At 46.0% G+C, this 72,089-nt stretch overlaps 1 protein-coding gene across 1 annotated transcript; it reads right to left on the reverse strand.

Moving 5' to 3' along the window:
- Nucleotides 1-495: 495 nt before the first annotated feature.
- Nucleotides 496-57,356, reverse strand: LOC144770384 (uncharacterized). The gene is made up of 2 exons (XM_078654862.1): nt 57,226-57,356; nt 496-2,204 (listed from the first exon to the last, which is right to left on the reverse strand). Exon 2 carries the CDS (start codon nt 2,151-2,153, stop codon nt 642-644), a length of 1,512 nt encoding a protein of 503 aa, XP_078510988.1. The 5' UTR covers nt 2,154-2,204; nt 57,226-57,356; the 3' UTR covers nt 496-641.
- Nucleotides 57,357-72,089: the final 14,733 nt, after the last annotated feature.

Raw genomic sequence — 72,089 nt, forward strand, 5'->3', positions numbered from 1 at the left:
AAGATACTGAGGACAACAACATTTGTAAATAAGGAGACACCCGACAATGTCCAGGGTACCTCACACCGCCACCATTACATTTTGGGACAGGCAATTCAATTTTCAAAGTTGAGGCCTACCGATACCAGAGGCCAAGTGTGTGTTTACAAAGGTATAACCAACCAGACCAGTAAGCACACCACAAATAGCAATAAAGCCTAGGCAGAAACCTTGAACAACAAACTTTCCAGCCGAAGATGAGCTTTAAATGTAGAGACATGAGGGTTGAGCTGAAGAACAAATAAGGTATGAGGTTCTGGAACGGGTAGCTAGAAGGTTTGCTGGGCTTGGTCTCCCATCAAATTTAGTGCCTATATGATTTGCCGTCATTTCACACACTTCGAAATTCATTTCATCTTTCTCATATGCGACTTTTCTATCTCGGCTGCACATTTTCTTTAAGAACTGAATTGAAAATACCAGTATTTTGCTTGGTGGGGATCGAAGAAGTCTTCAAATAGATCAGGCATTTAAAAGCTTAACCTAGTTGTTATGGAAGTAACTGCCCACCTTTTTCAAAGCCTTCATTAAAAGATGTCCTTAGTTCACGTAATGTCCCATGGCTCCATCAATCAGAAAAACTGCCTATTATAAACTAATGATTAATTTATTGAAGAGGAGGAGTTTGGTGTAGATGTGGATGGGGATTTCTGATTATTGTCACTTAGTGCCTGATCATTGCTCACCTTCTTGTCCTCCTCTTCATCATCTGCTGTCTCTGTAAAGGCCTCCCCCCAGTCACTGAGGTTGTAGCCATCCTGCTGGAAGAGGTTGTCAAAGGTGTGCTTCCGCCTGATGTGCCGGCGCAGAGTGTTGCGTTCAGTGAAAAGCAGGTGGCAGAGCTCACACTGGAATGGCTTCTCACCTGTATGCACTCTTTGGTGCCTGTGAAGCTCACCAGATTCCCGAAAACCTTTCTGACAGATTGGACACAGAAAGGGGCGTTCACCCGTGTGGATGTGCTTGTGCCGCTGCAGGTGAGAGGAGCGCTTAAATGTTTTCCCACATGCTCTACACTCAAATGGCTTGTGTTCAGAATGAGTAATGCTGTGGCGCTCCAGGTCTGACAGGTACAGGAATGTCCTGTAGCATACTAGGCAGTAATGAACCTTCTTAGGGACTGGTGGTTTCTCATCCGCCAGTGCAGCACTTTCAGCTTTTGGCTTATTTTCCCTCTCTCGCTTCATCATGGTGTAGGGAACACCCTGGTCATCAATCAAAAGAAATCGACTCTCTGGTGTGAGCTTTTGATCACTACTGTTCTCCGATTGGCTTGGGAGGGCGTTCTCCTCACTTCCGGGAACTGGAGAGTTAACCTGGGGTGCACAACTATTGAGCTCCGCCTCATGACTACTGGAAGAATGCGAAGCCGATTTGCTATTGTCAGTGGAATGGTTTAGGTTTGGGTTCACTTTAGTGCGATAGGGCCCTCTGAGCTTGCCGCTTGTCGGTGAAGGTGAACCCTGCATAGAGGACATGGTGGGAGCCTTGTCTGGGTCATCTTTCAATGACACAATCGATTCAATGGTGCAGTGGTTGGACACTGGCTTTTGAGTGATCTCCTGGATGGGTTCAGACACTGGATTCTTTATAGTCAATAGAGAATTCAGCATGGGACTAAACACAGCCTTAGGTTTAGTATGAAGGTCTTTCTTTAACTTGCAAAAGTCTGATGTCGGCCCTAATACCGCAGATGACTCTTCATTACGTGTCTTCCAGCCGTGATAGGTTTTAATGTTCTGTTTGCGATAACCTGGAAAACTGTATGCCCTTTGGGAGTCTTCTTGGCAAGAGGTCCACTTGGGTACAAGAGGGTAGCTCGTGTTTCCTAATAATTTCCAGATTGCTTTTTTCTTTGGCTGAAAATCTGGAACTTCTTTGACACCATCCAGTTCGTGGTTGTTGGGAGGTTCCACCTTCACAGCCTGAGCTGGAGCAGAGATAGCCTCATCTCCTCTGGTTAAAAGTTTGGGTGCCATATTGCAATCTGGCGACTCCTCTAACTTACGTTTAGAGCATACAGACGGGATCAGTCTGCCCCATTCCTCGCTATCCCATGAAGGCTCAGTTTTCCAAGGCTGGTGAGGCCCTTTACTTGGTCTGGCTGGTTCCATCTGTGAGCCCTTGTGACTGCAGAATATCCGAATTCATCTACAGGTCCATAACTTAAAATAAAAAGAGAAAGTAATTAGCACATACACCAGAAGAGCACACATTTTAAATTTCATTATAGCTCCTTAAAGTGTCATGGAATAGATTTTCATGCATAGGACAACATTATAACGGATTTCCCTAAGCTATTACGTGGTATACCATTGGAATGCCTGTATTATGCACAGTGCAAACCTAATCTGTTTTTGTGGCAACCAACCAACTGTGGCCATTTTAAACGGACAGCTCTACTAGACAAATCTGTGTTCTTCAATACCTTTCTTCATATTATGTTCCTAAATAAACTAGTGCTGCTGGCACATACCTCCTCTATTCTTAAGGAATTCCCCTAGCATTTATACATTTAAAAAAAATCAAACTACTATTCTATCTCCCAAAAATCAATCCATTTGTGGATTCCATAACATCTCACCAAGCTTCGAAAGCAGCTTTAGCTACTTGGGATCATTCTCTGAAGAAAACAGCGATTCAGATAGAAAATTCCCTCTGCAGCAGCAGTCTGAACATGGCAGAACTTGAACAGGGACATTGCACTCACGTTCTCACTTACTTTCATAAAAGAAATTGAGAGAATCCTCCTCTCAAACTGACTGAAAGCTGATTAACCCTATCCCATTCACCAACAGTGGCAGTGCCATAACAGAAAACAACTCATGTCATCAAGGTTTCCCGGTGTTGTACCCATCACTTTGTTGTCAATTAGATAGCTTTTTGGTTTATATTGTTTTATTTACATTATAATATCTGTGCAGGTAGAAACTCTGCGTATGCATAGATTCCATCAAGCATTTTCGATACTGGTATAGAAGCAAGGTAGGAGTGTTTTTTAGGCATCAACAGGAAGCTAGGTATGATGGGAAAGCCATATATTCAGGCAGTAGATTTATGAATGGGAATGTTCTGAGAGGTTTCTTTATCAAAATTAACAGGATGTGTGATGTGCAATAATACCTAAGAACCTTGCTGTCACCCAAGATCTGAAGCCCTCGTGGTGAACACACGTTAAACTTTGTTAGCAATTCCTGCACACATCAGGCTAATATTGCACAATTTAGAAATTAGCAGCATATTTTCTATATTTTTAAAAGCAATGCAAAAAAGATATTTTTCCACTAGGATTCTAAGGTGAGGAATACCTAGGGGCTACTAAATAGTGGGTCATGGACCTGCAGTTGAATGGACAGACAAAAGAAATTAAGATTGAACATGTCCAACAAGTGGGGGACACACAACCCAGCAACAACCAATGGCGGAGGGACATACTGGAAAAAATATCCTTGTTCTTATGGAAGGAGCTTATTAGAGAATCGAGGAGTGGAGACATCCCTGCGAAACGAAGATAGCAGTACTCCATATCCTCAAAGTTCAACCTAAGGAAAAAAGCCAAATTGTATGGGGAACTACATAATATCAACATTACAACAGTGAAAATTGGTATGGAGGCATGGAAAGTAGATACAGGAAACATGAAGATGACTAACGAGTATTCAGATATGTTCAAGAAAAGGGTTCTTAGTTGTTAAAAAGGTAAACATTCAGAAAAAGGGGAAGATTAAGAGATGTTGATAAGCAACAGAAACACATAAAATACACATATTGTCAGACACAGTATGAGGAGAGATGGAACACGGGGTTGTGCATAGGAATATAATTTCTAGGAGTTCAAGAGGTGCAAGAAAGGTGATAACATATGTAGTGGGGGAGCCAGTATTGACATAAGAATGATAGCGGCAGAACTATGGATATGGTTGCCCCTAGAGGTGCACATGAAGAGTAATAGAAAATGGCTAGCTCGCTGCTTTCTGTGTAGTGGTATTCAGTGGAGAAAGAGCAGGTCAAAGGATACATTTTGAGTGAAAATGTCATGTCACAAGTAACACAACACTGAAAATAGTGTCACAATTCAAGGTTCTCATAGTAAACCATATGGGGATGAATTTTCTGGTCAAATGCCTTGAAAGAAGATACCTAAAGAATGGTCTTCAGATTTTACATACGTGCATTTGAAAGGACTAAATCATGCATTGTGTGGTAGAGGCTCACAGGGTAATCATCATAACAGAAATTTACATTTCTGTGAATGTACATGGTACCCTCATCAGCAAATTGATGTGAACCATAGCATGTTTGACGGAAGACGGTCTTACTGTGCCAGGAACCTGAACCCAGTGAAGGAACCAGAATTAGACAGATCAGGTGATGGACAGTATATTAAAAAACAGAGTATTTATGAAGGCCATATAGAACTTGGAGATCTCAGAAATGAGGAGAGCATACCATTAGGAAGAAAAGTCAATACGTCTTTTTCACAAATCCTTTTCCAAAACTGAGAAGATACATGTCTCATGTGGACTTAATCTGAACCAAAGGAATCCGAATTTCAAAGCATTCTTTTTTGGGGACCTGTCCCCTTCTCAATGCAAGTGAGAGGTAACAGAAGGGGAAGAGTAGGCAACTGCTGAGGGATGAGGTCAATGGGCCAAAGGTGCTCAAAACACTGAGCTTCTACCTCGAGTTGAACTGAAAGCCATGACATTTGCTTCCATACGGGACGTCCTTATTACTGCATACAATTGCAGTCTACAGCAGTCTGACTGCCATAGCATCAGGAATGAAGCACTCTTGTTTATTAATACAAACCAGATTAGACAGGAGTCTGACGATCCAAGTGTTAAGGTAAAAAACAACTGGGGTGACATAACAAGCATTGGCAAAGCCAATAGGTCGCGCCTTTGCAAGAGCTATTGGCTTTGCTAATGTATTTTAGCCACGGTGTACACCAGCGTAGCTGCTGTTTAGCATGGCTAAAAGTCAGTGGCATAGAGGAGAGGATCGTAGTGTTAAGTGGCATACAGTGATGTGTATCGGAGTGGCATAGAATGGAATCGCATACACTGACGTACAGTTGAGTAGAATAGAGTCGACTGCTGAAGAGTGCATTGGCATAGAGTGCTGCAGAATATAGTGGTGTAGAGTGCAGCAGCATAGCAATCAGCGGCCTACAATGCAGTGTTGTATAATGGTGTGGGGCAGATTAGAGTGCTGCATAGTAGAGTGCAGTGGTGGAGAGTGGAGTAGTGTAGAGTAGGTGACATAGAGTGCAGTGGCGTAGAGTACAGGGACATAGATTACAGTGGCATAGAGTAGTGCAGAGTAGAGTATAGTGCAGCAAAGTCCAGTGGCATAGAGTGGAGTGCTGCAGAGTGCAGTGGTACAGAGTGCAGTGTTGCAAACTAGAGTGTCGCAGAGTGCAGTGGTGTCAATTGGCGTAGAGTGCATTGGCATAGAGTGCAGTGGCGTAGAGTGGAGTGGAGTGGTGCAGAGTAGAGTGGCATAGAGTTAAATGGCATAGAGTGCAGTGGTGCACAGTACAGTGGCAGAGAGTGCAGTGGCGTAGAGTGGTGCAGAGAGGAGTGGTGTAAAGTGCAGTGGCGTAGAGAGGCGTGATGCAGATTGCAAGAGTGCAGTGATGCAAAGCAAAGTGGCGTAGAGTACATTTGCATACAGTGTAGTAAAGTAGAGTAGAGTGGCGTATAGTGCAGAGATGTAGAGTGGCATTGAGTGCAGTGGCGTAAAGCAGAGTGAAGTAGAGAGCAGTGGCATAGAGTTCAGTGGTGTAGAGTAGAGTGTAGCTGCTTAGAGTGCAGTGGTTTGACGTAGAGTGCAGTGGCATGGAGTGGAGACAGTGAAGTACAGTGGCGTAGAGTAGTGGCGCAGAGTAGTAGCATAGAGTAAATTGTTTCAGAGTATAGTGATGTAGCGTAGAGTGGAGTGGTGCAGGGTAGAGTGCAGTGGCACGGAGTAGAGTGGTTTAGAGTGTAATGGCGTAGAGTGTAATGGCGTAGAATAAAGTGGTGTAGAGTGCAGTGGCATAGAATGCAGTGTTGCAGCACAGATTAGAGTGGCGTACAGTGTATTGGCGTAGAATGCAGAGGCATAGAGAGGTACAGAATAGAGTCAATCAATCATTCAATCAATCATAGTACTTATAGAGCGCACTACTTACCCGTGACGGTCTCAAGGCGCTGTGGGGGGTGTGGGGGGGGGTGCTGCTACTGCTCGAAGAGCAAGGTCTTGAGGAGTCTTCTGAAGATGAGCAGGTCCTGGGTCAGTCGTAGGTGGGTGGGGAGGGTGTTCCAGCTCTTGGCGGCGAGGAAGGAGAAGGAACTGCCGCCGGAGGTTGTATGTTGGATGCAGGATGCAGGGGACAGCGGCGAAAGCGAGGCTGGAGGAGCAGAGCTGTCGGGTGGGGGTGTAGAAGCGGAGTCGGCTGTTGAGGTAGGCTGGTCTGGTGTTGTGGAGTGCTTTGTGTGCGTGGGTGAGAAGCTTGAAGGTGATCCTCTTTTCGACGGGGAGCCAGTGTAGGTTTTTCAGGTGGGGGGTGATGTGGCTGTGGCGAGGGACATTGAGGATCAGTCGGGCGGATGCGTTCTGAATGCGTGGCAATCGTCGTAAGTGTTTGGCCGGGATACCTGCATAGAGTGCGTTGCCGTAGTCCAGCCTGCTGCTGACGAGGGCCTGGGTTACCGTTTTTCTTGTTTCGGTGGGGATCCACTTGTAGATTCTGCGGTACATGCGGAGGGCGTTGTAGGAGGAGGAGGAGACGCCGTTGACCTGCTTCGACATGGAGAGGGATGAGTCGAGGATGATTCCCTGGTTGTGTGCGTGGTCGGTGGGCGTCGGTGCTGTTCCCAGCGCGGTTGGTCACCAGGAGTTGTCCTAGGCTGAGGGGGTGGCTACGAGGATGAGGACCTCCGTTTCGTCTGAGTTCAGCTTCAGTCGGCTGTTCTTCATCCATTCGGCGGCGGCCTTCATTCCCTCGTGGAGGTTTGGTTTTGGCGGTGTCATCGGAGTATGATATGATGTTGAGATTGTGCTGGCGGGCGAGGGGGGCCATGTAGACGTTGAACAGTGTCGGGCTGAGGGATGAGCCCTGGGGAACACCGCAGATGATGTCCGTGGCTTTGGAGCGGAAGGGGGGTAGGCGGAAGCTCTGGGTTCTGCCGGAGAGGAAGGAGGTGGTCGAGTCCAGGGCCTTTGCTTGGATTCCGGCTTCTTGGAGGCGTACCAAATAAGTGGAGAAGAGCCATGAATGTGGCCAGCACAGAAGAACAATATAGAGTTTGATTAAAAAAGGTAAACATACACTTTTGCGAAGGTTTACGATTTTTTCCTATACAAAAAGATATTTTTGAGCATCATCTTTACGACTGCAACGTCTCTGTACTCATGGCAGAGACTCCACACATAAATTGATTGGCCAATGTAAGTGTAAGTTTACCTTTGTGAATCGGGCCCATAGGGTCTATTATGTGACCCTTTTGATGCATATACACACTAACAAACTGAAAGAAAACACAGGATTCAATTGTTCTAAAGGTTTTGATTCCACAGTGAGTGTGAAATAACCTTCATTATGTTTGAAGTCAATAACTGTAGTCATATTAATGGAGCAAATGAGTGCGTTGGAAGTACCAAGATGTGACAGGAATTAGGAGGCAGTAAACAACCAGAAATGCAAGTGTGCCTATGGGCGAAACAGAGCAATGAACCATGAGAATCTCAGGATAGAGACTGCTAAATAGGGTCAGCTGAGCTCTTCTATAAAGATTAATGAACCCACTGCTTCATCCACTAGTAAGATTACACAAAAGGATGTTATACCCTTCATGGGCAGAAAACATTGCAGGGATGTGGAATTCCTATAGCCCGATGCCCAGGACATATTGTTTGGGGTCAAGGGCAACACGTTTTAATGAGTATTTTGTCCTTGGAACAAGTAGGCCTAACCCCTTACAGCACAAACTCTTTGGCTGCCAGTTTACAGTAACATATTATGGATCAGGGAAGAGCAATGTCTGCAGTTAAGGTACTATTTGTGTCCATGTGTTAATGCTGTTCAAACTTGTATTTATGGTTCATGTATGCAAAGTCTTTATTATTATGGTGAGTGCTCTAAGTAAATGTTGTAAGCTTGGACTATACTACTAACAGTGGTTCAAGTATAAAAATGTGTACACACATTTTCATGCTTTAGCAATATGAGGCTATGCTCCCAGAATGCTCTCTGATTAGATGCAAATATTGGCAGAGGCTTGAAAGCAAGCTTGAGGAGTCTTTGCTTTCAAAATGAAATGTTCACAAAAAAATGCAAGTAGGAAAAAAAAATCTGGCTAAACTACTGTAAAATTTTAAGCACCATTTCTTTGCAACATCATTTAGTAAAATGTGTTTACGTATGCTAGCATATCCCAAAGATATTCATATTAGAAAATCAGTGTAACCATTTTCAATAAGATTGTGGGAGGCATAAAAATAAATATGCATAGGCAAAGCGAGCAGGTCTGAAATTGATGGTCAGCGTTTTGGTTTTGACAATGTCTGACTTGGTTTGGCATGGTTTTGTAAAACCAAATTGGTATGGGAGCTGGCCAGCCCTCACCATTATAATAAACATTGGCAAAAGCACAAATAGTTTTTGGCCTCAAAAAGCATACATTGGCACAGTAGTTCCCAGAACTGAACAAAACTACTTTGCGTGCCGGTATGCACCTTGGGAAAGAGCAGAATGTTGTCACTCACAGTGAAGCCAGCTGATAGAAAGAGAGAGACGGAATTTTAATAAACGCAAAAGGCCATGGTTAACGCCAGACCGGATTAGGGGCCCAATTATTAAAGAAAGTCTAAAAAGTTCACCCATGGTATATGTCCTTGTATTAGGTGCAGATGTACAACTTTTGTGAATTCACAAAAAGTTACAGAAGTAGGCCAAGAAATAGTACTCCTTAAAATATTTGTGACCTGCAGTTTAGCATGTGCAAATATGCATGTGAAGATTTGCTCATGCGAAAATCTGAGTGTTTGCAAGTTCACTTTCCCTCCAACCACTTTTTTCCCAACCCTAGAAGTTCCACATCTGCCATGGTCAGGAGTTAAGTTCCAACCTTTCTAAGTATGGGAAAAGATTAGAGAAGAGTTGGTGAAAATCCTTAAAACGTTCAAGTTAGTAGGTTTTCACAGACTTAAAAAGGGCATTCCAACCCTGGAACTATTGCTTACCACTACAATAATAATAGGGGAGCATCAGAACAAGCCGAGCCGCCGCGCTCTGAATGCATTGTAATCTTTAAACAGCCTTACCACTGGCTCCTAGGTATAGAGCATTGCATGGACTAAAGTTTTCCTGGCAGCTACGTGGAGCACATCCAGGATTTTCCAAAGGCATTTCATTATTCCAAAGCACTTTCCGGCCACCAACCTAGTATGGTGGTCAAACGAGAGCTTGGAATCAAGCCACATCCCCAGGTTCTTGACCTGGTTACTGGGGGTGGGAATGAGTCCCAGAGTCTGCGGCCACCACCTCGATGACCATATTGAAGGAGCCTTCCCCACAATCAGGACTTCCGTTTTGCTGCCATTCAACTTCAAACAGTTACTAGACATCCATCCTGCCAGCTCCAGTAGGCAGGAGGAGAAGTTAATGGCTGCCTCTGTATGGGATTGAGATAGGGACACTATTAGTTGCGTGTCATCGGCAGATGACACAACACTAAAGCCGTATTTCATAATGATGTCTGCTATAGGGGCCACATAAAGAGTAAAAAGAGTAGGGCTGAGTACTGAGCCCCGAGGAACCCCTTGAGCAAACCTGATGCTCTTGGAGTAATACGGTTGTTGGGACAATTGAAAACTTCTGTCCTGCAGAAAGGATTTTAACCACTTCCAGGCCAGATTTCCAGCCCTCCTTCCTTAAGGCGTTGTAGGAGTATTGGATGGGCGACGGTATCAAGAGCGGCACCAAGGTCGAACAGGACCAGTGCCACCATCTGCCCATCATTTACTTGCCTACGTATGGTTTCTGTAGACAGAAGTAGTGCTGACTCTGAAGAGTACATGGCTCGGAAACCCGATTGCGTAGGATGGAGTAAACCGTGCTGGTTAATCTGTATTGTCAGTTGAGTATTCACCACTTTTTCCGCTATTTTAGCGAAATATGGCAAAAGTGAGACCGGGCGTAGGTTCTCCAGCTGACTCGCACTTACACCTGGCTTTTTTTATAGGGATAACCACCGCTTCTTTCCACCTTTGTGGGACCACCCCTGAATCAAAGGAGAGTTTAGGAGATATCTGATATAGGCGACTAGAACCTCCATACTCTCTCTCAGATTTTTAGGGGTGGCAGGGTCCTTTGGGAGGCCGGATTTAATACTCAAGGCCGTGTTTTATAGATCCTCGCAGGTGGGCAGGTTAAATGTGGAGAGGCAGAGAGCTTCCTCCATGATGCACACTCCAGGCCGCTCCGTTCCCCCCTTGCGAGCCTCCTCAGGGAATGTGGAATAAATCCTTTCCACCTTTTCTGAAAAGAAGTCTGCTATCCTGTGGCAGGACTCCACTGAGTCACCGCTAGCAGCTGTGGTTCTGGCCAATGTAGATAGATCCTTAAAAATCACAAATAGCTCCCTAGGGGAGTTTTCGGCTTGCTCTATTTTTGAGTTTTAATACGCGGCCCGAGTTTTCCTCATGAGCGAGTGATAACCTTTAGGTCCAGTTTTATATTCGGCCCTCCTGCGCTCTGAGAAGTCTCCTCTCCAACTTCTTTCCAATCCCTTACATGAGGACTTAGCCACCTTAAGTTCTTCGTTAAACCAGGGCGCAGATTTTGACTGTCTCCTCGGTGTACTCATGGCCCATGGGGCAGCACTATCTAGCGCTTCAGTTATCCTTTCATCTAACGCTTCACATGCGGAATCAGCATCACTTCCACCCTGGAGGACTGCCATGCTGGGGGGCATGGTTGAAATCGCCTGCTGTGAACCCAGGCCATTTCCTCTGTATTCTCCTTGTTCTTGCCTTTTTCAGGGGTGAAGCGTTAGGAATCCTAGTGCTAAAAGGGATCATATAATGGTCTGTCCATGGGACTGCGTAAGGTTTTTCAACCGTTAATTCCCCCAGTTGGCAAAAATTGGATCTAATAAATGGCCATGTCTAGAGGTCGGGAGGGCAGATTTCAGATTCAGTTGTAGTGCTGCCAGCTCCTGACAAAGCTCTTGCGCTGTGGTATTATCCCTATCATCAAAGTGTAGGTTCATGTCACCTAGCACCAGTACTTTGGAATACCGCAGTGCAGGTTGAATTACTTGTTCTCTAAGGCTAGATGCATACTGTGCAATGTGGCCCGGTGGTCTGTATATTAAAAAAACTTTTTATGGGGGCAAGGCTTAGATAGCGATGTGGTAGGACGTGTCTCTCAGGAGCTCCCGGCGTCCACCACCCTCATAAGCAATTTTCAGCGCACCCCGGGGCGATCGCTACTCACTCAGAGGTAGCTGCAGTCCTGTGGTGCCCGGGGAGCCTTGAGTGCCCTTTCCTCGAGGTCTGTGGTCGCAGCGGTGCCCGGCGGCGAGGAGACAAAGATGACCCTCGGGCGGGAGACGCCATTTTGCATCATCCGTTCGGAGCCCAAGCCGGCACTCTATTGCCTCCGGAGGGGTCGCTGGCCCCGGGAACGTGCTCCCTTGCTGGTGTCTGTGGGCTGAGGCATACCGGCGGCGGGCTTCACTGCGGAGCTCACTGCATCTGGCCCCCAGGCTTTTGCACTCCTTCTAGCCGGAGCGGCCGGGAGCAGCCATTTTGTGTCCCTAGCGAGGGGACTCGGCCGTAGGCTGCCGGCCCCTGAGGCGGCCCTGGAGCCCTGAGGCGCGGGCCCTCCCCCCCCCCCCCCGCGAGCTGCAACGGAGGACCAGGCGAGAAGTGTGGCCCGATGGTGGTGGTGACGGCGCCCCCTGCTGGGCGGTGTGCCCCTGTGGTGGCGGGACGGCGGTGGCGGGAAGGCTGCAGTCGGGGCCTGGAAGACGCTCCCTACTGTCGGCGTGGCCCGCCTGGCGGGCGGATCGATCCTGCACATACCTGGTGAGGTGAGGAGTGGGGGTGGAGGTGGGGGCCCGCGCTGTTGCCTGTGATGGGAAGCTTCTGGCGCCTGTGACACTGTGAGCCCCCGTATAGCGCGGCTACTGCTTGTTGGCCGGTGGTGAGCTGCGGGCTTTAGAGGTGCGCCCCCCCCCCCCCCGACGAGGCGTTTGACGGCGGAGCTACGCCTGCTGCTGTTGGGCCCTGGGAGAGGGCCTTGGTGCTGGTGGGGACCCACTGCGAGAGGACATATAGCGGTGCCTTGGACTGAGGACCCCGGGCAGGTGACGGCACCTGGTGTATCTGGGGCTCCCTCTTCCCCCCCTGTGATTGTACTGCGGACCCCCCCCTGGCCTGGGGACCCTGCCGCCTGACCCGTGGTGCTGGACAGACTCTACCTGTGATCGGACCACCGCCTTGCGTGCCTCGGAGGGGTGACCCTGGCATTGAGTCTTTGCTGCGGGTTCTCTTGGTGACTTGTGCTTGGGTTACCTGGGGTCCTGTTTTGTAGTGCTCTGGGGGGGCTGACGAGAGGACAGTATCCCGCGATCTGTTTGTCACCTACGACAGCTCCGACCCCGGCTCTTGAGGAACTGGTGGGCCGGCGGGGTCCAGCCAACACTGGCCATGATGCGCTCCAAAGGGAGCAAGGCTGAACCGACAGTGCCCGCCAGGGACAACTCAGTGGTGGCAATGTGGGGCAAAACAGGGGCCACGGCACCGGCGGTGGAGGCGCCGCGGACCTCGGGAGACACGGCTCCGGTAACGCAGGCATTTATGACATCCTTCATGTCGGAACTGAAAATGGAGATCGGCTCCCTTCGCTCGGAGGTCCACACTTGTGTGCGGGAGCTGCGCCAGGAGGTCACGGACCTGGGAGATCGCGTAGACGGCTTGGAGAAGACAGTTGATGCCCGCACTGAGGATCAGGAGCTCCTGTGGCAACGCCTGGCAACGCTGGAGGAACAGCACATAGAGCTGCAGGTCAGACAAGAAGACCTGGAGAATAGGAGCCGCCGGAACAACCTCCGTATTCGCGGCGTACCACTTGGAGAAGAAGGGAAAGATGTTCTGACTTTTGTTGCGCAGCTCCTCCATGAGGTGTGGGGTGACAGCGATGCCTCACCACCAACCCTGGATCGCGCCCACCGGGTCTCCGGGGTGCCCAGGGCTTCTCCCAGATATCCTGACGAGGGTCCACTTCTTCACGGAGAAGGAGGCCATCCTACGGGCCGCGCGAAGCAAACCAGACCTTACCTTCAGGGGTCACAAAATCCAAATTTCTCAAGACCTAGTGCCTAACACCCTCCAGCGGCGGAGAGCGTTCAGACGGGTGACTGAAAAACTGCGGGACCAGGGTATTGCTTACCAATGGGGCCATCCCTTTGCCCTTATCTTCCAGTGGGAGTCAAAACGGAGAGTTATGCGGAAATTCGCGGAGGCGGCGCAGCTTCTGCAGCTCCCGACATCACCACCGGCGAGTCCGGTGCGCCCTCAAAGGCAGGAGCGTATTCCCGCTAAACCATCCTGGACCACGGTCCAACGCCACCGCCGATCGCCCCGACTGGATGAGCAATTTGCCTCCCAGACCAAGCAGGACATTATCGCCCACATCAAGTCCCTGGAGGGAGAGCGAGAGGAGGCTGCTTCTCATTCGCCAACCCCGTGACCTTGCAGGAATCTGTTCAGGTTGGCTCATGATCTACTTGCTCGGGGGGTGAGCGCTCTCCCCCCTTCCCTCGGGGCACCACTGAGGACGGCTGCCCTACCTGATTCTGCACCCTGGCTCCTATCTCTAGGGTGGGCGACGCTGGGGCTCCTACTCACGACGACCCCGGGACAGGCTACACCCCTATCCCCTGGTGATCGCTGAGGGAGTGACATCCCTGGGCATTTCCGAACCCCCGGGTGTAGGATGCCCGTTGGCGGGATCGACTGGACTTGGTCCTGTTGGCCACTGTTGGATCATTTATTTCCCCTTTGTTTTTCTCTTCCTTCTGGCCTTCCTTACCTTCCTTCCTTCCTCCTTTCTTCTTTACTTGTGGGTGGCGGTGTGGCGATGGCGCCTGGCTTGAGTTGCGCTGGTGTGGGGTGTGGATGCTGATGAGCGGCTGCGGGGGGGGGGGGATGGAGGGGCGCAGGCGACTCCCCTTAGAACTTCAATATGACTGCCCCCTTGCCTAGTCCCCTAAAGGTCCTGACGCTTAACGTTAAGGGCCTCAACTCCCCCATTAAGAGGAGGCAGACCTGGCGATACCTCCTGCAGCAGAACCCTGACATCATATTTCTCCAGGAGACCCATCTTCTGCAGGCAGACATTGGGCGCATGGCGCACCCCAGATACCCCCTCCAATTTTGGGCTGCAGCAAGCACTAAGACAGCAGGCGTGGTGATTCTGTGTAGACAGGGCATCAGGCGGGGGGACACAAAGCCCTTCAGGAGTGACGACGGGCGCTTTCTCAAGGTGAGTGTGGGCGTTGGCCGACACACCTTCACCTTATGCAATGTGTATGCACCCAACCAGCTGCAGGATCCGTAACTGCGCATGCTTTTTAACACACACGCGGGGAGATCCCTCCCTGATTCTGGGGGGAGATTTTAACATAGTCTGGGACCCGGATGCAGACCGTAGCGATACCCCGGCCTACAGCTCTGGGGCTATGTCCTCGGCGCTGCGTACCCAGATCACGGACCTGGGACTCTACGATGCATGGCGCTACTGCTCCCCAGGGTTGACTGATTATTCTTTTTACTCCCATGCCCACCGCTCGTACTCCCATATCGACTATTTGTTTATTTCTCATGCCCTGCTGATGGATGTCCTGGGCTCCTCCATCTCTGCCATCTCGCTATCGGACCATGCGCACGTTGAATTGCTGCTGCAGGATCCGGCCATTCACCCCGCTCCAGAGGCGCGCTGGCGTCTACCGCCGAGTGTCCTGACGGATGCAGCCAATGTAGATAGCATCAGGGTGGCCATAGACTCTTACTTCGCTAGCAACGACCTACCGGAGACGCCCTTCCCTGTCGTATGGGACGCCTTCAAGGCGACCATTCGGGGGCATATCACCACTCTCTCGATTGCACGGGCTCGCGCGGTCTGGGCCCTCGTGGATACGCTAGAGAGAGATATAAAACAAGAGGAGCAGCGGGATCATAATAGCACCTCCGCAGTGTCTAGACGGCGGTTGGCCAATCTCAGAGGACAGCTGCGACTCTTGCGCACTAACAAGGCGGAGTCTTCCCTGTTGGCCCTGAAGCAGAAATAATTTGAGGGTGGTGACAAGGTAGGCAGCTTATTGGCAAGGCGATTGAGGGCGCGGGCGGCCAAGGCCCACATTGCGAGTGTTCAGCTCCCTGACGGGATGCATGCCGTCTCAGAGAAAGGTAAATTCGAGGCGTTCCACGCCTACTACACCGCGCTCTATGAGGAGGTGATACCGGACCCAGGAGCTATGGCGGAGGTCCTGCAAGCCTATACGGGGACGCCGCTCCACCCGTGCCATGCGACGGCCTTGGAAACTCCGATCGTCCAGGAGGAGATAGCAGACTCCATACGGAGTCTTCCCCTAGGGAAGACTCCAGGACCGGATGGTCTGCCTTTATCTTTTTACCGTATGTTCCAGGCACAGCTCGGACCTCACCTCATAATATTGTTTAACTCATTTACCGATGCGGCGGGCCCGTCTCGAGACATGGGAATGGCGGAGATAGCACTGATTCTAAAACCCGGCAAGGATCCGACACAGTGCGCCTCGTACCGCCCCATAGCCTTGCTGAACACTGATTTTAAGATCTACACCAAGCTCCTGGCGAGACGTTTGGACCCCCACATGCCGGGTCTTGTGGGCCCAGATCAGGTTGGCTTCATCCGCAATCGGCAGGGGGCAGACAACGTCCGCAAAGTAGCTCACCTGGTGGGGAAGGCGCGTCACTGGAAAATTCCGGCCTGTCTCCTCTCGCTGGACGCGGAGAAGGCCTTTGACCGGGTGGGCTGGCCCTTCTTGCGGGCGGTCCTAGGCAAGATAGGATTGGGACCGGACATGATCACTAGGATCATGGCGCCATACTTTGCTCCGCAGGTCCGGATTCGGATTCATGGACAGCTCTCGGCGCCGTTCCCCATCCGCAGGGGCACCAGCAAGGGATGCCCCCTGTCGCCCTTGCCCTTCGCCCTCGTGGTGGAGCCGCTGGCGGCAATGATCCCTCGGGCACCTGGCATCCACGTGGGGGGCTGTGAGAACAAGGTGGCGCTGTTTGCTGACGATCTTCTCCTCACTCTCACCCGCCCTGACGAGTCTCTGCCGGCACTCCATTCAGGGCTGACCCTTTTCGAGCAGGCCTCGGGCCTTAAGATTAACCACGGCAAGTCCTGGGCCCTCAAGATAACCGTTCCTGAGGCGGACGTCCCTCGCCTCAAACAGCTGGCGCCATACCAGTGAGCCGCCCAGAGCATCCGTTACCTCGGATTGCAGATAACCCCTTCCCTGGACACATGGTCGCAAGTCAACTGGCGGGAGTGCCGACGATCGGTCCTGGAGGAACTACGGCAGTGGAAGCCCCTGGTGCTGACATGGCTGGGCAGGCTCAATGCCGTAAAAATGTCAATCCTCCCTAAAATCCTTTACATATTTCAGTGCCTCCCCACGCCCATCCCGCTTAGCAACATCTGCGATCTCCAGCATGCCCTCACAGCCTTCATCTGGGTCGGTAAGAGGCCTCGATTCTCCCAGAAATTGTTAATGACACCGCGGGATAGGGGGGGGACTGGCTTGCCCTGATCTACTGGATTACTACTGGGCCTCGCACCTCAGCTTCGTGGTGGAGTGGGGAGTGACGGAGAGTGAGAGTGAGAAGCATCACATGGACCGGGCTGTGACAGGGCGTACCATCTGGGACCTATCCTAGCATCAGCGGGTGGCACGCTCTAAGAGCGCCTACTTGGCGGTCCCCACGAAGACAGTGCTCGACATCTGGGACGCGGTAGCGGTGCGCAGAGGCCTGACGACCTTTCCTTCGCTGCACACCCCGATCGAAGGGAACCCGTCTTTTCCGCCAGCGCATCGAACGCGGGCCTTCGCCAAGTGGACGCAAGGGGACTGCAGGGTGGTTACGGACCTATTTGAGGGGGGCAAACTAAAATCCTTCACCCAATGTAGAGAGGAGTTCCGTGTTACAGTGACGGCGCAACTACAGTATACCCAGCTACGACATTGGGTGACGGCAGATACAGTGTACCAGGCGGCTACGCGCGCCTTCACCCCTTTTGAGCGGCTGGCCAGCCATCCCATCGAATCCAAAGGACTGGTGTCTCGTATTTATCAGATCCTGCAACACCCGCAGACGCCGCCTTCCCATCCCTATCAAGACAGATGGCAGGCATTGTCAGACACGGACATTATCCCTGCGCAATGGCATAGGCTCTGGCGGGACATCCCCAAAACATATCGTAGCATCCCACAGCGGGAAAATGCCTATAAATTAATGACGAAAAACCAAAGGTGGTGATGGACGGAGCGTTGAAAATACAAACACTCACCCCCAGTCAACTGATCTGGGTTTAATCCATCATCCTTCTTTAGCTCACTCCGCCACTCCAGTTCAGACATGGCCATATGCAAATCAGTCTGAGTGTTTGATTTGCTCAAACGCTCCGTCCATTATCCCCTTTTGTATCGCTTTGTTCGCATTAAGTGTGGCAGGGTATGCTCAGACGTGAGTCCCTTGCTCACTAGGCCACTGGATTCAAGATAGCCTGGCTGATGAGGATTATGAATCCGAAACCGGTCCCAGGATGCTTGTTTCCGGTCCAGGGAAGACATGGCTTGGCAGTTCGGGCTGGAATGTTCCCATGAGGCACAGGGTCAGACTGATTTGCATATAGCCATGTCTGAACTGGGGTGGCCGACTGAGCTAAAGAATGGTGATGGATTAAACCCAGATCAGTTGACTGGGGGTGAGCGTTTGATTTGCTCAAACGCTGCGTCCATCATCCCCTTTTGTATCGCTTTATAAATTAATGACTCAATGGTATTATACTCCTCAGCGCCTGCAACAGATGTTTCCTGCCTCCTCACCACTGTGCTGGCGGTGTCGATCTGCAACGGGGGATCTCATTCATATCTGGTGGGAGTGCCAGGCACTAACTCTCTACTGGAAGGAGGTCCTTAGCCACATCAGGGGGGTGCTGGGGTTCCCTCTGCCTGAACTCGCTACCACCATCCTGCTGGGTGTTAAACCTGCTGCTCTAAAGGCCCTTACCAGGAGATATTGGATCCTGGCGCTCCAAATGCTGGGTGCTGCCAAACAGCTCATAGCCTTATACTGGAAGAAGCCCGAAGCCCCTCCAATAGCAGCTTGGTTTGTGCGCCTCTGGCATGTCCTTACGATGGAGCTCTTCACAGCCCGCCTGCAGGCACGCGACACCCGCTTCCAAGCTGTGTGGCAGCCCCTAGTCAAATATCTTTGCGCAGTTGAACGGGAGCGCTACGTGCCTGTCAAACTAAGGGCGCTACGATTGTTTGAGGATGCTCTTGCCCCCCCTGATCCGAGCAGATTGCTACCATGACTGCCCCCCTAAGCTGCGCCTCACCACTGCCGTCAATAGGCTGGAACATCGAGTCCTCCTCTCTCCGCGCACTGTCTCTACTCTTGCTCTCCTTTCACTCCTCGTTTCCCTGCCTATCCTTCTCTGGCTGTTCTTCTTCTTGCTATCACTGTCTGCCATTCGGGCCCTGATGCCCTGTTGCAATGGTTGTTCCATACGGGCCTGTTGCCCGTCTATAACATAGCGCCCTGGCTCCTACCACTCCACAGGTCTACCTAATGTTGTGCTCTGCCATTAGATCGCGGACGGCCCCTCTGGGGTTGTAGGCGCAACACTGTGTATAACTCTCTGCCCCCCTGGAATTTAATGCCATCTGATATGCTCTTCTTTTACGCGGCCGGCCCTGAATAGGGTTGTAGGCTTATCGCTGTGTATCTGATTCTCCTGTGGAGTATGACCCTTTCTCCTTGCTGAAAATAAAAACAGATTTGAAACAAAAAAACTTTTATGACATAACACACATCGACCGTTATAGTGAAGCAGCCTGCCTCACTGACTTCAATTGTCACCGGTTCTAATGAGCATTGTACCAACAGCGTCTGAATAATAGCTATCCCTTCCCCCCTGTTCATTATTCAATCAAGTCTAGCGATCCCATAATTCAACGGGAGAGTTTCAAGAATTTCTGGTGCAGAGTCTTCGTTCAGCCAGGTTTCCGTCAACAACATGATATCTGGTTTATTATCAGCCAGATAATCGTGATGCTCGTATTTGTGCTTATTGAGGGATCTACAATTTATCAGTATCATTTTAAGATCCTTATCCTCCTTGTGCTTGTTAGTTTGTCTCAGATTGCCCGCCATCGTATAGGGACAGTGGCTGCATTGATGCTTACTGAAACTACTACCTTGAGCCCCAGTATGTAGATCTGAGGAAATGTGGCAACATAAGGGAATGGCTAATACTCAAACCTTATTATGGTGTGAACCTGTCATAATCAGAGAGGCTATATCAAAGATCTTATGTAATGAGATTGCTGCCATAATTTGTGGCCGCATTACATGGTACAAAAGGGACAAGTGGATTTTGTTACAGGACAAGTAGATTTGTGAAGCAACCTGCCCCATGCACAAGTAGATATTTTATTAAAATCTACACCTCTGTTCAGCCATGGTTCAAGAGCTCATGCAACCATGTCTCAGTACTAAACCACAACTTTAGAATATTAACAGGCGGAAGGCTTCTTACCGGGGGAGAGAGTACATTGAGTGAGGCACAAGACAAAACACGTGTTGCCGGGAGACTTAAGCTGGGAGTGGGTGAAGACCTCGGAAGATGATGAGAGGGTAACAATGGAAGACAAGCCTCCAAAGGAGGGGTAAACCAGATCCATTTTCAAGGATGCCCAACTTTTTCAAAGAGCTAACTACTAAATTCGGCATAGTGGTGGCACAAGAATGTAAATCAATAAGATGACTGGCAGAATGCATGTGCAATTCTGCATCAATAACCTCTAGCGTCGAAGGGCATGGCAGGCACAACTGTTTGTAAGTATGGACTGGCTTCTCAGTACATTGTAACTTAGCATGTATTAGTTGCAATACGGTCACAAGAAACCCCAAAGGTATCAGCCAAGAATGGAACAACGAACTCAGAAAATCCGCACCAGATGGAGCAGCTGCGAATCTAAACCGATTAATCAATTCACTTTACAATACAATGTAAGAGTTCATCAAGTAAACAAGTTTAGAGAAGGTCCAAATTCATCAGGAATAACAACACAGTTTTAGTCTGCATATACCTGATTTTTAGCAGTGTGATGTATTTATTTTCCTGGGGACATGCCTCGTAGCAACAACTGCATTCCATACGTCACTCAAAGCAAAACTCAATAGGGCAATTTCATATCTCAATTGTATGAATCTTTCTCCTGCTGCCCAACTCCATCTGTAGCCTGCCCAATTCAGCACACTGAGGTTTAGATGAAATTCCTTCTCCAGACCCACCAATAGCATATTCAATCACCAAAGTAACAGATAAAAGGCTCAGCTTCACAGAAGGTCTGATCCCAATCAATAATATGTATGCCTCTGGAATGTATCCAGCTGAGATCAGGCAGAATATATGTCACAACACTCAACTGGCATAGGAATATCAGGTAAACGAAATATGACTTAACATATGAACTTTTCAGACCACTTTCTCTTTGTGCAGCAAATTTGGTGTTGATAAATACTGTGGTTAAATTGATAGGTATTATTGTTTAAACATTAAAAATACAGTATCTCTGAACATTAATATAACAGTTAGAGAGCGGTTCCGCAGGAAATCAAAAAAGCCTATCCTTTTATAACGCCTTGTAGCTGGACTCCTTTAGAGCAGTACGTCCAAAGAAAAGGTCGAAATATTAAATATTCACAGCAAAAAAGATGTAGGAATCATAGGAGCAAAATACTCCTTTTCAGTAGTACAGTCGTTATTTTAGGAGTAGTCGTGGGAACACTGGTGTTAATAGTCACACCATCAATGCTTTATATAGCTTGAGAAGCAGCAAGTACGCAGCACTTGTTCTACTAGTAGTCAGAGGATGTATGTACTGCGTAAAATAAAGCAGTTCATACTATAACATATAAGTATGTTAAAAATCACAGAGGAGTCAATGATCAAACAGGGGAGTGAAAACAAAGGTCGTGTTCCTGTATAAGTTCACAAATCACAAAAGGGATGTCTTGCAATATCCTTTTTATGAATGTTCAAGGGTATTTGTTCAAGAGTATTTGATTCCCAATAAAACTTGGTGGAAGAGCCACTCTATTTTGACAGCAGAGTAAGTGTGGCATCTGTACTGTTGCAAAACAAAACTCTAATATGCATCTTGTAACTTAGTTCAGGCAGATTCTAGGCATCATGTCACCTTCAAAGCCAATTGGGGAATTAGAATGTATGGTAACAGGCTGCCAGATTTGTGATCTTCTCCAGCATGGTAATAAACATCCCGCCAACAATGTGACTTTACTAGTCAATGACGTAATTTCCTGAGGGAAAAGATAGGACATCAAAAAGCTGCTCTTCCTTCCAGGTGTTTAAGTCATAAGCTTTTCAAATTGTTTGTAAGCTATGACAAATGCATTTTGGCATCCCAACTCAAGTGTAATAAATAATTAGAGTGCAGTGATGGAATTAGCCCTTTCCGCGGGGGTCATCCCTAGACTTTTTGCCTTCACCCCTCCATTTTGTTTCGCCTGAATTTATTTTGTTGTCCTTACGACTCAGTGCACTTTACCACTGAAAACCAGTGCTAATGCGCTTGTGCTCTCTCTCTAAAACATGGTAATGTTGGCTTGTACCAAATTGGCATATTTAATTTACTTGTAAGTCCATAGTAAGACACTACATGTGCAAAGGGCATAACATTTTAATGCTACTAGTTGGCCTGCATACCATTAAGATTAATAGGCTTCATTTGCTTACCGGTTGCCAAGATGCAATTCGCTCGCTCACCCGATTCGAGAATCCGTTTCAGATCTCCGAGAGATTGACTAATGCAACATACTACCATTTGAGTCAAATCGTTGGCTCTGCCTTCAAACCGTTCCCTGAGGAAGATTTCCCAGGATCTTAAGGTCAAAATTTAAAAGGTCCTTATTTTGGTTGATACTACATTAATTGAGGGATTAGGATACCTATTATTGAAGTTACTTTTCACCACAACTACAGGCAGTTTTTTGTTTCTCGGTCATGATGATGTTTTAATATAAACAAATAACCTGAATGGGTTGAAACGTCTAAAATAATTAGAGGTGCTCCTTACCTCCGTCAAGCTGATTATACATCTAAGTAAAACAGTCCTGTGTGGCCCTGTGATATGTTATTATCTGCATCACTTCAGAATATATGATTGATGTATTAAAACTCCTCTTTTGGAGTCACATATATTTTTTTCCAACTATTGATGTGCCATTCTGCACAGTTGATTTGTCAATCCCTAATGATATATGGGACTAAATGATGTTTTGTAAAAGGAATAGCGCTTCCCCACAGAACCGATTGTTGTACATACCTCTAGTGGGCCTGAAGCACTGATTGGGCCAACCACTTAAGTAGTCCTTTAAACATGTCTCATGCTTGCCATTGCAGCATGTGTGTGTGCCGTGCTATTAAATAAACTTTTTGCCAGGCCCAAACCTTTCCTTTTAATACATGCAAGTCACCCCTAGGGTAGGCCCTGGACCCCCTAGAAGGCAGGTTGCAATAGATTTAAAAAGTACTTTTAAGTTTTACATGTCCTGGTAGTGAAAAACTCTTGCATTAGTTTTTCACTACTGCAAGATCTATCTCTGCCATAGGTTAACTCAGAGTTGTCTTATTACATTTCATGAGTGTAATTTCCAAATGGGATGAGGTCAACAGTTCATGTTTGCTGTTTCTGGAATCACAATTTAAATGTCTACCTTATGGTGCAGTTGGATTTTAAATTGCAATACTGAAAAAGCCAATTTTATAAAGTTGCCTTTTTTTTTTTAACTTACCTATTTGGTGCCTGCTGCCTGTCTCTGGGTAACATGATTTGGTGTAGCTGACAGTAGGGATGTGTGTATTCCTCCTAGATACTCACACACAATGGGGAGCCTAGGTGTGACTGGATGGCCATCACTAGCAGGATGGGGGAGGAGCTGGGCCCAGCTTCACTTACACTAGAACAGATTGTGTCATGTCCCCACACAAATGGCTGAATACTCTCTGTAGTTAGTCTGGAACCAGGGTCAGGAAGGCAGAGTATCTGCGCACGTCAAAGGCATGCCTCTGGAAACTTTTCCCCACTTCAAAGGCACAACTGTGTATAAATATTGGACCTCAGACCCAAAGTCTTGAGTACACTTCTGAACCTGTGACTAATTTGCCCAGAAGAAAGACAACTGTGCTGCTACAAGAACTGCCACTCTGCTAAACTGCTGTTCTAAAGGAACAGCTAGCCTGCTGTACTGACCTGCTGCTTGTGGTCCTCTTTCCTGGGGAAGAGGAACTTTATCTGCAACTTCATCCTGAACCCAGGACCCCAGAGTTACTCCAAGGACTAGTCTGCTGGCCTCCTGATCTGAGCCTCAGGGACATAAAAGGCTTCCCAAACAGCTCATGGACCTGGATGCAGCGGGTTCCTGAACTCTTAGTGGTGCCCCTCAGGTCCTGGATCCTGGATGTAGCGAACGAGTTTTTAAATCAAGCTTTTGGGCTCTTCACGACAAGGAATGGGTGCGATCGCACTGAGATCACGACGCTTTCACTGAAAATCAGCATGAGCCGCCACCACCCCGTCTCTTCTCACAGCAGCATAGACAGCCCACAAGAGACCACCAACACTAAGCTCCATGTTGACCGGCCGCCTGCGACCCTCTCCTTGGTCCCTGCGGGCCCTCTCCAACACGAAAGGGACTCTTGGCACAAAACTTGAGAAGGTGAAACTTCAGTTGGACTAATCTGGGACAGTATCCAACCTGCACTCCATCGATTTTGGCCTGAACCTTTGAATCTGAACTGGTCCAGCGTGACCAGATAGCCACAGTTGGTGCTTTGCGCTTCTAGGTGCTATTTTTCACTTTATTCTTTAGAAATTCATTAATCCGGTTCTACCGATTGGATTTTTCTCGTTTTGGTGTTTTATTTATTAAATTCAGCTTTATTTCTCTAACTTGGTGTAGGATCCTTTTTGTGTGGTATTTTCACTGTTTTACTGTTTGAAGTATTGCACAATTACTTTACAATTTGCCTCAAAGTTAAGCCTGACTACTCGGTGCCAAGCTACCTGGGGGTTGAGTACAGGTTTATTTGGGGTTTTCTTGTGCCTTACCCTGACAAGGACTGTCGTTGCTGCTTAACAAAAGCTCACACCCCAGTCAACCAGTTACCCAATTTCTAACAAGATCATTTTCTTGCTATAGGAGAAAAATTATATCACAAATAAATTCACAATAAGAGAATTACAGAAAGACTTTCATGTAGGGATTGCAGTCTTCAATGTCTTACTCATGGAATGAATTACAGACTTCCGCCTGTGGTAGGTGAGGTTCACAGTTTTCTAATACAGAAAGACAAATGTTTCTTTAATTGTATTTGTTAATAGTGACATCAACAATACTATCCCAAGGTAGTATGATCACAAGTAGTACAAGTAGTGGTGTATGTATGTCTTTGCATGTCTTGACCATTACTTGATTTATGAAGAGATGCTCTAATTGCCAGCCAGTTCACCAATAAAAAATCCCAGATGTCATTATGTTTAGGATAGGACATTTTATCATAATTTCAGTTGGGGTGAGAGCTATGCTATTTAACTCCATGACTGTACGGAGACGGATGTTAGGCCTGGGAAATGTGGGTCTTTCTAATTAATCTCAAACAAATGGTGGAAGCAAATCAGCTTGCATGACTATCATGAAGTTTTTAAAAAACAGAGTAACCGCTACCATTTGCAAACCCTACATCACTTTCCCACTGATATAATCTGACTTGCCTTACTACTATTTTTCATGATCTTTATTCTCTTGACTATTTATTGGTTATTGTATTGTTGTGCAACAAATTAAGGAGCACACTCAATGATCAGTCACAATCACATACATCTGTCAGTGTTTGTGGCTAAAAACCAGAAAAACAGTAAGAGGTCACTGCGCTACAAAACGAAGATCTTATTCTCCAGCATTAAACGATAAACATAACTTTAAAACCTATACTCGACTCTCTACCCTAAATCCTTGGGTCCGCACTCATGACTTTTCTTTTTGAAAAGCAAAATTTTGGAGCATGTGGTCTTTGCTCCAGTCAACACTCAGTGTCTATCATTCTACAACAGTTAATAGTCCCTCAAGTAAACAACTGGAGAGGTCTTTGGTGTGGAGAGTAGTCTCGTAGGATGCTGGGTGTTGTAATGTAATGTCTTGAATTGCCTTACCTATTGATTCAAATCATAGGAGTAAAGTGGAGGTAACAGGAGGGGTAGTGGGCCCCCAAGGAAAATAAGTCCCACACAGCGGGATTGCTAAGAGGTCTTCACAGGCCATGACCCTCTCTCCACCACTCTGCAAATGCACCTTCTGGTGCACTACTGGTTGGGGGATGTAAGTGGTACCTTCTGTAAGTCCTACACCGTGGGATTCCTGAGAGCTGGTCAGAGGCCCAGCCCCCTTTCTCCACCACTCTGCAATCGCAACTACTAGTTATAAAACCATAGAACTTCACTGAAAAAACCAAGGGTTACAAGAACGTTATAGTTGGGAATTAGCATTTACAAAAAATCTTAGAAATTCACTGAAAAAAACGAAGGTTACAGGGACGTTATAGTTCGGAAATGGAATTAAAAAAACCTTAGATATTCATTGAAAAACCAAAGGTTACAGGAACGTTATAGTTAGGCTCAGGTTTCACTCGCACAAAACCAGTGAAATTCAGCAGTTGTAGTTAGCTGAGCTAACTATAACTTGCGCCCCCCTCAATACACTGCTTATGACCTCACATATTACATCACTCATGACATGGTCAGTGGCAAAATCATTTCAAATTCCTGTATGGTTTTGCAATTTATCTTCACTGCTCATACCTGTAAAACCCATTTGAGTCTGATGGTATATTATCTTTTTACTGCAGGTGATAATAAATAGCTCAGTACATTTCATACTCCAGGGTTTCTCTCTTCCTGCTACCTTTTCCCATGTTCTTCTAGGGCCTCATTACATGTGCTTGTGGTTCTAATTATAAGTACAGAGAATAGGCTTGGGCCTATCTGATTGGGTTCTAACCCTACCTAAAGCCGTTGTTTGAATGTCAATAGCGAAGTCAGTCAATCCACATTCATACCTATATTTATTAATACACAAGCAGCAATACGCATCTTTACCATGGGTTGAGGGCTATGTCAGGCAGCTATCATTCTTTCATCTTCTTCTACGCGATGATGTGCTATGGCTGTATTAAAATCCTTGTGCGACATGTATGCTTGGATGACTGGTGAAAGTAAATTCCAGTAGAGGATTCCAAGAAAGAAGAAAGTCTGAAATCTAGATGCAGCACGGTGTAATTTAGGTGGGATTCAAAGGTTGCGATTGGCAGATCTTAAGTTGCAGGTGAGAAAGTAATGGTTTAGAGAGTCAGAGAGGTACTGGAAATGCCAAAAGGCACCCTTAAACACTATGAGCAATAGCTGGTAACACGGGCTGCTTTTAGCAGAGAGTCAGCCAGATTGATGATGTGATGGTGAGGTAAGACGATGCTTTTGGAAATTGCATAAGATTGTAGAGTCAAAGTTCAAGACATTGTCCAAAGGGAAAAAATAAATACTGGAAGAGACCCAAAATGTATATTATTGCACTAGACCATCTAAGTTCCAAAGAAGTGATAAGTATCATATGAAAGAAATGAAATGGCTGTTATTTCTTATATGTAGTAACTGATCTGGCTAAAGAATCTATTCAGGCAATGAAAAAAACAATCTACACAGAGATGCTGAAAAGAAAGTCAAGGTTTCTGGGGGAGCAGGTTAAATTTGCAGTATTAGGAGGTAAGTAGATTGGGATTTGAGGAGACAGGTACAGAAAATACTGGACCTCATTCTTGGATGAGAAAAATATGCATGACTAGAGAAGGGGAATGATGAGGCTAGAAATGAGAAATAGATGTGGGTATTCTCTAAGTGTAGATGGTATGAGAAACCAAATGCGGGGATAAAGTCATCTGGAAAGGTGCGGTAGAGAGAAGAAAGGAGAGACCCCAAAACTGAGCCTTGAAAAATGGCAAGCTATAGTGAAGCAGGAGCCTAAATGACTGAAAAATAGCAAACAGCTAGGAAGAAAATCTATCCCTGACCAAAGTAAGATAAGGTGATAACCAGTATCAAATGCAGCTGACAGATCAAGGACTGTGAGGACTAATGAGAGGTAAACACGATAAGCAGAGAATTAATGAGATGGCAGGTTCTGTTGAATGGAGAGCCCAGAAAAACTAGGAGGCTCATCAGGTTAGGAAAAGAAAGGTGTGCAATAAAGCAGTTAAATACAAGATGTTCCACTATTTTGTAGGCGAAAGGAAGTTATGACACTAGACGGTAGGCAAAAGGAGAGAAAAGGTTGGCTGTTGCCTCTTTTTCAAACTGGAGAACCACTGCGGATTTGAAACCCCAAGAGAAGATACTGCATCTCAGGAAGTGATTACATGTAGAGGTTGAAGAAAGGTGAATCTTGGAAATTAAAGCAAGAGCTGTGATAGTTTGTGAATGACAGAGAAAGATTGTTGACTGAATCATTGTGGGTGGGGTCGAAGTTGAGTGATAAGGTTTTGCATGATGATCTGGCATTATCAAAAGCCAAACATATTTTGTCCATGTCTTGTTTAAATGCCTAAAGACTTTCCGGCGTCTCATCCTTACACCACATACAAAGGAATGTTTACATCGTGCTTTTCATAGATCCAGAATTAGGGAAAATCCAGGACTATGGGCAAAAGGTAACAGCGTTGAACATGTAAGGTGGCTAATGTAATTCAAATGCACATTTTAGTACTTTGATAAATTTACTGAATGACTTCCTTTGTTGCAGAGATGCGAGGTCATTTTAGCTTTAGTTTAGTAATGCTGGGAGGAAATCTAGACAGTGTATCCTACTAGGAATTTGGCTTGCACTGACAGGTGCACAGCAGGAGTGATACTGACCAGAATATACAAGTTAGATTGGTTAGCGGGAGAAAAGTCAATGATAGAGAGCAGGTTAGTGAGCTGAATATCAATATTCAATCCTGAGGTGTCCCATGTTAATTGAGGAATGTGTGTTGAGTGATTTGTGAAGAACTGGAAGAGCCTGATATGCAAGTAAACTCCAAAATATTGAGTGGAGAGGTAAGCACAAATGACAGAAAGGCATTGTCTACTTCAACACGCTACGAAGCAATTGCATCCAGAGGGTGATGGAGGGGCACAGTGAAGCTCTTAAAGGAGGCAATAACTGAGATGCAATTATGTTCAAAATAAAAAAGGGGAGATGTAGATCTCAGACCTAAGATGACCCGAGATTTGAGAAGACCGCCCTGCTCTTCCATCATTACAACTCTTGCATGGCATATGGTAGGTGATGGCTTTCTCAGTGTGCAGAGGTTGCAGCATACTTGAAACCTGATCAGTGCATACAATTCATAACAGGAACAAGCCTTGGTTGACTTGGATCGTCTTGGCTTAAAACTAACTTGGCCAAGACTCACCAAGAAATATGATCTTCTATGCTAGTGTGAGACTAATGAAAGGTGAATGTGCTTACTTACAACCAGAAAAGGACAGTCTGGCATTAGTATTGGCTTGTATGAATTACAACATTTCTGTACAGAAAGCCCTTCACCATTATGATGTAACATCAAGCCCTACTGACCATCTACCGAAAACATATGGCCAAATATGCTACAACAAATTGAGATATGGGGTAAACGAAGATGGAATATTACTTCAAAATCGTAATGACGAGAATCCAGAAAACTGTATCGTCAGGTACTCTCAGTCAACTCAAGCCTACTTCACTTGCGACGTAATTTATATATTGTATTATGAAGATAAGACAAGTATAATATATTTGTCCCTCTGGTTGATTCTGAGCGAAGAGACCCTTTTGGATCTGTTTGCGCACTAGCCCCGGCGTGCTGAGGGACCCGTCCAACAAGTGTCCGGAGTTTCATGGGCAATAAAGACATGTGGAGTGTCCGAGGTATCGGTCTACTCCGGACCGCCGCATCCAAAGAACGAAAGGGACTGCTGTGGGGTCACAGTCCGTGACTGCACAGAGGCTTAGAATCATTGTATTGCTGTTCCCAGTTGTTCAGGACTTGGGCATACGGGGCTAGACGCATGGGGGCCAAGGAGGAGATTTATTGCGCCTGTAACATCGGATTTGAATCCACCTGCATACAAAACAACGCTTTACAGGAACCTTATTTTCAGCACTCACTAAGAGTATTAAAGTGACTGAGGTGAGATACTTACCAGTGGGCCTTCATGGTGCTTGCTGGGAACTGTAGTTTACAGGCGTAGGCTGAAGTGTAGTTCTCAACATTTAATCCGGCCCAGCTGAACTTCCAGCAATGGGTAAACATTACAACATTCAAAGCTGTGATTGGTGTGAACTGCCGGTGTCATAGGCATTTGATAAAGGCATACTCGCCGAAACGAGGCATGCCGATTTGCTACAATTAAAGAATTTGCTTGGCCCCCGCCGTGTCCCTCTGGTTGATTCTGAGCAAAGAGACCCTTTTGGATATGTTTACGTACTAGCCCCTGGTGTGCTGGGGGACCCGCCCAACAAGTGTCGGAGTTTCATGGGCAACAACGACATTAGGAGTGTCCGAGGTATTGTCTACTCTGGACCGCCGCATCCAAAGAATGAAAGGTACTGCTGTGAGGTCACTGTCCGTAACTGCAAGGAAGGGAAGAATAGAATCATTGTATTGCTGTTCACGGTTGTGATTCTGAGCGAAGAGATATATATATATATATATATAGATATATATATATATATATATTCACAGAAAAAACCATAGGTTATAGACCATATATAGTTAGGAATTAGCATTTACAAAACCTTGAAAATTCACTGAAAAAACCATAGGTTATAGACCATATATAGTTAGGAAATAGCATTTAGAAAACCTTATTTTACTCACACAAAACCATTGAAATTCCATATATAGTTAGTTGCACTAACTATATATCGCGCACCTGCAATCCACTGCTGATGATGTCACATATTACATCATTCATGACATGGTCAGTGACATCACTGATGACATCACTGATGACATCTCAAATGACATCACTGATGACATCACTGATGACATCTCATTTGACATTACTGATCACATCACTGATGACATCATTCATGTGATGATACAATGAACCTCTTCAGACTCTAATATAACCTTAGATACACTCAGTGTAAACAGACACTCACAGACTGTCACTCATCCATGGAGTTACTCACACACCTAGTCAGTCTTGCAAAGAATCAATCACACCTCGATTTCCTCAACTATATAGTTATACACACCTTACTTATTGGAACATATAATAACACATATTTACTCTGTTATACAATCCCTGATACAAGTTCACAATAATCCATACAGCCACTCACACATTCACTGGCTCTTATGCACAGTTATTTATATATGTCAACTATCACATGTACTGTGTTTTACATATGTACTTACTTTGACATGTAGCACTGAGATATCCATTCACTCACCAATACACTCATGCACACAGTCAACCGCCCATACAGATGTTTCCACATGCACTTTTGAACCCATACATCTAGTGAATCAACTGCTCACACATCTATGCACAGAGTCATACACCTCCCAGACACCCACACACACACTCAGTCTCCCATACAAATACTTGGGCAACTAATCAATAACCCATATAGTTAGTCATATAGCTAATGATCAACACATGCATCAGATTACAAAACAACAGACACAATGATGCACAATTTAAAACAGTTTAGTCACTAACCCATGCACTCAGTGAGACACATTTAATCACTCACTTATACAGTCAGTCATGCACCTACTAAATCCTTCATCCAGACACTTATACATCCACTCATTCTTCAATATGTAAGACATATTTTAACTTTACAGAAGCATACAGTCACTGGATGTTGTCATCAGTGATGTCATCAGTGATGTCATTTGAGATGTCATCAGTGATGTCATCAGTGATGTCACTGACCATGTCATGAATGATGTAATATGTGACATCATCAGCAGTGGATTGCAGGTGCGCGATATATAGTTAGTGCAACTAACTATATATGGAATTTCAATGGTTTTGTGTGAGTAAAATAAGGTTTTCTAAATGCTATTTCCTAACTATATATGGTCTATAACCTATGGTTTTTTCAGTGAATTTTCAAGGTTTTGTAAATGCTAATTCCTAACTATATATGGTCTATAACCTATGGTTTTTTCTGTGAATTTCATTGGTTTTTTAACAGCTAATATCTGTAGCTGTAAAATGTATTCTTCTTTAAATCCAAAAATATATTTTATATGTTTATGAATATTTTTTTTTTTAAATATTTTTTTTTCTTCGTTCCCGCTTCGCGAATCAGGAAGCTTCCCGTTAGCTGACCTTGATGCCGCGAAATAGACCGCGAGCCGGTAAACGTTTCTTTACCGCAAGTGCCGCGTTAGAAAACAACATCGTGACGCCTCCCGTCCGCATGACGTTCCACGTTGTCGCTTGATACGTCATATGACGTGCTACGTTAGCGAACTGGTACGCGAAGCGAGTGCCAAAGCGCAGGTTTCTGGAAGCAAACAGGGAGGCCCTGCAAAGCGCTTAACGTAAACACAGCAAGTCCTGTGACTTGGTAATAACACTTTTCATTGGTTCATTTCACTTTTGGTTTCCTAATGATGTAAGACTAGGTCATATAATCTAAAATGAACACTTTTGATTGGCTGAGAACTCTTGTTTTTCCCAAATGATGAAAATCCCTCCTTCTTTCCTCACTCTGACTTTCATCATTGTGAGAGAAAGACCCTTTGTGATCACTGAGCAATGGCTTCTTTAGTAGCTTCAGCTGGTGCTTCCCCACCACCTCCACCACATCCAAGGAAGAGTGGACCACCTGCTCAAGTTGTAATTCAACAAGAAGAAGAAGAAGAGGAACAGGAGGACGAGCACGAAGAGAGGCAGTTTTTGCCTGAGCAGCCCAAGACGTCTCACCGGAAAGAAAACTTCATTTGGCAATTTTTTAAAATTCCCAAAGGTCAGAAAAAAGTAAATGCAAGATACGTAACTTGCCTTATATGTCAAGATAGACTGTCCAGAGGGACCGACAAAAAATACAGTTTCGGAAACTACACAATGCATCGCCATATGACTAGGTGGCATCCTGACAACTACAGTGCTGCACAGTTTCGGAACGACCTAGATAATCTCCCTATTATGGCCAGAAGATCTGTTGTACCGGAAGTAACGGGACCAGAGGGCAGGGAGATGGTGCCAAATATACAAATGAGATTTGGTGAAGTAAAACACACCTGCGTATTTTGCGATGGATTCATTTCCTACGGAGAAAGAAGCATCACTCTGATCAACAGAGCTATTGACTATCATATGCAAGTTTGTCCGAAACGCCCAAAATAATAAATACTTCTTTTTTTTGTTTTGTTGCTCCTGTTGAGCCCTTTACAATGAATCGTTTTCATTGCCCCCTCCAAGAAAAACCCAAAAAAATATAAAACTGTTCCGAAAAATTCAAAAACAGTAAAAAAATGTTCAGAAAAATAAAAAAAAAAAGTTCTTTTCAGAACTACCTCCCCGTTATTAAAAAATTGGTACAATATTTGGAACTGTGCCAACCTCTATTTCTCTTAGTTCGCTTCCTAGTTCGCTCGCTGGTACGCGAACTGGAAGCGAACCAAAAACAGTAAGTATAAGGGAAGGAAACACACACTTATGTTAAAAGAAAGACAGCTATAGGGGAGTAAACTAGAGATACTATTACCCATAATCCACTACTGATGATGTCACATATTACATCATTCATGACATGCTCAGTGACATCATCAGCAGAGGATTGCGGGTTTCTTGGCAACATGCCTTATCCACGGTTTAATAACGCTGCCTTTTGCTTTATATAAGTTTTCAAATTGTATGAAATATATACCAATAGGTCTTTATGAACCTTTAGGTAGTGCTTTTGTTCATGAGGTCTGGTCGCTTCCATACACATACAGATGTTTCAAAGATGATCAAGAAGTTTATCTGAATGGAGAGGAATGCACTGAGACGCCAGATCATTCACTAATGTGTAGGCACATACAGTTACACGATTCATGCAACAAACACCGACCAAATATGGCTTGCGTGTTGCAAGGCACGCCAGTTCCTGCTATCATCCCCACGTTCAAGTTGTTGGAAAATGGTAGTTATTTGATGCTCAATAATGAAGATTGTTCTGAGTTAATTAAAAGTATTCCTTTTATCGTAACAGTAAGTGAACGGGTTATTTGCTGCAGAAATGTTCTATTTCCTCCCACACATGAACATAGGGAGTTTTCAATCTGGCCACAAATACCAACCTTGGGACACGTTTCAACGGCATGACAAGAATAAGAGCTCTTTTGTCTCAGAGAGAGGTGGCCTTGAGTTCGGCCCGTGAAACTTTCGTACTTCACATAGCGAACACCCGTACACAGGTTTGCCTTTCAATTTCAGCAACATGTTTCCGACTATCTTTAACGCATCCTCCACAAAATCCCTGGCACACTTTTTTAAAGTTGTTACCAGTGGTCTCGTGACTTCATTTGAGAAAATCTTTGGAGTCATCCCTGCTCCCTTTCATTCCATTTTCTCCACTCTGGTTCGTGGATTGCATTTTTACTTGCATTACCAGCGGACGCTCTTGTGCTTTTTTACATTTTTAAATATGGATGTCCCTCCTATGCAACCTCCGACCCTGCAGCTGCTGACACTGTTCCGCAATCGCATGCTAGAATATTATGGCACAATGCCGTTGGCGATATTAAGCACGGCATATGGATTATCTTTTCGGTTCTCCTACTTCACCTGTGTCCAGCCTGTATTTCACTGCCTGACCTGTGATTTCGATTGGGCCATTGATTTGTGTCTCTGCGGACCGGTTTCTCCTGACGTCGACTTTAATCAGCTGATGACTCCTATCATTACTCACGAGTTGATTTGTCCTGGCGAAAGGATTATGGCTGTGGCATTGATGCATGGACTACTTGGTCCCTGGAATTTACTGGCGGCAGCACAGTCTTTCTTGGAACACAGCTTTCTTGAAAACCCACCGAGCTGTCCTCTGATGGTGATAGAGGATCCGGTGCTGGGAGAGCACGTATGTTCTTTTCCGCTTTTAAATTGGATGGCTGAACTGTTTTCGGATGAAGACGGTGACTTCCTATTGGAGGCTGTTGCAGCTTATTTTGCATACACAGTTATGTCATAGACCTTTTTCATGTTTCATATGCTGAGTACTAGCATTTCATTGACAATTCATTGACTTATTTGTCAAGTTTTTATTATTTACCTTGCCTATTGGCTTAAGACTCGATAAAGTACTTGGCTGTTTTATTTTTCTTTAGCATTGAATTTTCCTAGTTTTTAATGCTTTACCTTGCGGACCGTCCACATATAAACTTGCAATCTGCTCTCATGAGATGGCACTTCTATTATCTTATTCAGTTCGTTTCCGGATCATGAGGAGGTGTCATCTAGGTCCTGGATATCTTTACACCGTGTTAAGTTAGCATGGGCTCATTACCGGTTTAAACGCCATTTTTCCTTTTTTGCAACTTCTGCACACGACACTTAGTTGTTGCTTTAGCTTTCCACCTAGTAGTTCATCGTGGTTTACATGAGAATAATATGTTATTGGTCTACTATCTGCTTTACTTGTTAAACTATATCTGTACAGCGAGTGCTAAAGTTTCAAGAACAACACGATACAGAATTGTTATGAGGTCTGATCTCCACGACTTCATACTCATAACATAAGTGCAACTTCTGCCAATTCTGGGCATGAGGCGGGTTTTATATTGCTTTGCCGAACACACATACACAACAGTTGATGCGGTTCACATGAAGAGAGAGCTGGTGTATGCTGATGTGATTCCTTCAAATCTAAGACACTAAAGTATGGGCACGCCCTAAACCAACACAAAGAGACCTTCTTAGCAAATAATATAATATGTGTATTAGGGAGGGTGAGATATAAGCAGCCGCGGGCCGTGGAGGGAGTTACGGTGAGGCAGGGAGGCAGGGAGGGGGAGAAGCAGGGTGGAGCCCTCTCTACCTTGCCCCTCCCCCTCCCCGCCTCCCTGCCCCACCGTAACTCCCTCCACGGCCCGCGGCTGCTTATAAGTGTTGCTAACTCTTATTCATTTACAGCATGTTAACATACTGTCACCATTCGCTTTTTATGTACTAGTAACTATGCTGGTAATTTTGCTACTGATAATATGTGTACTTGTATTCTCCACCCTGCTTCTCCCCCTCCCCGCCTCCCTGCCTCACCGTAACTCCCTCCACGGCCCGCGGCTGCTTATAAGTGTTGCTAACTCTTATTCATTTACAGCATGTTAACATACTATCACCATTCACTTTTTATGTACTAGTAACTATGCTGGTAATTTTGCTACTGATAATATGTGTACTTTTATTATCTAAGGTACTACGCCTGAGAAGACGGCATTAGTAAATAAACATTTCAAATACACATGTGTTCTTCTTAACTCCATGTTCTGGTTTCTAAGAAATATATAACGACCGACTGTTCATGAGTTCCACGTATCCTGAGGTACTATAAGTTCATATTCTGGATTGTCTAAACATTGAGAGTTTGTTATATCCAATGTGACACTGTACCTAGCTTGCTAAATAGTTTTTGATTACTAACGTGAGTTTTGGGACACCCTAATTCGCCGAGGTTCCAATCCTCTGTCCACAGTTCTGTGTGAGAACAGAAACCCTGCGACAGGGGCACCCCCGACCCTTGCTGGACCTTCATCACACTTGCGATACAACTCCAGCAATGCGCCACCTTTACGGCACAGATACATCACGCATCTGTGCTGTTTTTGCCCCATGATGCGCCGCATTGTAAATGCAGCACACCATAGGTGACGGAACAGCGGCACAGAATGACTAACACATCCCTGGTGATGCGCCAGTCATCATAAATCTATCCCTATGCTTCTTATCTTGTTAGAGATGAACCGCCATATGTATCATCAAAGTTATTTGCATTTCCTAAATAGCGAACTTTAAGGAATAAATAGCGATTCTTTACCATTCCTAGTTTGCGATGAGCTATTTGCTAATTAGCCGAATGTAGCCCAATGAAGCCCAATGTAGCCCAATGTAGCCCAAAGATGGCCGCCAGACACACAAAAAAACAAATGTAGCCCAAATATCAGCCAGATGTAGCCCAACTATAGCCCAGTGACAGAATGACCAATCAGCTTCGCAAACCTCCGTTACGCGAAGCGGAGCGCTGTTACAGATATATATCTTTTTTTGAACGTTAATTTCTCAAAATCCACTGGAGCACATATATTGAGACCTAGCAAAGGCACATCGGGCTACCAGTCCCTAATATTTTGCCAAGTTTCGTGCAAATCCATTCAGCCGTTCAATTATTATTTTTATTATTTTTTTTTGCCCCGCGGGGCCCTTTTAAAACCTCCACATCAAACCTAGGGGGTCAGCGAGGATCTACTATGCCCCCTTATAGTTATTTCCCCCTTTGTTTTGACCTCCTCTTGTCTCTCGATCCTACCGAGAGACAAGATGGCGGCCGCTACGGACTGTTTGGAATGTTGACAGACGCCGGAGAACCAATCAGCTTCGCTTCACAAAGCTCCGTTGCGCGAAAAGTCCGCGAACCAGAGCGCTAACCGGTCCGCTGTTACAGATATATATCTTTTTTTAAACGTTAATTTCTCAAAATCCACTGGAGCACATATATTGAGACCTACAAAAGGCACATCGGGCTACCAGTCCCTACAATTTTGCCAAGTTTCGTGCAAATCCATTCAGCCGTTCGGGCTAAAAGTGAGGCCAACCGCCCTATGGAAAACTCAATGTTAAAAACACGTTTTGGGACCCCCCTTTTTTCTCGGCCCCCACTGGACGAACCCCCCCCAAATTTTCAAGGGCTGCTCAGAAACAAAATGTGCCATTTTCCTGAAAATTTCAGCCAATTCCGTCCACAAACGCCAAAGTTATTAGACATAGAATTTTCAAAAAACCCATAGAGAAAAAATCCTAACTATATATACCTACTGGCGACCGCCAGTAGGTAATATATATATATATATATATACACAAACAACAAGTTCCCCCATCGTCCGGGCTCCGACGGAAACAAAGGGTACGGACTCCTCTTTTCGTGCCAAACTTCTGTTTATTTAGTTTCACCGCTCCAGCATGATATATATATATATATATATATACATATATTTATTTTCCAAACAAGAAGTTACCCAGAAGTGCCACGCCGTAGGTAAAATTAGCTTTTATTTATGAAGGCTGCAAGCAAGCAGGATGGGCCAAAACATCCAAGTACAGGCCATACGCGTTTCGGATTGAACCCTTCATCAGTCGCAAATACAGGAAAACAAAGCAGTGAAAAGCAGTCCGTTTTAACTTGTAACCCAACCCCAGTGGGCGTGGCCAAAGTAACGTAGCCTCGTGGTTACTGCATAGGAAAATTCCACACATTGTGCCTCTGACTTTGCTAATCTGTTCTCTAAATGCATGCATCATCTATGTAACCTATCTGGAAACAACATAATCATCATGGCAATCCAAACGGCAGCCTGGTTCAGACACACCACATACTCTAGACAAAATCATCAATAAAACCCTTCAGAACCAGCAGCTCTTAGTCTAATCCAGAAATATCTCTGCCAGCCACTACTGAGCATTGCCAGTTCATTAAAAATGCCAGAACCAAGCACAGAAACACCAAGCTAATACCAAGACAAGGTACAAACAAAAAGGGTCAAGACAGATTTGCACATGGCTGGGTCCAAATTAGGGTGGCGTGGATTAAACCCAGATTTGTGACGGGGTGAATGTTTGATTTGTCCATCATTCCGTCCATCATTTGTTATCTACTTGAAACCTTATTGTGCTGTAAAATGTGCTTTTTAAACTATTCATGCTTCTCTGTGGCCAGATGATAATCACTGACCTCTAAGCTAGAGATCCATCCTGTTTCCCACACCTCTTTGACCAAACGTGCTCAAACACTGCCAGGAAGGATTATGCAGCCACCAGTACTGATTGTTTTAGATGCCTATAAGAAATATGAAGTAACTAAGACCTGCAACTCCAATGTTTACTACAGGAAAACATACGAGATGGGTTAGGCACAACACTAATCAACAATTATGTGAATAAGAGAAGCATTTACACGCACCCCAGAGTTGTTAGTGGTGAATCGTGTCCAGCACAGAAAGAGAATGCTGCCATCACATCCGAGTAGCTTAACTACTCCCTCACCAATGCAGTTTCTGCCTCACAGGATTAGTGCTTCAGTAAACAACAGATGGCACATTTGTCTTATGGTCTACACTAAACTGTGTGTCTTACAATTGGCATGAGGAGTGCTTACTTTAGTGCACATATATTCAAACGTACAGGGACCTGTTCAAATAACATGCATGTGCCTCAGATAATAGAAGAAACCTCTGAGGCCTAATCATATAAAAGAAGCCTGGAGTGAGACAGATTTTAATTTGCAACTATTGAAGTTATTCCTAATCTCTCTTCTTTTGCTTTACCGTATTCACTGTATGATTAATTCAGTTCATCTCGAGATACGGACTCCAAACTCCACACCCATATGCCTGGTCTCTTATTTGCCAGCCTCCTTCTTCCAAGACCTCTTCAATACCCAAGATCTCTTCTATACTGATATCTATCCACCTCTCCACAAACCACTACTGCACTTATCCCTAAAGAAGTGCTCTACTCACTGGCTCATCTGTTCTGTCAGTTTCCACTTCAGCTGCCTGATGGAGACCTTTCTCTACTCCTTGGGCCTGTTTCAGGCTAACGGTACTGACCAGCTGGCAGTAGTGAAGACTATATAAATTTTTCCACAGGGATCATTCTTAAGTGTGTGACTTGATATCATATTGCTAATTGATCCTTTGGCATAGATTGATAAGCAAATCAGCTACTATGTGGCATGCACGGTTATGAGCACTGGTGAAGGGACGGTTTGCCTCATTAGCCACATTTCCTTGAAGTAGAGAAACCAATACAACAAGCACATTTAAAATGGCAGAACCACCATTCAACAAAGGAAACGGACTCCACACCCTGGAGGCACTTGCTCTTGATCTATGTTTCATCAACTTTACCCAAGAACTACCCATTGCGACAAGAGGTTCGACTGGCACACTTTGTGAAATGTCTTCCCTCTTCCCTGGACATTATATGACTGATCTAGTCCTGAAAGAGGCGCAAGGTGTGATACAGTCACAATAAATATTACAAAAATAAAAAGAAACAACATCAAAAGTGACCCAGAAACTCTAGAAAATGACCAGTAATCTGCCAGAAATGTCTTAAAATGTCATATATAATATATTTGAATGGATTAGCAAATATCCTATGGTGACACTCATCTCTCAGCAAATTTACACAACAAAAATACTAGGTATCAAAGCAAGAGTGAAAAACGATCTTCTCAAATACCTAAACTACTAAAGAAACAATACTACCAACATTTATTAAAGGAACTATGGCTACCAACTCCCAGGCGGGGATCTCACGTTACGGAAAGTAATTCTGCTAGAGTGTTGCTCTAGCGGGCCCTGTGGAGTTTGTAACAGAGGTCCTGCAGAGCACATCCATTTCATAAAAGACTTTAGGTCTTACAATTGACTAAATGTCTGAATGCTGTTGTGGAGTTTGCTTCCTGGGAGTGTGCGTTCTGCAGGGATGTCTCTCCATGGCAGATCATGATTTGCGCTTTAGCAGAACACTTGTTTGTTGTTACAGGGAAAGGGCATACCACCTTGAGAGTGTCACTATCAGTTTCCTAGCAACTATAAGAAGTGAAAAGTGCTGCTCTTCTTTTTGCGAAGTCGTTTAGTATAAAGGTAATTATGGAAGGTTCTAAAAAGTGCAAGGAGAAATACCATAATGTTGAGGATATTCCTGAGTAGACTGCTGAAATCTCTTCTATGGCAGCCATCCAACACGATACATATGGTAGTAGCGGCTGCGTTTAAAGAAAGAGACAACACTACCACCCCCAAAACAAAACACAAATCAAAATTTCAGTTGCTGATAACCATAAGGGGAAGGAGGGAGGTGTGTGCAAGAACCAGAACTGAAGGAGGTCCTACAGCAGATTAGAGAGGATTGGCTTTCCTGGAAGCCTCCACGATGGAGGAAAATGAGGACTTCTTTTCTCAAGATCAAAAGAAAGAATCCAACACTCTCCCTCTGCATGTATCCATTAAAAAGGTGATGGAACCAAAAAGGAGAGAAACAGAAAAACATTCATTACCAAGATTTCTTTCAAAGAGGTCTCCCATCCAGAATGTTTCTGACGAGTTCATAATCATATTAACAGTGGAATCTTAAATGGCAGATTCATAAGGCATAATCATTTCAAGAGAAGCTATGTCGGCAGATCCAGTCAACAAAAGAGTAGATTTGGCAGTAAAGATAACATATGCAGCTTCTAATTTTGTGTTTAGGCCTGAAACATATTCAACTTACGCAATCCTGTCACTCAAAGACTTTCAGAGCTTCCCCTCTTGCAACAAATAGTGGTTCAACCTCATAGGGCGATCCCCCGGGATCAATATCCTCTAGTGGGTTCTCGTCTGCCTCTCAGTAGGTTAATTCAAATGCATCTTTAGGCTTGGCTTTTAAAAGGGTGAATTTATTATCTAAAAGTTGTTCTTCTGGGGTGGAGGAAATGATTCAGCAGTCCAGTCCTCCATCCACCCTAAAGGCGTATTCTCACCAATGGAGAACACTTGAAAAATGGAGTGGAGATAGATATTTTTCTAGCGTCTTGGTGGAACCAATGAAGCCTTTAGATTTTCAAAAGAGATGGGTTTCTCTTGAGGCTAGAACATTCTAAGCCCCGAATGGACAGCTGTGGGAGCAATCAGGAGCCTTTACTTGGGAAATGTAGAGCCTTTGGTAACTAGCTTGCTAAGAAGTTTTTCTTTTAAAAATCCAAGGGTTGGGGGGCGTGGCCAAGATGGCGGCCTGACCAGACGTGGAATGCTGAGGCTCCCCGCCCTGGCTCTTCGCCCCTAGTTTTTGTATGCAAACAGTACCCTGCAGCACGCTGAAAGCGGCAGCGCTGTGTGAGGGGATCCAGTAGAACCCAGCAAGAGGGGTCTGTTGGGCCATCTTCCCCCAGAGATATCCCCCGACTGACCTGGCCGGCTCCGACGATCTCCAGCAAAATGGCACCTTGGAGGTGAGTCTTTGAAGATACAGCCGCACCTGATGAAATGGCAGGGCCGAGTGAAGACAACTGCCGACAGCCGCTGGGAGCCTACCGCGAGAGTGGAGCGGTTCAGATTCAGACGGAGGTGAGCGCTGCTCCCCAGAGCAGCACATACCGAGTGGTGGCAAGCATGGCCCACGGGTGTGAAAATCGAGCGCACGGCCCTCCGGCCTAGCAGTAGCAGCCCAAGCTCCAGAAGACTCACATCAGGCCGGGGGCAAGTGGGACGAAAGCGCGCCACGACGGAAGTCGACACGGCGATTACGGTAGCGAGCCAAACCCATCACTGTTGCACTGCGGCCCTGACAGGATCCTTCGAGGGCGCTGCGAGTTTGGTGCGGCGCGGATCTCGTCGGATCTCAAAGTCTGCCGCATTCTGCCGCCACAGGTGAACTACGCCTTGCCATCCTCGCATAGTGGAGCCCTGGAGATGTCGAGGAGTGGCTTGCAGTGGGCGCTCTCCTGACACTACTATGCCGCCTTACTGACTGTGACTTCACGCCGGCCCTCTGTTGACACCGTCTGCCACGCGGTGAGTGCCTCGGACCTGGAGGGGGTGGGACCCACTCATACCACAGGGCGCGCCGGGATGGTGCAGGGCTGAGCCGGCGGCACGAAACTCGAGGGCGAGGCTCAGTGGCCTAGCCTGCACAGCATGGGGCCCGGAAGACTCACATTGCACCTGCAACGCTAAGCGCCGGCGAGGGCATTAACCACGCGCCACGAATCCTGCACCCCAAGCACTCCTCCAACCAGCAGCGGATGCCTGCTCGCCTGTTTTACAGCCCTGGAGACGTCGAGGAGAGGCATGCAGTGGGTGCTCTCCTGACACTACTATGCCGCCCTACTGACTGTGACTCCAAGCCAGCCTTCTGTTGATACCGTCTCCCACGCTGTGAGTGTCTCGGACCCGGAGGGGGTGGGACCTACTCCAAGCACAGGGCACGCCAGGCTGGTCGGGGCTGAGCCGGCGGCGTGAAACTCGAGGGCAAGGCTCAGCGGCCTAGCCTACACAGCACTGGGCCCCCGAAAACACACACTGCACCTGAAGCGCCTAGTGGAGGCGAGGGCATTAATCACGCGCCACGAACCCGGCATCCCACGCACTCCCCCAACCAGCAGCGGATGCCTGTTCGCCCGTTCTACACCCCAGATTCAAAATGGCTCAGTTGAAGCCCATAGCGAAGAGGGATTCCTTGGCGGGGTCCGGCCGGCTGCATCACGCTTGGTGTTGCTACCACGATCAGGGAGCACCGTCCTTCCAGCGCGCCCTGTGGCATCACCATTAGCATGGCCTCCATGATTAAAAAAGGAGACCGCACCTTGAAAGAAATGCTTGCCAGGGGGTCAACTTCTGGAGATAAAGGCCACCTTACATCCCCAGCAACGCCTCCACCCACTGGTCAGGCAGAAGGAGAGGTGCCCATCACCCGGTCGCTCCTTGAAACTCTTTTTAATACTCTCCGTGACGATTTTCAAACCCTCAAACAGGAAGTTGCAGGGGAGGTTCGAAAAATACGCCGAGATGTGGACGCACTGGGTGAACGGGTGGCCGTCAGAGAATGAGGAACAATCTAAATCCAAGGAAATAGAGCAACTACAACAAGAAGTCCTCCGCCTTAAGGATCAACAGGTTGATTTGCAAGCTCACGCGAGGGACCTCAAAAATAGATCCCGAAGGAATAACATCCCAGTGAGAGGCGTCCCATTGCAGGCCGAGGGGACGAATGTCACCGGATACCTCAAGGACCTCTTCTGGGAGATCTTGGGGGTTGACCAAGACTTTGAGATTCGCATTGATCGTGCCCATAGGGTCGGTCTGGGGAGGAGAGCCCCGGCTCCCCCACCTGACATTTTTGCCTTCCTACCAGATTTCCCCCTAAAAGAACGTATTCTGAGAGAAGCCCGCTCGAAGCAGCCAATCACTTACCAGGGACATGCCATAGCTCTTTATCAGGACTTGGGCTCCATCACCCTCCAGAAATGTAAAACCTTCAAGGAAGTGACCACTTTGCTTAAAACCAACGGAGTGTTATACTCTTGGGGTCATCTCTTTCGCATAATTTTTAAATGGAATGGCAAGCTCCATCAACTCCGCTCCCTTCAGGAGAAGTGCGAGTTACTAGGCCTCACACAACGCAGTCCAGACTCCTCCCTGAAACCTTCGCAGCGATCATCGAGGGATGAATGGCAGAAAGTTGGACGACGTCGCTCACCTAACTCAGGGGCGAAACCGGATCGAGCCATGATGACCACCGAAAGGGCTTCGGCCTTGGCAGCTGTCTCAAGGGACACTACGGCGCCAGACTCTCTTTAATCTTACACTGGGGACTGCACACGCACCAGCTCCTAGCTAACTGGGGTGGGGGGGGGCGGGGAGCCCAGGTCGTCCTGGTACCACAACCATCCTACTTTCTTTCTGTCGTTTGTTTGCGGCTCAGACTGCAGATATTGGACAATGTTGGGTATTTGGGTATGTTTAGTTGGGGTTAGGGTGGTGGGAGGGCTGGGAGAACCGGTGTGCAACCCTTGGGGGAGGACGTAAAGTAGGATCAGTACACGCCAGGGAGCTCGTACAGCACGGAGGTCTGAGCAGACGCCTTCTGGTCAAAGCCCCTTGACACTCAGTGGGTACATGCCTAGTTAAATCCTATGTCCACCCTCACGACACAAGTCTTAACTCTTAATGTGAAGGGGCTGAACAACCCCATCAAGAGGCGTGCGATTCTGAGCTACCTAGAGAACTCAGGGGGATCGATATGCCTACTGCAGGAGACACATTTGCTACCTAAGGACAGGCACAGAATGAAATCCTGTGCCTTTCCCCATCAATTTTATTCCTCTATGCTGGATAAAAAAGGGGGGGTGGCCATACTCCTAGCACGGCACTTTCATGGCAGGATTGGAGACAAAGTGGCAGAGACAAAGGGGAGGCTGCTGGCGTATAGATTGTGGGTGGGCGACACCCCTGTCGTCGTAGGATCCATCTACGCTCCTAATTCTGGTCAAGAGCCTTTTCTTACAGATTCCCTGCCGGAAGTCCTTCGCTATCATGATAGACAGATTTTAATAGGCGGGATCTTAACCTAGTTATGGACTCAGGGAAAGACAGGTCCGGCCAAAGATATGGTGCAGCTGGGGCGATAGAGCGTAGGGAAAGAATGGCTACACAATAGAGGGCTGATAGATATCTGGAGAGCAGCTCACCCTCACAGCACGCAATACTCATTCTATTCCCATGTACACCATACATACGCTCGCCTAGACCATTTTATAGGGTCATCCGGACTTAACGCCCTGGTCCAAACAGTCGGCATAGTTCCTGCAGCATTGTCCGATCATGAAGCCGTGACATTGACTCTTGACATACGACCCACATGCAGACCGAGGGGGAAGTGGAGACTGCGGGAATCCCTACTAGAACGACCGGACATTTGCCATCAGGTGCAAAAGTGCATTACTGACTACTTAACATCCAATGACTCCGCTGACACACCTTTGACGGCATTGTGGGGAGCCCTTAAAGCGGTAGTGATGGGAGAATTAATAGCTATCTCTGCAGCAGATAACAGAGCTCGCAAGGAAAAGAGGGAAGAGTTGGCAGCTAAAGTGATGGAGCTCGAACGAGTACACAGCCTGACTGAAGTTCCGCGAATGTGGAGGCAGCTGAAAGCGGCCAGAGCGCAACTTGCCAGCCTAGACTTGGATAGAGCGGAACATGCCGCTCTTCGGCTCAAACACTCTTACTATAAAGGGGGTGATAAGACAGGGAAGCTCCTCGCGAGCAAACTCCAAGCGCGGACCGAACGTTCCAAAATTACAGCCCTTCACACATCAACTGGGGAACGGGTCGAACGCGATGACCAGATTGCTGACGCCCTCCGAGACTTCTAAGGCTCATTATATAGTAGAGACCCCACAATTGACAGTGCAGGTGAGGCATATCTTAGTCAAGCAGCGACAACGGTCATTAACGCATCAGGTACGTCAGCGCTAGATGCCCCTATCAGGGTGGAAGAAGTGATCGGTGCGATCTCCCGCCACAATCGGCTGAAATCGCCAGGCCCGGACGGCTTCTCCACCAGTTTTTATAAAACTTTTTGTCAATCCTTAGCCCCGGTTTTAACACGCTTGTTTAACTCCTTTCAAGGTGAGGGAAAAATTCCAGCAGACATGCTCTAGGCGGACATCGTGGTCCTTCCCAAGCCAGGGAAAGATCCCACTCAGTGCGCAGCATACCGGACAATTTCCCTCCTCAACCTCGACTTGAAGCTCTTTACGGGGGTCCTGGCTGCCAGATTGGGCCCACGGCTGCACAGCATTATCGAACCCGGCCAATCAGGCTTTATTCCTAAGAGGCAAAGCACGACAACACCAAGCGGATAATGAACTTAATAGACAAAGCCCACTATATGGAACTGAACGCCCTATTGCTTTCAGTCGATGCTGAGAAAGCTTTTGACCGGGTTGACTGGGGCTTCTTAGATAAGACGCTAGCGCATTTAACGTGGGGAATCGATTTCGGGCCTGGGTGGCGAGCTGCTTTGACCAATCCAGAGCAACGATACGGGTCAATGTGATCAGCTCAAAACCATTCGACATCCAGCGAGGTACACATCAGGGGTGTCCTCTTTCACCCCTGCTTTTTGCGCTCTACATCGAGCTCCTAGCGCCCCTAGTGGATTAGGGACAACTCCCAGATATCCAGTATCCCCTTCGGGAATGAACAACATACCATCAGCTTATACGCGGACGACTTCCTGGCGACTCTTGTCACACCCAGATGCTCCGTTCCAGGTTTTTTGCAGGAGTTGGAGGACTTTGGTAAGGTCTCAGGTGTTAAAGTCAATGTGGGAAAGTCCATGATCCTGCCTCTTGGCCTCAACGAGAACGCTTCGGAGAGTGCATATCTGGGGCTCGGGGACTTGCGAGCCCAGACCGAGCTCCCATACCTGGGGAATCGCTCTCACCCCTTCCACTTGCCAAACAATCGCACGTAAATCCTCCAACATCACTTCCCAAGTGACGCGAGATCTCCGCCGGTGGAGGACACAACCCCTGTTCCTGCTAGGCCACGTTGCAGCAGTAAAAATGCCTAGAATACTATACGTCTTTCAGACAATACCGGTTGGTCCCCCCCCTGCGATATATATTCATACGCTGCAGACAGAGATACAACACTTTATCTGGGCTGGGAAAAGGCCATGGATACGTAGAGACCTGGCCTACCGACCCCCTGATGATGGCGGCTTAGGGATTCCCAATCTCCTGAGCTATTATAAAGCGGCTCAACTTCGCTATCTAGTAGAATGGAGCAGACCAGAGTCCGACAAACTGTGGCTCTTTCAGGATAGGGCGATGGCGCGACTTTCACTGTGGAAGGTACCATTACTGAAGCCTTTGGACCGACCATCGTATCTTAATAACTCTCCCATTACCCGTTCCGTAATGCAGGTTTGGGACTCAGTCGCAACTAAGCGGAACCTCACTTCCTTTCCCACACACCTTTATTTGATAATCCAAAATTCCTTCCAGGACTGGAGGCGCGGGCCTTCCCACAATGGCGAGCATCAACCTGCAAATCTGTAGGCCACCTCTTTGATCTCCACGGATTCATCCCCTACTCAGAATTGCTAGATTGGTACGACGTCAAAGACCCTAAAAGGTCCCAGTACTTCCAACTTCGCCACTGGCTGCTATAACCCGACATACGTCCCTTGGTCAGCTGCAGCCTTACGGCTTACGAGAAGTTGCTCTTATCCAAGCACTCAGACCGCAAGTTGATCTCTGAACTATATCTTATGCTGCGTCCACCTGTATCGCATGAACGCTCAGCTGGTCAGCACCGCTGGGAAGCAGAACTACGCCGGAGCCTCTCCTTGAAGGAATGGCAGCAGATCTACTATAGGGCTAACCATATTGCAAAGAATGTAGGGAGTAGGGAAGCTGCAGTTAGAGTAGCCATTTATTGGTACCTGACCCCGGCTCGACTTCATAAAATTCACCCAGACTGCAGTTCCCATTGCTGGAGAGGTTGTGGAGAAGAAGGTACATTGACGCACAAACTCTGGGACTGTAGGGAAGTGGCAGGGTACTGGTCGGAAGTACTCAACGACATTGACAGCCACTTTAAAACTGAGCTACCCCGCTTTCCTGCATACGCCCTCTTAGGGCTGCCGAACGCACTTACCTTCCCACTCAAATCCATAAGAGGGAAACAAATGGGGCGAGCACTAGGCGCGGCAGTGCACCACATTTTATCACGGACCCGCCCAACACATACAGGCTGTTTATACCAAAAAGGGGTAACCCTGTGTCCCTCAGAACCTGGGTATGTATGGTTAAAGACAAAAAATGGTTCCGTCGGGTGAATCAATTGCTTTTACGTGAAGGCTAAATTAGCTCATAACAGAAGGTAACAAATTTTAAGAAAAAACAAATTTTAAGAGAAAACGAATTTTAAGGGCGAGCGACCGCGAGAAATGTAAGCTGGTTCCTCGCTCTATTGGAAAGTGGTTCTCCATGTGAGATCTCCCCCCTCCCTTGTCTTGATAAAGATCCGCGTGACCACCAATCGGGGCACACTAGGATCGAAACGTCGACGCATAATATTGGTCAAGAACCCTCCGGGAACAGGCACAGTCACCATCTGTCTCCTTGGAGTATTAACTCAGAACTCTGACCGCCAAAACATTTCCCCTTGCCCATTTTTCCATGTATAAATTTTGTAAATATTTGTAAATAAGTGTCACTGAAATTGTTGCACTATTCACCTTGTTCACCAATAGTCACTTTTTCACTTATAATTGAAATTGAAATGGAATGAAGTAATTCCGGTGTTTTAATGTGACTTTGTTCTTCATAAAAATACTTTGAATTTTATTTGTTGTCAGAGAGGTTTTCTCTTAAAATTCGTTTTTTCTTAAAAATTTATTTTTCTCTTAAAATTCGTTTTCTCTTAAAATTTGTTTTTTCTTAAAATTTGTTACCTTCTGTTATGAGCTAATTTAGACTTCACGTAAAAGCAATTGATTCACCCGACGGAACCATTTTTTGTCTTTAACAACACATACAGGCTACACAAACTGTGGTATATCATTGGCATGGAGCGAATACAAGCTAATCTCACGAACTCAGCAGCCTCTTTCCACACTATCTGGCGCCCCATTCTCTCGTTGCTGGCGCACGAATTCAATGAAGTGCCCTGCCCCAAGTACCTTTGTTTGCTCAGACTCACAGAAGCTTCGAATCCTGCAGACTCGTCCTAGAAGATATGTCAATACTGTTCTCACATAGGAACAAAGGCACACCGGTTCGGGGGTGGGTGGGAGGATGAGTTGGGGTTTGGGGGAGGGTAGGTGTGGGCTGCAGGCGGGTATAGCTGTGGATCAGATTTACAAATTGCTCTTCATTGTATGATATGGACTTGTGGCCTCCGACCAGACATTTCTTTTTCGGTTCTCACGTGGACGTTAGCAGTGGTTTCAACCGTGCAAGCTATGTTCGGACGCTTAAAGCAACAAATGTACCAGCTGGGATATGTCTGGGCAATTGTGTATTTCTCTCACTGTAACTTCGCCTGCTTTAAAATCGATAAAATAAAGTTATTAAGAAAAATAAAATCCAAGGGTTCATTGCCCATCTCCTACATTGCATCTGTCTTTGGTATTGAAGACACTCCAAGGTCCTTCTTTTGAATGCTTGGAGGAGTTTAACGTAAAGTTCCTGACCCTTAAAGTGATGTTTTTAGAGGCCATTCCCTCGGCTTGAAAGGTAGGGGGATTAAGGTAATTTTGAGATCAGAATCCTCTCTTTTGGTTTTCTAGATAAAGTGGTGGTGAGACTCAGTCCTAAATTTCTTCCAAAAGTCCCTTCTCAAATTACAATGTTGCAGGAAGATTGTTTTCCGGGTGTTTGCCCGAGATCCTCAGAAAGAGAAAGCATCCCTGTTGCATTTTTTGGATGTTAAAAGAGCCCTTTTGATTTATTTGGTAAGAATGGAAGCAATCAGGAAGGTTCATACCTCGTTTGCTGCATCTGGTCCTGTTGGAAGTGGTTTCAAACCTTTTAACTCTAGTCTGAGTAGCAGGATGAATCAATTTTGCTACCATACAATTCTCAGAGGACAGAGGTGGTGGATCGGATTGAAAGTAGATCTACAAGAGGTATGTCTACCTCCTGTGCATCTTTCAAAGGGGCATCAATTGAAAATAATTTTAATTTAGCCACTTAGGCTTCCCCACACACATTTAGGAGCCACTAAAGATTGGCACAGGGGGCAGAATACACATGCATTGTTTGCAGTCTCCGTGCTTGGTTACGTTTCAGATATCTACTATTTGAAGTAACATATTGATTTTGGAATTATGAGGGCATGTGAGGTCATTAAACGATGTTTGTTCTTCTAATTTTTAGTCAGTTGTACTTTATATGGTCATGAAGCCAATGATTAAGTTATCATTGTAACGAAGAAGACAGATGAGGAGAAAGGGCGGCAAAGACAGACAGTGGCAGAGTCTGTCAGGAGCTGCTCGGAAGTGCGGTACTCGATTTGGGGCATTTTAAGCGCTGTATGTTATTTTAAAATTGCACTCTGCTTTTTTAAAAATAGAAAACACTCACTTGCTTTCTCAACTCCTCCTGCCCCGTCCGTCGCGCGTACCCTGTGCTGACTGAACGGAGGGCAGGGAGGAAGGAGTTGGACTTCCGGTCGCCCAGGTCCAGACCCAGTCAGCGGTCTAGTGTGGAGGCGGGAGGGGCTACTTAGGGCGCTTGCCTAGGAGGGCGCGCTGCGGCAAAGACAGACGGTGGCAGTGCCTGTCAGGAGCTGCTCGGAAGTGCGGGACTCGATTTGGGGCATTTTAATCGCTGTATGTTATTTTAAAATTACACTCTGCTTTTTTTAAAATAAAAAACACTGACTTGCTTTCTCAACTCCTCCCGCCCGGTCCGTCACGGCGTATCCTGTGCCGATTGAACAGAGGGCAGGGAGGAAGGAGTAGGACTTCCGGTCACCCAGCTCCTGACCCAATCAGCGGTCTAGTGTGGAGGTTGGAGGGGCTACTTAAGGCACATGCAAGGAAGGACATGCAGCGGACACGCGCAGCGGGCGCCGGCGTGCTAAAGGCAAGCCCGTCTGCGCCCGTCTGCGCCTGTCGGCGACCGGCCGGGGCCCGGGGCCGGAACCCCCACCCATTTTATAGCACTCACACCTACACCACTGAGAAACTACACATGATGCGCTCCTCCATATCTAACCTATGTGCGCATAGTATACAGATAGGCTGCAGGGAGCAAAAATGCAGTCACTGCCCCTATGTGTTGACAACTAACCATGGGATAGTTGGAAAGGAATATGACTTCCACATGATATTAGTTAACTGTAGGTCCCTAAGCAAGCATAAACACGAGCTCCATGACTTTCTTATGGATAACCAACCAGACATCATGCTATTAACTGAAACATGGCTGAACGAGGACTCTGCTCCACTTATCCGCGAAGCCCTCCCCTCGAATTATGGGATCCTAAGACTGGATCGCCCTAGAAGCAGAGGGGGTGGGATAGCTATGATTCATAAACTGGCGGTGGAATGCTTCCTGGAGAGGGTGGCAGTAGAGGCCAGTGAGGCAGGGCTCTTCACAATTACAGTGGACAACATCCATGTCATTAAAGGCCTCTTGATATACCGACCACCGGGTCCGGCTTCACAGTTTGCCATCAGTATTAGGGAACATGTCATGCAACTAGCACTACGATATGCCACGGTGCTGGTGTTGGGTGACCTCAACCTACACTTTGACGACAGGGATAATGCCCCGGGGCAAGAGCTCGGCCAGGAGCTGGAGGCACTTCAATTAGTATTACAATCCACACTCCCAACTCATCAGCATGGGCACTTACTTGACCCTATCTTTGCCAATTGGGGAGAGCTCCGGGTTAACACTCCTATCCCAGGCCCATGGACTGATCACTATATCATCCCCTTCAGGATTCTTATACCTAAAGCCCAAGGTGTGCTAAAATCAGACACAGGCAAACCCCAGAGGAAGTGGTCCAATTTCTCGGCAACCAAGTTCAAGCTTGCGCTACAGCAGGGGGGGCAACCTGGAGGGAGTGATGTCGAAACGGCCTGCAGTGCTTTAGATCAATGTATTTGTGAGGCGCTTGACAAGGTGGCGCCTTGGGCCACCAATGCTCCTAGGAGACAATTTAGATCCGTACCTTGGTTCAATGAGGAGCTGAAGGCAGTGAAATCCTCCTGTAAACGTCCCAGAGAAGAGGGAAGACTTCTCTGAAAAGAGGAGGGCCACATATAAAACCAGTCTTAAAATGTATCACTCTCTAATAAGGAAGACTCGAGCGGCATACTACAATATGAAGATTGAACTTGCCGATAATTCCTCTAGAGAGCTATTTGTGATTTTTTTTTTTTTTTTAAAACCTTTATTGTGCAGTATCATCAAACATTTACGGGCCTACAACCACCCGGCCGGCCTCGACGTCTGTCTAAGCACTTTCATAAGTTATACGGTGACTCAGCAATACATCAATACAAAGTAGCAAGCATTCAGAATTACACTGGAAAACATCAGACTGCCGAGAAACAGGAGAATTAAGGTTCATTTTAAAATTTTAACAATATACGTAAAAGGATAGAAACTGAGAAGGATCAGTAACCATACAGTCCAGCGAGAGGAAGAGTGGGCAACGCCTACCAAAGGATATCTAACGAACAGAGGAACATAAGCAAAATATCGGCACATAAATAGCAATGGAAGGATAAACTACCACCAAAATATTTCGCGCCAATCCGCACCCACCCCACACCAAGCCACCCTACTGACCCGAAGAAAAGAAGAAGAGAAAAGGAGTTAAAAAAGGAAGAGAAAAAATAAGGCCCATAGGAACTGAAAATGGACAAAATAAAAGCCCCCCCTCCTCACCCCCCACCCTACACACATGCAGAGGCTACGGCCTACCCCCCCCCTAGCAGTGTGTCTGTCGCCCAATAAAGAATACCCGAAATATAGACACAGAACAGAAAGAAAGAAAAGAAGAAGAAACCCTATAAATCGGAGGAGGGTCATACATATGAGCTCCCGGTCTCCCAAGCCACAAGTTCATTCTCCACCCCAAGAGTAAATGGCAACAATAATAAGCAACAGTTACGGTAATGAATGGGGAGAGTCATCAAACACAGCGCAGCTGAATGTTACATTGGGACATATCAATCCGATCCTCCGCCAGCCAAGCAGCCATCAACTATGAAAGGGAGCACCTAGCCCTGGCCCGTTCGTGCGAGCCCCCCTAAACATGGCCCCTGTGGGAAGCCCGACCCACCCAACACAAAGAAACAAAATGTCCACGCATGGCAGAAGAGAGGTCTGTGAACACAAAATGGACGCCGCCCGTTACCAATAGGTCCATCTTCACCGACAAACATCATCCCCAGGTTCGTCCGATGACACACAGTCCACAGCAAGGATCGTGGGGCTTGGAGGGAGGATGCAGTCAAAGGGGCTAACAGCCGCAAAAGCATTGTTCGGGGCAATAGCGACGATACCGTGAACGAAGTCTCAGCCCCCAGGCGGGAGAGATACACTGCAGCGCCACAGGAGCTGGCAGACGGCCGTCCGCAGGCAACAACACTATCAGGGATAATCGGCTCCCCTCCGCACTCGCGGGGAAACGTAGTAGCCACCTCAGGAACTGGAGAAGGCAAATCGCCATCCCACTGGGAGCAGTCCAGCCATATTCGCTTCAGATTGCACGCAACGCCATCAAGCTTCTCACCCAGCTCTCGGTAGCCATCCCTCCACGCAGATCGTAGGTCCCCAAGAGCAGCGAGAATGGTGCCACAGGATAGCTCAGGTTGGGGACCCCACATCACTGCGTTACGAGATGACCCGCACACCCCATCACACATCACAGCGATAGGCAGGGTACTGCAGCCTATATGCAGGGAGCCAGCAAACGGTTCCACCGTGGAGGGAGAATGACAATAAGATGGGGGCGAGGACGGCACCGGCAGGCAGCAGTCCAAGGTACCGATGCCAACAAGGCAGACCTCTAAGGAGCGATCCTCGGTAAAAGCCATCCCCTCATCAATTCAAGGCTGGGGCAAATTCGGGGGTGGTCCGCAAAGACCGGGCAAGTTCGAAAATGGGGTCGATACTGCTCACCTTCAGCTTTACACAAAGAAGAAGTATGCCCAGCGAGTCTCCATCTCGCAAATGCACCCCAGTCGCGTGGTGCGAGGAGCTGCGCCCCAGCAGCGAAATTCTGTTCCTGCTCCCCGTCGGCAGTCAATGCGTCCTAAAGGGCCAGCTCCGAACAGGCCCGGCTGGCCGGTGTTTAGAAATTAGAACCCGGCGGCATTCAGCTGCGTAGGTCCCGGCTTCAGGGCTGCGGAGGCCACCAAACAACTTCCCGAATAACTCCAGTTACCAGGCAGGTAGAAACCCCAGGAGAACACGAATGAGGACAGCGCGCAATCACCAACACCCCGCTGCAGCGCGACCTCAGAATGATAATCAGGATTTCAGAGCGGGGCTCGAGAACTCGCGGAGCCGGGAGCCTACACGTCCGCTCCGGTGGCCATCTTGGCTCCTCCCCCCCTATTTGTGATTTTTAAAGAGCTTTCGTCCCTGGACAGAACCTATGCCCCTAGTAAAGTCTCTGTTGAATCTTGCAACTTGATAGCATATTACTTCTAAGATAAAGTAGAGAGGATCTACTCTACATTCCAAAGGAGGCTCGTAACGGAAAAGATGATTGGACGGGAGTATGTAATCTGGAAGAAGCTTCCTGTCGCTCCAGTTTCAGCCTTCCCTCCCTGGAAGACCTAAAATCCATAGCTTTGAATATCAAGTCAGGCTCCCCGAGAGATCCAATTAACCGAGAAATATGAGGGAGAGTATGGACATTCTGGGTCCTTACATTAGCACCTCATCAGACTCTCTTTTGAGGCGGGAGTAGTCCCCCAAAGGTGGAAGGAGGCAGTGGTTGTCCCCATTAAAAAGAAACCCGGGATTAGCGCCAGCCAGTTGGAGAATCTTCGACCAATGTCTCTCCTACCTTTCTTTGCTAAGATCGCGGAAAAGTTGGTCAATGCTCAGTTAACTGATTACATGAATCAGGCCAGCCTACTCCACCCCACGCAATCGGGTTTCCGGGCCACATACTCCACAGAGAAGGCACTGCTTCTGTCCACTGAAACCATCCACCGTCAGGTCGATGCTGGACAGACGGTGGCACTGGTTCTGTTGGACCTCAGAGCTGCATTCGATACAGTGGCCCATCCCTTACTCATTCAGCGCCTTAAGGAGAGTGGAGTGACCAACCTGGCTCTGAAATGGCTAAGCTCCTTTCTACAGGACAGGAGCTTTTTAAGTACCCCAAGGGCAGTACTACTCCAAGAAGATCAGGTTAGGGCAGGGGGTACCCCAGAGATCGATACTGAGCCCTACGCGTTTTAATCTGTACATGGCCCCTCTGTCTAATATCATTGAAAAATACAGCATTAGTGTTGTGTCATATGCAGATGACACGCAGCTTGTCATATCCCTGACCCAATCTCAGGAAGAAGCTGCTGCTAATTTTCAGTCTGGATGGCTAACAACTGTTTAAAGCTGACTGGTGGCAAGACCAAGGTCCTTATTGTGGGAAACGCTCCCTCGATATGGTCACCTAGTTGGTGGCCGCAGACTTTGGGCACCACCCCTACGGAGGAGGTTAAAAACCTGTGGATGTGGCTAGATTCTACTCTCTCCTTCGATCACCACACCAGGACGGTAGCAGGAAAGTGCTATGGCATAATGAAGGGCCTTCGGAAGATTTTAGATGTGCTCCCGGTAGCTGCAAGGAAAACCTTAGTCCACGCATTTGTTGCTTCTCGCTTGGACGACGGGAATGCACTATACATAGGCGCCAGTAAAAAGAGCGTGCAAAGATTACAATACATCCAAAACGCCGCCGCCCGCCTAGTCCTGATGCTTCCTAGGAGAGCCTCATCCAAAAATGCCCAAAATACTCTTCACTGGCTCCCAACAAGGGAGAGAATTTTATTCAAGGCCCTATGTATTTGTCAACGGATCCTGTTGAGGAAAGGCCCAAACTACCTGCACAACCTACTGTCCCCCTACACTCCAACCAGGGCCTTGCGTTCTCAGGGCTGGTGCAAGTCCCAGTAATAAAAAGAATGGGAGGCCATTCTTTCCGCTACCTGGCAGCCAAACAGTGGAACGCACTTCCCATTGACCTTCGGATGGAACAATCTGATAAAATCTTTAGGAAAAGACTGAAGAAATGGCTCTTCTAGACATAGAGCCTTGGCCTTCTGCCCGGCCTTCTCGACACTTCTCTGTAGCTCCCTCTGGCCGCAGCACAGGGGACACACTAGCAAGTGTAACCAGGCACTTTACAAACTCTTTATTATTATTATTATTATTATTATTATTATTATTATTAGGAGGAAATGGCGGTTCTGTCCACAAGAGTGTGCGCTCATTAAGTAACGACTGTGATGAGGAAGATCTGAACTTGAAGTAATAAAGATTACCAGTAAGTAACAGGGGCAATATTGCCAACTTTTAATAAAGAAACTAAGGCTATCAACTGCCAGGCAGGGATCTCTCAATACGGCAACCAATCCTTCTCCAGGGATGCAGAAGCCATGGCCTCTGCTGATCTGACTAGCAATCTGTCATGGCATAAATAACCCGCTTAACTTTTAGCAGTCGATCCTTAAGCAACAGGCCACCCTTTGGGTAACAAAGTACTCAATTGATTCAATTCAACTCCCCAGTAGTCATGTTTGAAACCTCCATTAAATCGTGGCTTTTTAAGCAATAGCACTTTGCTTCCTGTGACTTGTACTTTTGTTGTGCCCGTATGAATCCAAACATGCAAAGTGATATTGAATAAAAATCTTGGGATGGCTGACAAACATTGTTTAAAAGTGGATTTACCACATTTACTGCACATTGGGATCATTCATCTAGAACTGAGGCACCTTTTGAGGATTAAGAGAAATAAAATAACGCTTTCAACCCGTAAACTATAATATTTCAATCGTGGCCCCATTCTTCTACCAGATCGTAGTGTACCAGACCTTGAACCTAAGACGACGAGTAGGCAGCACATTTTCAAACACTGATCATTGTGATATGGTCAGCATCATCACTAGGTGAATGGAAGTTACATCTTTCCATCCCAGACAGAACCAACACTGCACTGTGCAGGATAGGAACTGAGAGCAACGAAGGGCTTCTTAAAGTGGAATCTCAAGCAAGTGACGACTTAAGTGCAGTGTTCATTCACTGCAAAGGAGAAATAAACAATTTAAAACTACAAAATAAATAATAAAGTATGTGCCTGTTTAAATTACCGTCAGGTAACCCATGTTCCGCAGGACTCCATGAGACAAAAGTAATTATTAAAAGCGGTCCCTTTCCCCGTTAAAGGGCTCGGAAAAAGGATGTAGGGTATAAAAGAGAAGAGAATACCTGTCTCTCATTGTGATCCCGGGCAGCTGATATGGATGGAGAGCAGCGTGGTGCGCTCTGAAATCGGTCCGGGTAGAAAACTTCTTCTGCTCCCAACTGTGCCTGATACTGGAACAAAGGAAGGAACACCAGTCAGCGAGCGGACGCTAGGACCCAGTGAAATGACGTCCGGCAGACGGGGAGAGGGGAAGTGGGCAGGGAAAAATGGCAGCCGTCCCTCAGATGGAAAAGGCCGGGTCTTAGAGCCCGCCGGATTTCCTCTCTTTGTCATCATTACTTATTGTCTGCCTGGTCTGTTTCAGTGTCTGTCTTGAAAATTATAGGTTCTTCCAACCTGCGAAATCCATTATTTACGTTGTATTTTATTATAAGGTCGTCGCGTACCTCCTGTTTTTGACAGACTTCTTCGATGAAGGCAGATGCCGTGACATTTTATTTGTAATACAGCCATTGCAGCCGATCAACTTTAACTTAGAAACCAAAAGCACCGCCATCGATGTCACGGTTAAATTTTATGTAGGACCGACCCACCCAGCGCTGCCATGTTTACATTTCACCTACATTTGACATTTCTATTTTTGCAGTGTGCTTATGGATTAAACGTATATGTCAAATGTCAATGTAAGATGCTTTCAGTGGCTCTTTATCACGAGCTGAGTAAAAAAAATGTGTGTTCATGTATTGTAATTTCATTTATTCTCACAATGTGCCCTAATTTGCAGAAGGATAGAACTCTAGATGCTTAGATAGATCTAGTGAGGCCTGTGTTGGAAGTATGTGCAAACCAGGGTTGGGCTCTAATCTTAGTTTTGTTGCGACACTTTGGCAGGTAGTGCAGTTAAAGGGGTTATAAAGAGAACTCGTTAGTCTGTAAAGGCACTCGTTTATTGGTTGAGAAAGGAATGTGAATACAGTGTTGTGGGAAGTATTTCATTGTCATGCATGCAGAACAGGCTGCTAATTTTGATTTGCTGTGACCCAGTAGCGGCTCAAAACGTGGAGTTGGATGGAGTGGGGCATAGGTATGATTACGTCGGGGACTTCTATGGGGTGCAGACTCACGATAGGCCTAACAGTAGGGCCCAAAAAACAACACAGGACACGATGTGGTGGTCATGACATGCTCTACCACGGGTGGTAGAAGCAACCTTAATTAAGCCCTCGGGATGCTTGCTTGACACATTGTATAGTAGTGGCCGTATGGCTCGATACATTCCTTTTAACCTTTAATAAAAAATGTTTTAAAGAATAATTTTAAGTGCAGTATATCTAAAGCAGCCACGAGGCCCATCAGGCATTGCAGCGCTGGCCAGACTAGGAGCAACCAATGATGAAGCACCACACCCTAACAGGTGTGTGAAGGCACTAAGATCTGATTTGCAGATTTCCCAGTGACCCACACATAAGCCAATGGATCAAACTGGTTGTATCCACCGGCTTAGGAGGAACTACCCCCATTCTGATGACTATTGAATTACTCTCAAGAGGAGCTGCGGTGTAGGACCTCGGTAAATGATCATGCTCATCCTTCCCCTCCATTTGATTTAGAGATATGCCTTGTGCATCATGTACTCCATTGCTGGAGTGTGGCGATCTTTGCACAGTCCAGTCCAGTCAATGGGGGTACATGCCACTTACGAACAAAAGGACGGACAAACTAACTGATGGTGTCTAGCTGGTGAGGCGCCCAGATCTCCGGACTGCATTTACGGCAGACTACACGCATCGGTCCACATTAGTCCGCAATCGTGAGGCCCATATACGGAACGCTGATCCTTTTAGCAACTGACAATGGGAACCCGCTAACCACATTACGGAAGACTGACAATCCCTTCCGTAAATACAGCGTCGCCAATCACACACAGCTCATGCCATATACCAGATCCATTTACAAGCTTTCTGCTCAGTGAAGCCCCGATTTTAAACATTCAGATTGAGGTTTCCGATAAAGGGTATAGACGGCTCTGAATACCACAATAGTCATCTATGCATATATATGATCGATTCATCACGTTCAGTCATGAGCCTACAGAATTTCCTTTAAGAATGTTATAACAGTCTCCTGTAGAAATATCATAGAAGTCAAATGATCTATTATGAGAAAACAAGGTTTCTAATCATATCTGTACATGGCATCCTGATGAAGGCTCCAGCCGAAACGTGCGTAGGAATTATTGTATAGAAAAGCCTTGTCCCAAATCATGTTGTTCTAATTTTTAATAGCATTTTTCACTTTGTATAGGATTTAGGAAATGTTTGATGAACTTTAGAAAAAGTAAACAAATTATTGTATCCTCTGGAACAAAACAATTGAAATAATTATCTATGTAAACAATTTTGCCTCATCTGACACAGAGGTTATTGCTATTTTGTATGTATTTTTTGAAAACATCCCTTTTCTTCTTTATTTTTCAAATATGACTAATTTATAAAAATAATATAAATAAAAAACATATTTTTGGAATACTTGGTACATGTATGTCATTGTGTGTATGCTCTTTAGGTCCATTAAGAGAATCACTAGGTTCCTAAATTGCTCTTGATTACAAGTACTTACAAACTTACCAGCATTCCAGCACTCACAGGGTTGTAGTCTTCGGGGTTTAGCTGCTGCTGTGTAGGGTAGCCCTGGAGAATGGGATCCACGCTGGAGACTGTCGGGGAAAAGCTGATTTGGGTGAGTATGCTCCCCAAATTTATATTTTCTGACACCTCATAATCTGGACGGTGGTCGGAGATCCCTACACTGCCCTAAGAAAGCTATTTTATTTTCTGACTGCCATCTCGGGGGTTGGAGTCAGGCTTTAGGAGTCGGTGGTCTTTCAACAGTCGGTCAGTGTACAGGAAGCATACATCGTAGTCCAGCAGTCGTACCAACCGCTTCTCACGAGACAGCTGAGGTCGGACCACCTCCGACAGGACCGCAGAAGCCGGTCCGACCAGCATAATAATCAGTCCATTAGTTGTGAGTCCACTCAACCTCAGAGTTTTCCCACCTGCAAGACATATTATGGTTTCCTTTACCATAACCATTTGATATGCTCTAATAAGAGTTGTCTACAAGCATCATTAATCCAAGCACGTTATTTCATCCATGTATCAGCCAATTGCAGCAGGCATCGCCCAATGCCTGCATGCATTCAATTCAGTATTAAACCACCTAACGACTGAGAATATTTGTGCTGCTTGAAACTAACTGAAAAGTCCTGTCAGTCACTGCAATTACACCACTCTGGACTCTGGAGTGATTAATACACCATACAAAAGTTTTACTTGGTCCCGTACCCTCACCATTCGTGGGAGCTCTAGTTTGTTTTTACGCAGCCTCCCTATCAGCCAAGTCATGTAAAGATAGACATTTCCACTTTAGGTTGGTTAGCGTCCCCCCACCCTTAAAGTCAGCATGCTGTTTCAAGTCCTGCAGTTTTACGCTCAAGATCATTTAGCCTGAACCTCACTGCTCTGAGCACACCAGATTGCTTTGTGAAGCATATGTCCTGGATATGGACTTGAAATCCTTCCATACAAGGCCTATGTTAGACACTGGGACAATAGTAATGTTAAAATATTCCTTAATGGATTGTCAGGCATTAGTCCGAAAAGCAATTAGGAAGCAGCAACAGCTCCTGTATAGGCTGCATATATGGATAGCTAAACTCACAGTGACTGGAAAGTGATCAGAGAGTGTCTTGGGTGTAGTTTAGTAAATGTGATTGAGAATGCTAGGCTTCTCGATGTCATGCAGTAGTTAATTAGTGGCCTGGAGTCATGTAATGAAAAGTAAAAGGAAGAGGGCCATTGATGAACCTGCCTCTGGCTCCAAATATCAACAAGATCCAATATGATCATGATTTAAAGACTACTCTTAGCGACCACTATGGTCTTTTCGAAAGACAGGAATCAGTCTCTAGAGCCTTTTCTAAAAATGTATTGGTATTGATGTTGTAGGCACTAACTTATTGACATTTGCATAACACCATTTGTTAGACCTGACAGCCTTAGGGTGGTCTTCCCCCCCAACCTTTTTCCTACCTCCTCCCTTTTTCTGACCTAGTTTTTTCTGGCTTTCGGACTGCACTGTTCTTCATCTTGGGCAACTGAGCGATAATAATAAACTCATGTTTCTCTCATTTACCCAATTTTAACTCACTGATTACTTCACATATTTTCACGCACTGGAATTCTTTCACTTCTTACCCATCATTTGACACTGATGGAGCAAGGATTCGCACGTAATGACTGACTGATGGTCTCTCCTCAATAGGTAGTTGGATTTCTAATGTAGGAAAATGTTTTGTAGGTAGAATACTGATCCCAATGGTGGGAATATGCCTATTGATTTTAGGGTTAATAATTTGTTGCAAATGTCGTAAACATAGAAAGAGATACACAGTAAACGAAAGAGGGAAGAAAAGAAACTGCAATGAAATAGAACTTGAAGAATTAAATGGCAACATTTACAAGAAAATGAAAACCTTTCATCTAAATAATGAGAAAAATCCTGGAAGAAAGATTGAAGCAATTGAGTTGGGTGAATTGTGAAAAGTTGGCATCTGTTTTATTGATTGGTGATGATATAAAATATCATCAAAGAGGGGATTGATGGAGCAAGGATTCGCACGTAACGCGACTTGCTTATACTCAACCTTCTCGACATAACGGTAATAAATTAATCAACATGTTCGTATTACTAACATTGCATTACATATCATACGAGGGAAGGTTGCATATTTGCTTTTACTAACCGTAATCCGCTTGCATTAATATGGCCGCTGCTACGCGGGATTTTCTATTGCGCATGCGTCTGTCATACTCATGTGACATGACGTACTCTTTGCTTTGGAGGGAATCTTTTGCTTCTGCGCACAGGAATTAAAATGGCTGCTATGTGTTACAGCATGCATGAAGCTTGCACTGCTGCTTTTGCTAAGCTATTCGTTCTGCTTAATCTTATCGCAATAGCAAAATATAAAGTAATGGGAATAGAGTAGAGATAAGTGGTATACAGTGCTACCTTTTATTCTGTGTTCCTAAACTGTTTCTTTTCTATTTTTACATAAGAATACATTTTGGGCCTGACGCTTATCGCTGAACTCCATATTGAAACCTTTGAGCCTGCGCACAAGAGACTGAAAATTCATCGAGTCATGGCATTGAATGAGTGCCAGGGATAGTCTTGACCAAGATGCGCCTGGGAACCTCACCTTCTGAACTCTACAGGGGGAACAGAATTCGAATATGAACTAAAATGTAACAAATGATAGAACATTCATTGTTGGGTGGAATAAAGATGTCATGAGAAAATAAAATTGATGGGTGGGGACGAAAATTTAAATATGAGATGCAGAAAGTGTCATTTTGGTATGGTGTGACGACCTCTCCTCATTCCGTGCCCAATCAAAATTGGGGATCCTTACACTTGCAACATTTGGGGGTGGTACACTGACCTGGAAAACAGTATAACTAGGGCAGGCTTAGCTAGTTAATTTGTCCGACCTGTCACTGACCCAACGCACTCAATAGGTGACCAAGAGCAGAGGGCTGCGGAGCACTCTGTCAGAAGAATCGATAACCCAATCGGGGTTCTGGGAAGCTGCATTGCTGGCGAAGCACTTTGTCGGGGAAATTGATAACCCAATCGGGGTTCTGGCTGTTGGCTGCAGAGAGAGAGTTCTTCCATCGAGCCACCGAGCCGAGGAGGACACTGAGGATGTCCGACTCTGGACATTAAGGTCTCGCATTCGAGGTCCTGCTTGCCCACCGACCCTCAGCGCATCAACTATATAATTACTGGCCTCCGGCCCCACCTATCCTTAACAAATCGATCATAATCCAGGAATTCCTCCACTCAGCTCTCCCTCATCAAGGATCACTACCCACGCCGCGTAGCCCACCACCATCATTAAGCTTCCTGCAATACCAGTGTGAAGCATCGTTTTTAATATCATCAACCCTGACTGGCATCGTTATAAGGTTACACCTACAGTTTACTCAGCCCCTGCTTCAAGACGCCTGTCGCTTAGAAGCCTTCTTGCACCATACTGATGGCTGCTACTTCCCTTGAAATCCATCCTTAGCCCACCCTAGTCTTTGGTTGTTCTGGCAATTAATTTTAGCCCTGATGATGATCCCCTATTATATGTAGGATCGAAACGCCGTCGACAGTTGTGTAGTAACACTGTAATTATTAATGGAATGAACCACTGTGTATACTACATGAGGTCAGCTAGATGACCACAAACTTTACTAGCGCCTCCCCTTGCCAAAATTGCCTGTATTCATGTAACTTTGTTTCTTTGTTATATATCGGATACAGGATTGTATCCGATACATTGTATCCCACTGTATTAATGTTCTCCTCATCATTTTTTATATATCTACATTGATTAAACTAGTGTCCGGCTGGACACCTTGCTTATAGTACAGATTGTTGTCTATAATTTGCATTTTTCTCCTTTATCTTTATAAATTAAGGACCATTGTTGCTTATATATAGTATCACCCCAGGTCCTTGATTACCTTAAGGGTTCCCTTGTTGTTTCTACACTGCAGAGAGGGAGTAGCGCAGGTGTTGCAACTTAACTGCGGGTGCCAGTCTTAACCTTTGGTGGTCCTGACCTCATCCAATTTGGCTTTACCTGTCCTGATTCTGATCTGCACCTGCTAGCCTACTGACGACTGCAACTTTCGGGGTTCTGTCCTTTAAACTGACCTGTGGCCAAGGTTAGTTCTTCACACCATTCCTAGGTAAATATAAATTTATGTGGGTTCGTCATTAACTTGTTTCCTTCTCTTCCCCTCCCTAAATGTTACATATTTGATAATAGTGCTTGCATATCCAGTTCCTTTTCTCTTTACCCTTCCTATTGATGAAGTTTGACATATGTTCCTTTTTTCCCCTCCCTTTTGTTAAATGCTTTGACGTTTTGATCATATTTTATGTTCCCTTTCTTTACCTTCCCTATTGCTAAATGATCGAAATTAGTTTAATACATCTTCTGCATAGTTACATTGTGATTCTGATCTTCATAATTGAACGTCTTTTGGTGTTTAATCTTTGGATCATGACCATTTAAGAAACTTAGATAAAGAATTTAAAACTTCCCGAGTTTGTGGTTATTATATGAGTGCAAATGTTATTATTCCTATTATGCTAACACCCTTGATCCCTTAGGACTTTAGGTACCGGTGACGTGGATTGGTAAGTCAAGGTATAGATAGGTCAAAGTCCTAAATGAATAAAATACACTGATAGTAGAGCGAAGGTTACCTGCATAATTTGTGAGATTTATTGATTATGGGCCCACGCGAATATTGATGAAAGACTAGTCGGGTGACCTGCGCGCTCTATCAGTATATTCTTTTGGTAGCAGTTTGATGGTTAGGGTTTAGTTAAGATAGGTAGGTAGTTAGTTGGTTAAGGAAAAATATTTTGCATATTTGAAATGTATCCTTGATTGTATTGATTTTATGTATTAACCAAAATTGTTCGTACCTTTTATATGTTTTGTCTGGAATCCCCGGGGGCAGAATAGCGGGTGGTAAATGGAAGCCACACTGCAGTGAGGTCACTTACCTAGAGGAAATTAGTGCATGGTTAAGTAGAACCGGAAGCACTATTTAGGGATTTTTCTGTATGAATGTATGAATAAATGATAGCAAAGAGTTCGCTGGCAAAATTTTGGTGTGATATCACCTACAAAGGGTCACACGAAAGGAGTAGCAAGTTCATCTGAGCTTGAATGATAGCAAAAAGGTTAGCTGGTGAAGTAAAGAAGTAACAGGTTCCCCAATGCTTGTGTGAAGGGTAGGCGGAAGGGATCTACTCGTAGTATATGAAGAGGAAGCGGAAGGGATTTACTCGCAGTGAAATTTATCTTTCCTTTGAACTAGTCACTCAGGTACAGTGACGAATGTTTTTACGTTGTTAATTATTAAAATAAAAGGAATTAGGTTTTCGTATTACCTTACAAAGGAGGGAGTCAGTTGCGGAGCTGCACTGACGTCACTCAGAGCCGCTCTGGTATTGGATGAAACAGAGGGTGTGTAGCTGAGGTAATAAATTGTAAAGGAGGGGTGAGTACAAGAGCGTGAGAACTAGTCTAATGAGAGAAGCCGCGCAACCATTGGCTGGATTTATTTGAATTCCAAATTTTGATAGGTCGCAGGAAAATAAAAGACGTGCTGGTATTGGAAGTATTTTAGTAAACAATTGAGTGTTATCGTAAAGGTTTAAATTTCCAAAAATTATATGTGGCATTTAGATCCAGGAATTATAGCAAATCGACCTGATAGAAGATACTTAGGTTTTGCTAGAGAACAGATGATAAGGGGCAAACCTTACATTATGTACGGAGGTGAAAGAAAAATGTCATTCGTTAAGAGAGTTAAACATTTCTTTAAGAAAGATAAACCGATTAAAACTAGAGAAGGAAATATTATTCCACCACCAAATACGCCCGCATCATACATGATGTTTGACAGGGGCTACCACACTTGTGTATGGTTAGAGAATTGGGTGGAATATACTAAAGATGACGGAGTTTCGGCATTTCCCGAATATGGTACTTTCAATGGCAGAGTTCTATTTAATTTGAGGACACATATGAATGACTTAAATCCCAGACCTAGACTTACCCAGTATGAGGCACTAGAAGAGTGGGAGATTGAAGCTTTTTAACAAGACAGACCCAGAAGTGACAAAGGGTTGAGTAAGTTCTACCCTAAGTTTCCACGAGAAACTAGAGACAAGCAAATGAAACAATGGAGACAATCCATGATGTTGGAAGGATTGTATCCTGTATTTACACAAGAAAAACGGTCAGGAAGTAAAAGTACAGACAAAACAGGAAACCTAGGGCCAGATGTAGGTAGCCAAATGGTAACGGACGAAAATACCGAATTTCGTCCGTTACCGACCGGTATTTGGATATTGAGATGTAGGGGCCCAAAAAACTACAGAATTTACCCAACCTGTAAATTTAGCGATTCGGTAAATATACCGAATCGGTAAATTTACCGATTCTGTAAAATTACCGAATCGGTAAATTTACAGAATCTGTAAATAAGAAATGGAAAAAAATGATTTTTGAGATGTAGGTAACCTCAAAAATAATGAATTTGCATGAAATTTGGTATTTAGGAGTCGGTATTTACCATGGATTGAAAGCAGGTGGTAACCTGGTGCAGGCCACAAAAAAGGGCCCAAAATGCAACAGTGTTAGCGAGGCGGCTACGGCTACAGGCAGCAGGAGAGAGGGTCTGGAGGAGGGAGGAGCAAGTGTACAGGCAGAGGATCACACTATTTCAACTGACTGAGGCAGAGATCCTGCAAAGGTACAGGCTACACCCCCACACCATCCTGGACTTGATCAGGGACCTCTACCGACTTTTGGAGCACCCAACACCAAGGGCGCACGCCATCCCACCCCATGTGCAGGTGCTGTGTAGCCTGCACCTGCTTGCCTCTGGGAACTACTAGAGTGTGATTGCTGCGATAGGTGGGGTGTCCCAGAGCTGCCTGTCCCGTTTCTTCAGGAAGTTCCTAGAGGCCATGATGCAGAGAATGCATCATTACATCAGCTTCCCTGAAGCTCACGCGGAACTGCTCAAGACCAAGACTGACTTTTATCAAATTGCACATTTCCCACACGTCATCGGCTGTATTGATGGCACCCACATCCCAATATGCCCATCTGCTGCCACAGAGTACATTTACAGAAACAGGAAGTCAACCCACACAATCAATGTACAGGTAATCTGTGATGCAAACTACATTATCACGGACATAGTGGCCAAGTTCCCAGGAAGTACCCACGACTCCTACATCTTTCAGAACAGTGGGATCTACACATGCCTGACAGAGGGGGAATTTGGCGAAGGATACCTGCTAGCTAAACACTGTGTGACACTCCCTCGATAGATATTGCAGATGTATGTGTATGTGTGCATGTGAGTAATGTCTTTCTCATTTCCAAATAGGAGATAGTGCATATGCCGTTCGCTCTTTCATCCTGATACCCTACCTCAACCCTTCAACCCCCAGCCAGAGGCGGTACAAGGCACACAAATCTACTAGGAACATTGTGGAGCGCACCTTTGGGCTGTTAAAAAGCAGGTCCCGCTGCCTACACAAAAGTGGAGGGGCACGCCAGTATACACCAATCACCTGCTGTAAGATGATTGCAACTTGTGCAATGTTGCACAACCTTGCCACTAAGAAGGGCACCAAGGTGGAATTGAGCGACTATGAGGACCATGATGATGAACATGCACTGCCTGAACCCAACACAGCAGGAGTTGCGACACCAAGAGATGGCAGACACAGACGGGCAGAGATCACACGCAACTACTTTTAAGTAAGTAAAGAGACACAGACAGGTGCAGTATGCACCCAACGTAGTTTAATATTTGGCACTGCACAGGTATTCAAAAGCACAAATGTGCAACACAAATGTCATCCATTTAATAATGACAGTCCTGGGTCACTTCCCCATTTACTGAACAAGTCATTTCCGCCCACGCCTACCAGTGCCAGATGTAAGTGGTTGGCTCTCTTCACTGTGCGTTTGGGCTGTTGGCTCACCATGGTGCCTGCTGCTCCTCCGTGTCTCAACAACAAGGGGGCTTGTCATGCTGCTCCTACTGGTGCTTTCCTCACTTTCTGGTACATCCAGAGCAGCAGTTTGTGCTGTCTGTGCATTTATCAGCACCTCTACAGCACTGGTCACCCTAGCAATGCCCCTAGACACCTCATTGCTGTTGTGTGTGAGGCCCTCTTGCATGTTAATGCATCGTCTGCATAGCAGGGAAGTGGCTGTGGCCAGGCGGATTATTGCTTTACTTTGCTGCTGGGCACGCTGCCTCTCCTTGCGCCTTGCTAACATGTCCTGGTCCAGTTTACTGCACAGAAGCTGCACTGATTGTGTCATGTCCCGCATCCCTGCAGCCATCTCCTTGTTCACATCAACCAGTTCTCTGATACCCTTCCCTATATCTTCCACATTTGTGTTCAGGGTCCTCTTCTGGCGTTGCACAGACTGGATGGCCTTCCCCTGCATCCTTTGGATTTTCACCATGCTACCCTCAAACCCACGGAAGACACTGGGACCCTCCACATGTGCTGCTACAATGCTTTCTCTGTGCCTGCGGCGTCTGGTACCTGTACAGCCAACCTCTGCACTGGACTGCTGTGTGGCAGGGCTACCTTCCCCAGCCAAGGTTTGTGTGTCATCACCCTCCATGTCACCTGCTGATGACTCCATTTGGGCTAGTGGGGCAACCACATGCCTCCTGCTCTTTTGTGATGCAGGTGTTGTTAGAGGCAGTGATTCAGGCAGTTTAGGTGAGGACAGTAGCAGAGGGGATCCTGAACGTTCTGGGGACGCCTGCAGATGTGGAGACATTTCTGGGTCTTGGGATGGTGGCTGTGTAGGTGGTGCACCTGTGTCCTCTGTGACATTCTCTGCACTTGGGCCTGGCTCCTGGCTGTCATCCCTCTCTGGTGCCGTGCCTTCCGTCTCCCTGGTACGCCTGCAAGATGTCTCGCCTGTGCACATATAAGCGTACATTAGCTCGGTGCTACTGCCTCACAGCCACTACAATTAAATAATTCACACTTAAACACTGTACATGTTACCTACGCTTGATTGTGTCTGAAATGATTTGCCTAACTTGTTGCTTGCTGTGCTGTATGACATGGTCTTTCATTTACTGACTACATGTTCCATGATGCATTGCTCCTGTATAGTGCTACCTCTACTGGACTGGGGTTAAATTTGCCACATAGGGAAAAGGGAAGGCTGATGGGGTGGGGGTGATTGCTGTGCATGCGTCTTACCTTTTCTGGTGGTAGCTCTGGCTGAGCTGTCTGCATCTCTCAGTCCACAGACGCTCTCTGGTTCAATGGTGGACCCCACCAGCTCCTCCAGGTCAGTCAGGGGGGGGTGCACGGTTCTTTCCTCCTCCAGTTTTGTTTGCCTGTTTGGGGAGCTCAGCAATTTTTTTCTTGGTCAGGTTCCTGAGGTCATACCACCTCTTTTTAAGGTCATCTATGTCCCGTGGAGTGACTCCTACAGCATTCACCTTTGCTTGAATGTCCAGCCAAATCTTCCTTTTGGCAGATTCAGCCACAGTCAGGGACAGCTTGCCAAACAATTTCTGGTGTTCCTTCACCACCTCCTCCACAAGGACCTGCAGCTCCATGGTGCTAAATTTTATTTTCCTCTTCCTCTCTGGCTGTTCCTTTTCACTGCTGCTTGCCATTTTCACAGTTTAAAAGCGCAACACTTTTTCTGTGGCTCAGGGACTCAGCTCAGCTCCAACTGCCTCTCCAGAAGCTTCTAATTACTGGCAGCTGCCTGTGTAACCACTGCAAAAACAACAGGTGATGGACAGAATGCAGAACAATGTCATACATTCACCCCAGTACAGAGATCTGCGCCTACATCCATAGTTTTTTTGCTCACCATGCCATTCCAGTTCAAACCCAGCCATATGCAAATCAGTCTTGACCCTGTGCCCCATGGGAACAGTCCAGCCCGAACTGCCAAGCCAGGTCCTCCCTGTAGTGGAAACAAGCATCCAAGGACCGGTTTCGGGCTTTCAGCCCTCTTCAGCCTGGATAGCTTGATTCCAGTGGGATGGAGAGCACGGGACTCACGTCTGAGCATACCCGTCCCACTCGGGGTGACAAATGCAAAAACAACAGGTGATGGACAGAATGCAGAACAATGTCATAACATTCACTCCAGTACAGAGATCTAGGCCCAGATCTCTGTACTGGGGTGAATGTATGACATTGTTCTGCTTTCTGTCCTTCAATCGTTGTTTGTGCGCCTGTGTAACCACTTCCTGGTAGGGAGGGGGGAGGGTGGTAGCACCTGATTGGCTTCCTGATTCAGTTTCACTTTTATTTGCTTTCCGATTCGGTATTTACCGAATCGGTATTTACCGATTCGGTATTTACCAAATTGGTATTTCCCGTTCATTCGTCTGGGCCATTAGGCCCATAGGAATGAATGAGAAATACCGATTCGGTAAATTCCGAATGGCAGATTCCGAATTTTACTGAATCGGTAAAAAAATACAGATTTTTTACCTACATTGCATTTACGATTCTAAAATACCGAATCGGTAAAATTCGGTATTTTAGAGTCAGTAAATTTCAATTACCTACACCTAGCCCTTAATAATTAATGATAACCCAGAAGATGATTATTTGGAGGATTTGTTAATGAAAAATCCACCACCGTATAATGATGAGCCAAGCACGAGTAATCCTAGTGCTCCGTTTTTGAAACCACCTCTGATTCCGCAAGTGGTACATAAAACTTCGTTAGAAAAAGTACTGCAAGATAGGGAAAGAGAAGCATTAAATAAACAAAGTAGTGAGTTAATTCAGAAAATTTCCCAATTAAATACAAGTCCTGAAGCCCTAACAATTCCGGCAACTATTGGCCCAGTTGTTCCTTTGTACGGAGATAAGCAAGCTAATGATTAAACTCCTGTTATGGCTACACCTGTAGTTCAGCCAAGAAAAGAACCTTTAATAGTCGATGATCAGGTAAGTGAATGTGAATCAGTGATTTCCCTGATGGACTTACCAATAAGGGAACCAGTGAGTGACTCAGCTAGGAAAACTACCCCTACAAATTCTAGAGAGGTACAGATTGAGACATCCTCAGGTACAAGAAGTGCCACAGTAGTAACTCCAGAAGAAATAGAGAGATGGTCACGAGAAATAGAGAAACCCAAGCACAGCCAAAAGTGTTGGATATATATACACTAAGAATTGAATTAGAAGAATTGATGGCTGGGAATGTGGGAGTGGACAGGTTAAATACACTCAGTGAAGATGAATTATTATTCATATGTAAAAGCATTACTAGAAATACCAGAGTGGTGCACGAATAACTAACAGATATGGCTGCTAATATGGGAATTGACATTGGCAAGTCTAAAGTGTTACAGAAACCATATCAAGCTAAATTTTCTGACAAAGATTTGGAAAATATGAATGTGTCAGGAAGAAAAGTACAAATTAGGTAGCTTTTAACCTTATTGCAAAAATGGGGTGATATAGAAAAATGGAGAAATAGATGGGCAAAGAAAAAAGAAGAGGCTCGATCAAAAGTTGCATCTGAATATGTTCTAAAAGAAACAGAAAAGGTGGAAAGGTTGTGTCCCATGAGAGAAGTACCAGGTGGAGGTTACGTACATGTCCCATGGTCCCAACAGGATATTTTGTCATTTACAAATGATTTTCCAAAACTTCGAGAAAAACCTGTAGAATGGTACAGACAAGTCGAGAGATTTGTGAAGGTTTCAAAATGTCTATTGAAGGACTTAGATGGATTATTTGACATTGTTGTACCCGTAGATCTGTGGACAGAATGCAAAATAGCTATCGATTGGCCTAGTGATGAGTACCCTGGAGACCCAAAAGACAGGAGCACCCTCCGATGAGGTAATGAAGAAGTACAACCAGGTAATACTCTACCTCAAAGGGAAGGTGCCTGCTAAGGAAACCGACTTGACTAGAATAGATAGAACCACTCAGAATAAAGATGAAGCCGTATATGCATATTATGAACGTTTACTATAGGTTTTTAAACAGTACAGTGGATTGGATAACGTTGACATGAAGGATATGACGCATTTTATCTATCTGTTTGTGACGGGATTAAGGCCAGAATTCTCACAATGGATAAAGGACCATAAGATTTGCTGGCAGGCCAAACCGATCGATGAAATCATTAAATACGCAAAGTATTGTGAGGACGAACTTGACAGTAAACGAAAAGAGCTAAAAGAAAAGGTAATGTGGGCACAAGTGAAATTAGCAGAGCAACAAGAGGTTCAGT

This window comes from Lissotriton helveticus, chromosome 7 (assembly GCF_964261635.1).
Source record: "Lissotriton helveticus chromosome 7, aLisHel1.1, whole genome shotgun sequence".
In the NCBI taxonomy this organism is placed as follows: Eukaryota; Metazoa; Chordata; class Amphibia; order Caudata; family Salamandridae; genus Lissotriton; species Lissotriton helveticus.

What these genes read in the sequence shown, in the direction of transcription:
- LOC144770384 (XM_078654862.1), bottom strand. Translation starts at nt 2,153, where the DNA reads ATGGAACCAGCCAGACCAAGTAAAGGGCCTCACCAGCCTTGGAAAACT.